The sequence below is a fragment of the Arachis stenosperma genome, chromosome 2 (assembly GCF_014773155.1).
Source record: "Arachis stenosperma cultivar V10309 chromosome 2, arast.V10309.gnm1.PFL2, whole genome shotgun sequence".
NCBI lineage: Eukaryota > Viridiplantae > Streptophyta > Magnoliopsida > Fabales > Fabaceae > Arachis > Arachis stenosperma.
In genome coordinates this window covers 16,813,980-16,886,068 of record NC_080378.1, presented here as the reverse complement: position 1 = coordinate 16,886,068, position 72,089 = coordinate 16,813,980, and the positions used below count along the sequence as shown (strand labels likewise).

At 34.8% G+C, this 72,089-nt stretch overlaps 3 protein-coding genes across 4 annotated transcripts in view; 1 reads left to right on the top strand and 2 right to left on the bottom strand.

Moving 5' to 3' along the window:
• The window catches only part of LOC130962349 (protein root UVB sensitive 2, chloroplastic), a 6,074-nt gene extending 1,440 nt beyond the window's left edge, over positions 1-4,634 (bottom strand). The window contains exons 1-10 of the mRNA XM_057888571.1: positions 4,472-4,634; positions 4,264-4,386; positions 2,917-3,005; positions 2,713-2,797; positions 2,385-2,444; positions 2,191-2,284; positions 1,992-2,089; positions 1,646-1,825; positions 1,072-1,194; positions 1-573 (exon numbers count right to left, since the gene is read on the bottom strand). The exon at positions 1-573 is cut by the window's left edge and continues 1,440 nt beyond it. Coding sequence (XP_057744554.1) covers positions 148-573; positions 1,072-1,194; positions 1,646-1,825; positions 1,992-2,089; positions 2,191-2,284; positions 2,385-2,444; positions 2,713-2,797; positions 2,917-3,005; positions 4,264-4,386; positions 4,472-4,483 — 1,290 coding nt within the window. The 5' untranslated portion in view covers positions 4,484-4,634 and the 3' untranslated portion in view covers positions 1-147. The remainder of the gene's footprint in view (positions 574-1,071; positions 1,195-1,645; positions 1,826-1,991; positions 2,090-2,190; positions 2,285-2,384; positions 2,445-2,712; positions 2,798-2,916; positions 3,006-4,263; positions 4,387-4,471) is intronic.
• Positions 4,635-31,262: 26,628 nt separating this feature from the next.
• LOC130962648 (putative F-box protein At1g67623) lies at positions 31,263-31,985 on the top strand. The gene has a single exon (XM_057888836.1). The coding sequence runs from the start codon at positions 31,263-31,265 to the stop codon at positions 31,983-31,985; it is 723 nt and encodes a 240-aa protein (XP_057744819.1).
• A 30,026-nt stretch (positions 31,986-62,011) lies between these two features.
• Positions 62,012-65,524, bottom strand: LOC130961598 (uncharacterized). Of its 2 annotated transcripts, none has more exons than XM_057887557.1 (7): positions 65,309-65,524; positions 65,090-65,184; positions 63,922-64,022; positions 63,381-63,450; positions 62,620-62,647; positions 62,473-62,533; positions 62,012-62,298 (listed from the first exon to the last, which is right to left on the bottom strand). In XM_057887557.1, exons 1-7 carry the CDS (start codon positions 65,319-65,321, stop codon positions 62,193-62,195), a joined length of 474 nt encoding a protein of 157 aa, XP_057743540.1. In that variant the 5' UTR covers positions 65,322-65,524; the 3' UTR covers positions 62,012-62,192. The 2 variants fall into 2 exon arrangements, with proteins under 2 accessions (XP_057743540.1, XP_057743541.1); XM_057887558.1 differs by having other exon boundaries at positions 65,090-65,221; positions 65,309-65,445.
• Positions 65,525-72,089: the final 6,565 nt, after the last annotated feature.

Below are 72,089 nucleotides of genomic sequence, written 5' to 3'. Positions count from 1 at the left end.
GATATGTCGCTGCTACAGAATACAATGATGGCTACTTTCAAGTTTCAAATGACCAACATCAAAGAACTAATCAAAACCATTTTTTGTATGCATCTAGTGTCACAGAATAGATGAAAATACCTACGTAGTCCCGGATTTATAGGAACGCTAAAATGCGAAGCGGCTCCCGTTTCCATCCAGAAAACGATCCGTGTGCCACCCTTTGTTCTGCAGTTCTTGTAAGAACACCGGGAACACATCATTCATTTTCTCATAGGCTTCTTGCAGGGTACCGACACGAAGCTCACCAGAGGCATTCATGTTTTCCGCCGCATAGGCAGCGACTAGCCAACCTCTCAATGCATCTTCACCACTTGCATCTTGTTCCAGTACCATGTCGGTGCATTTGTCTCCGTGATTTAACAGAAACTTCTCCCCAGGGAATAGTTGCCTTAACTCAAGAAGTCTTGAAGGCTTAATCACCTTTTGCAAAGCCCTACCAACTCTTACATTTCCGGCATCTTCAATAAGTCGCCCAGGAAGGAGCAAGTCTTCTCGATATCTTAGATCAGCAGGGCTCGACACATTTCTTGTCTGGCTTGGAATTCATTTAACAGTTAAATGACAATGCAATTATTCATATAAGGTTGAATTATTCTGAAGTTCCTATAATTTCACTTAATTTTCTATTATTGTATTTCAATTAAGTTCTTATAGTTTAAACATTTTTAATCAAGTCTCTATATGTACATACGTATTTCAAGCAAGCCCATCTAGTTTTGCAATTTTTTTATCAAACTTCCTATATTGTACAAAATATTTCTAGAACAAAGTGGTTCATCATCCAATATAAGGTTTTTTATTCCAAAACTTTTAAACTATAAGGTCTAGTTGAAAAGAATTTTTAAATTATAAATCCTGATTGAATATTTTTGTATGATGTAAAGACTTAACTACAAATGTTTAAACTACAAAGACCTGATTGAAAATTGAGTTAAATTATAGAATCCTCTAGAGTAATCAAACGTTCAAATAAAGAAAGGAAACAGAGAAAGAAATAGAACTCATTTAAAATAACAGTTCAAACCATACCTTGACAAAATCAGCTACAATCATAGCCGTTCTTTGTGGATTCAATGTATTGACAGGAGTGGCCCTCATTTCTTCAGCAACGCTGTATATATGTATAATTGATAGTAGAGGGTATGCAACCAACTGTTGACAAGTGTTAAACAATCAAGCAGTTTGGAATAATTAAAAATGCATAATCATCATTGAGATATTTAGCATGGTTAGTTATATCTCTCTAGAAGCTAAACTAATAAAAATTGCTTCTGTTTTGTTGATTATTGATTCTAATACAAATAAAGAAATATATATGAAGTATGAACTATGCCATTGGTCATAAGTGCATAGTAAGCAACATTAGGTCATTATCTTGAAACCACAGCATTCAACAGAAGTTAAATTTCAAGAGTATACACTGCACCAGTGACTAGTTATATTGGTGCGGCGCTGCCTCAGCTTGTTATCCTATAAATGCAAATTCTTTCACGCTTCATACATTCCAGTAATAACTAATATTTTATTCATCGATTGTTAGCATAAAGAATAGAATACTAAATGTTTGAAAAAATTTAAACAAGATCATAATCTCTATCTATACCTTGCCCTGCATGGATGCACAAACAGTAGATGCTAATTGAATTCCAACTCCAATTCCAAAAACGTTAAAGAGAGTTGAAATAGCCTCCCCTTTAGCAAAGAGGTCACTGAGATTTCCTTCTTTAGCAAATGCTGAATATATAGGTAATCTAGTAGCTCTTGCAGCAACAATTGCCATACCCTATCAAATCCAAAATAACATTAAGTTATACTGAAATATAAGATTAGCAGGACGATGACCAGTTAGTTTCACTAGCACAATACAGAAAAGTTATCTTTCATGACAGACTGACTTAGTTACATCACAACAATTAATAACACATAAATGCTAGTTTAAAAGATTATACCTTGGCAAAATTTCCTAGTCCTGCCATCTCAAGAAAAAGATGTGGGCATAACGGGGAAAGCACTTCCAAGCCAGTGCCGAAATCATACATGGCATCAGCTAGTAGAAGAAAGTCTTATCATAGTTAGACACCTTGAGAATGACAAATAAGAACCAAATAAACATGGAGGCAGAAAAAAAGCTTTGGAAGAAATGTAAACCTAAAATTCTCCAAGTTTTAGGCTCGGAATCCATTCTTGAACCCAAATTGCTACATATTATCGTCCCTAAATGTTGCATACCATCCTTTAGAATCTAGAAGCCAGAAAGAGAAACAAAATAATATATCAAACGGATGCTATAACAACTAGTCTGAGAAACCGTCAGGCATTAATAGCAGAGTAACGCCAATTACCCAACTAACAGCAGTTGCTTGAGCAGGTGTGGGCCGCAAGCCTGCAGCAAACAGCAGTGACTGCAATAGGATAAGCAAAAGAAACCTAGTACACCTCTTCATAATCAAGTGTTTTATGAAGATCCATTTGTTAAAAACTAAATTCAATAAATAAAAATTATCATGTCAGCATAGCTCCATTCTATAATATGAATAAATAATATATGAACTAAAACTAATGCCATATTTTCAGTCATTTGGCAAGCAGGTTTTAAATTCCGAATTCAATGATATAAACTTATTCCCGATTACATGCTTTGTTAAGAATTTTAAGTTATCAGAAGAAGACCTGAGTTGATAGCACAGATAGTGCTGCACTGGTGAGATGTTGCAGTGCTCGAAACTGTGTGTATCTAAGGTAGCCTTCGTTCACACTGAAAAAAAAAAAAAAAAAAAAAAAAAAAAAAAAAAAAAAAAAAAAAAAAAAAAAAAAAAAACTGAAAATCTGAACTAGTGTGCCCATGATATTAATATCAGGAAGAAATCAAATGACCTGTAAGGATATCCTGAGGGGAAAAATTTATTCAGGAAAGACTCAACTACCCTGCGATATAATGGTCTGGAATCATCAACGAGCTTTACCTACAGAGCCACAAATTGATACATGTTATGGTGCAAAAAGTGAAGGATTAGCCAAACAAACTCTTAAAGAAACTCACAAAGCAAACACAGTACATAATTTCACTTTCATGTCCAGCACAATACATCACAACTTCATGTCACAAGCTAAGATGATAACATTCTTTTAGTTCCTTGATTAAAATAACAAATCAAAGCTATGGCATTAGCCATGATATCAGCAAAAACTCACCAGCTAGAAAATATTGTATAACTAGAATTAAGAGACAAACACAAAAAGCAGCATAGCAGAAAAGCAATTTATGTGTTATGAAGGCAAATGAACTGCTTTGATCATATCTCCAACATTATTAATGCAACGATTCATGAATTTTAGAAAAGGATACAACTTTTAATCGGGATTCTACAATATTTCCAAATAATGGAATGTTTAAGAGAGAGGGGGGGGGGGGGAGGACAGGGAAAACAAGTTTTTCAAGTTAAGAATATATATCATGGAACATTTCCTTTATCATATTTAGTTTAATAAAAATAACATGCCATCCCTAAACTGCTAATCATTTTCAATTTGGATATCTTTTTTGCTTACTATTTTTCTAAAGTAATCTTATCAATGGTGAAATGTAAATAATCACAAGACCATGTTTATTTTTAATATTGAAGGATCCGAAATTCCGAATCTTATTTGAAATGAATCAGACTTCAGACTTCAACTAGCCCAACTATAGCAAATCGGCTCAGCACGAATCAAACTCGCAAGCTTAACAAGTTATTATTTTTAACTAACATATTATTGCCATGAGTTTACTTTTGATACATTATTGAACAAGCTTTTAACAGGTTTTTAACTAACATATACAATTCAAGCACCAAGCATGAAAATTGATTGGTTTTATTGATGCGACAACACATAATTTGATGTATATAATTAAATTCTATTACCATTACCGGCATTTGTGAACATAATTCCCTACTAAAAAAAAATCAGTAATTCAAAATTGCCTATAGTTAACTTTTAGTTCCACGGAATCCCCAAACCCGACGGACCAAGACTAATCCGCCGGGAGCTCTATTTAAGGTCTACCACCGTTGCTGCAAGTAAAAGTCGAGATTCGAATCCCAATACTTTGCTTAAGCGAGTGAGCTTAACACTCAACGAACTCAATTGGTCAAATGCTTGTAGTTAATAAACATTGCCAAATTCCGAAGCCAAAATTCAAACATGTACACATCAATACAAACACGAGAGAGAGAGTCGTACGGAAAGTTGACCAGTGGGTTCAAATTGGAAACGATGAGAAAGAGAGGCAGTGGTCTCAAACCAGAACACAGGACCTTCATCTTCTTTCTCTGCTGAACTCCTCTTCTGCAGTTTCAGCTTCTCCTACAATTTTCGAGAAGAAACAGAATCAGAGCAAATGAGAAAAAGAAAAGGAAAAAATTTATTAGAAAAAGGAAAGAATAGGTACCAGTAAATTCATGGTGTAAAAGAGAATTGGAATTCAGAGGGGGAAAGAAAGAGATAGGAAGTGGGTAATGCCGCAATGGAATAGAGTATAGACTTTGCAACACCGCAGTCCGCACCGCAGTGGACAATATCCGGCTATCTATCTTTACCCATTTTTACTTTTTGGAAAAGATAGGTTTTGAAAAGAACAAAATTTACCCATCCTCTTTTTTAATAGTAAATATATTTTTTTTATCTCTGTTAAAAATTTTTAAAATATTTTTAGTATTTAATTTATTTTAATTTTATTCTAATTTTTTTTGTTTATTCTAAATCTACTTCTAACCATTAACACTTTCTACATCAATGACGGATGTTAGTGATGTAGTAAGAAGACAAAAAGTACATTCATGTAAACTTAAAGAACTTGAAAATTTTCATGAGGATATATCAAAATAGAAAATATATTTAAATTTACATTAAAGGATATACAACCCCAAAATTTTTGCACAGGAGTTCTCCATAGTTATGTAAGTCATGCTTGTTGTTTATTGTTTCTTTGTTATGATATTAAACGTGAGTTTAATTTTAATATAATGATAATATAAAATATTTTATATAATTATTTAATTATATTTATTATTTTAAATAATTATTTTTATTAATATAATAATATATAATTAAATATATATATAAAATATATAAAGTTATTCATCTAAAATTATTGTTAGAAACAAGAGACGAAATTGGAGAAAGGATTTGTGTATTATTGAGTATATTCAAGTTGTCTGGAATGATACAATATAAAGGGTATTTATAGGTACTAAGAGAATCGTAATAATAAGGACGTAATCTCCTATAATAAATATTCAGATATACTAAATATTATATTCTAATATCCCCCTCTGAGTTTGAAACTTATTTAAAACAACGAAATAAAAAAAACTGCATAAACTGATAAAACGGGTGCAAACGGAACTGCCGGAAGGAAGCGCAGACGGAACTGCCGTTTGTTTGAAGGAAGCGCAGACGGAACTGCCACGAGTCTGAAGGAAGCGCAAATGGAACTGCCACTTGTCTGAAGGAAGCGTAGATGGAAGTGCCGCTTGTCTGAAGGAAGCGCAGATGGAACTGCCGCAATCAAAAGAAACGGAACTGCCAGAAAGAAACGCAGACAGAACTGACGCAAACGAAACTGCCACGAGAAAACGCAGACGGAACTGCCACGAGAGAACACAAACGAAACTGCTGCGAGTGAACGCACACAAAACTGCTGCGAGAGAACGCACACGAAACTGCCACGAGAGAACGCAAACGGAGCTGTCACGAGAGAACGCAGATGGAACTGCCGAGAGAGAGCGAAAACTATATGATTTCTTCTTGAGAATAGGTAAGCAGCGGATGACGATGGTGTTTGATCATTCGACTCGAAAAAATACAAGACAGAAAAAATAGGCTAGTCGGTGAGGTGAAAAAGTATCAAATTAGTGACAAAAGAGAAAGAAGAATGGCATCGAAAAAAATGCAAAAACTATGGCAATTTCATCACAAGAAAAACAACCTATCCTCTTCAAGGAGGATACCATGGCTCTGATACCATGTTAGAAACAAGAGACTAAACTAGAGAAAGGATTTGTGTATTATCGAGTGTATTCAAGTTGTCTATTCAAGTTGTCTGGAATGATACAATATAAAGGGTATTTATAGGTACTAAGAGAATCGTAATAATAAGGACGTAATCTCCTATAATAAATATTCAGATATACTAAATAATACTAATTGATCCTAATTGATCTATAATTATATTCTAATAATTATTTTACATTAATAATGCATTGAAATTCATTTAACTTTGAGAAGCCATACTTTAGGATATTTTGTTTTCTGAGAGTGAGTGGAAGAAGAAAAAAAAGAGTTAATAGTTAAAATCGTTTTAAAAAGATTATTCGATCTCCATTTCGATCCCTGAAAAATAAAATTAATCAAAATATTCTTCGAAAGATAACCGTGTTAGTGGAGTTCGTCTTTTCGTCATCGTAGTTGATGACGTAGCTAACGGTAGATGAAGTGGAACATCAACTGATAATAGGGCACACCCAAAACGACGTAGTTTTATTTTTTTCCCTTCAAGTGCTGAAACGACGTCGATTGATGTTCAGAATAGACATCCAAATCTTCCTCTCCATCACCACCTCTCATAACAGTCACCTCTCTGTTTCGCTCCAAAACCTTTTTTTTCTGGTGTGAAATGCTTGTGTCCGAGGTGGTACATCAGCGGTGGCGCTGCGAGATCTTGTGGCATTCAAAATCCCTGATTTAGAGCGTTTCTGGCAACCCTTTTGCAAGATGGGTACGTGTCAGTGAACGGAGGCGGAGGCAATGGCGATGGTGGCGGCGTAGGTTCTAATAATGGTAGCGGTGGTGGTTACTGTGACATGAGCTACTATTCTTCGGGTTTTATTTTCTTTGTGGTGATTATGTCAAAAGTTTTATTCTTTCCTTTGTTCTGTATTTATTGTTCCTTCTAGAATTTTTCTATGCAATTTTTACCTGCAAAGATTCTACCCATTTTTCAAGTACTAGTATTTTGTTAGTGAAGTCAACCTTTGCATTCATGTTGTTATTGTTACTCCTTAATTCTCTCGATGTTAGAACCAATGAACCCTAATCCCAATCTCAAACATAAATACCTCTTCTCTTCCATGTTGATGGCGGTGGCGGCTGTGGGGAAGTACTATTATGTGGTGGACTGAGCCTCCCAGAGTTATTTTCATGCCTGTGTAATCAAATCTCTGGATTTTAGAGATGGATTTATTAGTGATCAACTGGTATATCAAGTTACCTTAATATGAGTTTTATCCATGATGCAGAGAAGTTGGTCGGTGAAATACTCAACAAGGATTTTGTGTCATGGAACTCCTTGATTTCTAGGTTTTCGAAAATGGATCACCTTGATAGGTGTATCAGTTTGTTTTCTATGATGAAATCTAAGTTTGCATTGGAATTGAATGAGCTTATATTACTATTTGTTATCTCAGTTTGTGCTTCTACTAAGACTAAGAATAAAAGGTCAGTATCTTCATTGTTGTACATTGAAGTTGGATATGCTAGCCGAGGAATGTATAAAGTCATTCAACTGGAGAAGAAGACTTATTTATGATTGAAATTGGGATTAGGGTTTTAGGATTGATTTGACTTAATTTAACAAACTTATTTTGTCATTGTAACGTTTGAGGTGTGCCACGCTGTCAGTTAACGTTCCATATCAGTGAATGTTAGCCAGCTCATCAACTAAGATGACGGAAGGAAGAACTCCACCAACACAGTTATCTTTTAGGGATCAAATTGGAGATCGAGTGATCTTTCAAGAACGATTTTGACTATTAACTCAAAAAAAATGACACCAAATGAGATTTTAAATTCTATTATCAAAAATTAATTAAAAAGAACTTTCTTAGCTGAGTCGGACAATGTCTTATCACATCACATACTCTGCTTGCTATTTTACTAGCGTTCATAACTTATTTGGACGGTATTAGTTGTTGGGGATATATTTGGAATAAAAAAAGTATTTTAAAATAAAATTAAAAAAATTAAATATTAAAAATATTTTTAAAATTTTTAACAAATTTTAAAAATAAAAAATATATATTACTCTTTTTTTAATTAATATCTCTCGATGGATTTTGTGTTAATTTTTCCAAAAAAAAATTACTCCATAACTAACCCCTAGAAAATTTTATTACTTGACTTATCGACTAAATAGCTCAACATACGACCAGCTTAGAAAAAATTAGAAGGTTGGGAAACTAGATTTTTTTTTCCAGTTGAAAACAAGTTTTTAAAGAAGTTAATAAGAGTCTATTTATCATATAAATGATAGGAAAGTTTTCAAATGGTCCAGGCATCTTTATTGGAACTCTGAAGATCCATGTACGGTCAGGTTAAAGGTTAACATTTTGTCTTGTAGCATCTCATGGAATATCCATTATATCCCTACAATAAATTTAAAAGTCACCATAGGGGTAGGTAGGTGGCATCAGCTGAAAGAAAAAATGAAGCCAATTTATAGCTGAGCCAGCTGATGTACAATGTTGGTGGGCTAGAGTTTTTTGGTTGACGTTTTTGGCGGGGCAGTAGTGGGCCTAAGAAGAGCAAATATTAGAGGAAATAGTGTCGGCATCCTCGGATTGGTTAGGTCTTACCTGGGGACAAAGTTATTTGGAGTGGAGGTCGTTCGTCACCGGTGGTGGGTGGAGCTCGTCGCGGTAGGGCGTGAGGCTCTGAAGGTCAGTCGCTGCCTGCCTGCTGTTGCTTTCCCGGAAGGTCCAGCAGACAAAACCAGCAACCGGTCCGTTGGGTGGTGGTCGTTGTTGTCACTTTGTTTATCCCATCAGTTTAGTTTCTCATCTACCATCGCCGTCGTTAGTCATCCGAGCAAGTAAGCGTCCCTTAGCCATGTTAATTTATTTTCAATTAATTTTCGATTTCATTAACCTATATTGAATCTGTAGCCGAATGTTTTTATTGTTGTTGAAGTAATGTTATGTGTTAGCTGAAAGGGATGCTGTTTTTGTGGTTGAAAGTTATTAGAATTAAATGTGTTGGCCAAAATGATAGTGGCCTTAATTTGTTGGTTTGAGTTGAAGTTCTAGGGTTTAGGGTGTGAGTAGACGTGGTGTTCCCATCGCCCTGTGTAAGTCCGTCCACCTTTGAGACTCATTCTGGCAATTTTCATTTTGTTTTCAATTTAATTTCTCCATCGTGACTTTGTTTTTGAAAGTTTAACCTGTCACTGAAATAATGGAATTTTTACTACTGAAATCTGGTGGTGTTGTTCTTGAAAATTCTGATAAATATTTTATGATATTGTTGAAAATTTCTGCGATGTGTTAATGCTGGTTTAACCGCATTGTCGACCTCATTAGGTGTATGAGCATAAATTGTATTGTGAAAAAAGAAGAATCTACCGAGTTTGTTGCTTAATCCCGTGACAAATCCCTGAATTTGCTGCTTCAAAGAATGCTTTATACAATTCGTTTTTTTTTTGTGTAAAATCCTTCGGTATTTATTTTGTGACAACTTGGTTTGTAGCTGTATTGGTAGCAATGTTAGGAGGTAGCGGTGAATGTGTTTGGTTCTCTGTGACGTAGTTGTAATGCATGTGGTGTTTTTGCAAGTCTGTGTTTGTAGTTGGCAAGTGGAGGCTGTGAGGATGTTGGAATCATGTTGGATAGTAGATGAGTCGGTAAAGTAAGGGCTTTTTATCTACGTAAGTGCCAAAGAAGTTTGTGTAATCCCTAGTTTATTGTTTGTTACAGTTTGACATGTTTGTCTTTTAGGTAATAATGGCATCAAGTAGCAAGTTTTGGAAGGATGCGTGTATGTGGAATGAGCCTCTTGCGGATTACTGGATGGAGGGCAACGGTGGTGGGTCGAATCCACAGGTACGATGGGTATACGTGCCATTCTGTTTTTATAGTCTGTAGTATTTGTTAAGTTTGCAAAATCGAACTTTCACATTTTAAAGAAAAATGCACTACTTCCATCTCTGACAATGAACGTTGACAAGCAAATCCTTTATTAAATAGATTGGCATGAAGATCTTGTTGTGGCCAACCATTATGATGGTTGGGTAAACTGTATGTTAAATTATAACATGACAATGTTATAATTATATTGATTTTATAATCCTGAAAAGAGTTTTTCAGGTCAAGTTTTCAGGGTTGAATTAATAACCATGTCAGTGCCTATGAACATTGCATTTGCAAAATTTACTTTGAAACTAATTTAAAATGAAAGGCTTTGATGGGCAAGAGCGTTAATATGCATGGATATGCAATATTTAAACAGAATTCATTCCACCTAATGTAGTTGGTAGCGAAATATTTGTCTTAATTTTTTAGGACACAATGTTTGATACGAGAGTGGAGGAAGATGCTGAGTTATCCGATTGGGAAGGAAGGGTGGCTTCAATGTTGCCCGGATTTTTGGGTTTGGATGTGTTGCGAGCAGAAGATGTTCTTGAAATGGAGTTCTCTTCACCTCAGGAGGCAGGCGGCTTCTATAACAATTACAGCCGACTAAAGGGCTTTGCATCACGGCGAGGCAAGACTGTTAGAAACACTGCCGGAGAGATCGTGCGGTACACTTTTGTTTGTAATAGGCAAGGATTTCGAGAGAAGAAATGGTTGGAAAAGGTTGATCGCAAAAGGGAGCATAAGGTAGTAACCCGATGCGGATGCATGGCGGAGATGAGGATAAAGAGGAAAGACGGTAGTGGGAGGTGGTATGTCTCGCGTTTTGTCGAGGAGCATAACCACGAACTTGCGTATGGGAAGCTTGTTGATTATCTGCGGTCACACAGGAAGATATCTGAGGTAGAAGTTGCTCAACTAACAAGCATGAGGGAGATTGGGATTAGCATACCTAAGATTTATGAGTCTTTCGCAGCACAACTAGGGGGTTTTAATCTGGTAACATTCACAAAACAAGATATATATAATGAGATACGGAAACAGAGAGGTCTGCAAGGCGAAGATATAAGTGCGGCTATTACGTACTTGGAAGGTCTGGCAGGCATGGATGGGAAAATGTTTTGGCGTTACAAGTTGGGGGCAGGGCAACACCTATGCAACTTATTTTGGAGCGACGGTCGTTGCCAGGAAGATTATGGGATTTTCGGCGATGTGCTAGCATTCGACGCTACGTATGGCCGCAACAAGTACAACCTACCCGTTGTAGTCTTTTCCGGAGTAAACCACCACAACCAGACATGCGTATTTGGAACAGCAATGGTCTCATGCGAATCGCAGGAGTCATATATTTGGGTTCTTCGCCAGTTTATGAAATGCATGCAAGGTAAGGCACCGCAATCGGTCATCACGGATGGCGACCCGGCCATGCGGATAGCAATCCAGTCTGTATTTCCCGATGCACATCATCGGTTGTGTGCCTGGCATCTGCTGAGGAATGCGACTGCTAACATAAGCGACCCGAGATTCACACAAATGTTTAGACACTGCATGTTGGCAGATATGGAAATCGATGAGTTCGAAGCGCATTGGGAGGCAATGGTCAACGAGTGCGGTGTTAGGGAGGTTGAGTGGGTTAAGGACTTGTACACCAAAAAGCACGCTTGGGCCACCGAATACATCCGCGGTAGATTTTTTGCTGGAGTACGGACGACCTCTAGGTGCGAGTCACTACATGCCAAACTAGGGAGGTTTGTCGAGAGCAGGTACGGGGTGTTAGAATTTGTCAGAAATTTTCAAAGGTGTGTGGATTTTCTGCGTGACACCGAGGACGAGCTAGAATTTTGTTCATGGTACGGAACACCTGTGCTACAAACAGAGTTTGTTGAGCTGGAAAAGTCCGGGTGGACGATGTTCACCCGCGAAATGTTTCTCAGATTCTGGGATAGCCTGAAACGGTGTGTTTGCGTTAGAATATGTGAAATTAATGACACTGAGAACCCTCATGCATACACTCTCCAGAAGTATCGAAGGCCTGAGATGAATTGGAAGGTTTATAGGGACCCTGTCGCGAACAGATTTACTTGCACCTGCATGCGTATGGAGTCGTTTGGTCTTCCTTGTGTGCATATCCTTTCCGTGTGTGTTAGGCTTGACTTAGTGGAAATCCCTAAAAGCCTAGTGCTGCGCAGGTGGTCTAAGGCAGCCAAAATGGAGGTCCATAACCAATGTGTTGAGCAACACACTGCTGACCGAAGTGTGACCTATAGGACACGATTGGGTGCTTTCTCCCAGCTATGTAAGCGTTTAGGGCGCGTTGCTTGCATGAGTGATGAAGACTTCAAGCTTTACTCAAATAAGCTTCTGAGTGATGCTCTCTTCCTTGAAATAAAGAACGGCCTCAGACCATCAACGGATGATATCACAGCAGCACAAGATTGCGGGGTGAAGGACCCGATTCGTGTTAGAACAAAAGGCACGGGTCGGATGAGTCAAGGATGTGGGTCTGCCCCGAAAACCAAAAGAAAGTGCAGCACATGCGGGAAGCTAGAGCACCGGAGGACTAGATGCCCCAACGGAGGCGCACAACCTTCATCAAGGAATGATAAATCACCTGCTGGGATAAATAAACGCAAGCGATCAAAGGTTACCACGTTACTTATTCCTGCATGGACTTTTTACTATGATACGTTACCAATAAAACTAACTCTATAAATAGGTTCAATACTGATGCAATTTAATTCTTTTAACTAAATTAATACTGTTCTGGAGCAGCAGTAGTTATTTCATTATTATGTGTCTCAATGTTTTTTATCTCCAATATTCAGAAAATAAGTCTGTGGGTATAGAAAATCAACATAGTAATTAATGCACGTAGGGGATTCTTGATGTGTTATTTTTTTGTTTACCATTGAGCTGTATGTTAACAAGTAATTAGTTTTGCAGGCATATGATATGGTAACGACGATGGGGAAGAAGCAGTCCTCATCGTAATAAAATTAGAGTCAAAACTACCTTTCTGGGCTTTTCTTAAAGCAGAATGTTACCAAATTGTTATTGCTAATTACCGAGTGCATACTCATTACTAAGCCACTGCATTGTTCATGCCTCAATACCATCCGTTATCATTTCATTATGCTGGTGTTTACAGTTCTGTGGTTTGACGTTCTTGTTAATGCAACAGGCACCCGTCGTTGTCGCAGATAAAACGCAGCCTGAAAATCCATGTCAACCCGTAGGCTACATTTGGGACCATTTTTCGAATGGAGAAGTCTGACGACGGTCGACTGATATGTGAGCTGTTATTCCAACTATGCTGTAACGAAGAACATGTTATGCTGAAATTGCATTTTATTCTGAGAACTTATGTATGCATATGGGGATATTGTTAATCATAAACTGCTAACTCTAGTTTATATGTTATTTAACGGCCAGAATGTTTGGCTCTGGCCTTACTCCCTTTTATTGGTAATAACCAATGCTGCCTTGTCGATTCGAATTATAAATTCCATTATCCACGGGATTATGCTGCTAAATTGGATTTTCCCTGTAATTACCCAATGATTTTGACCTTCTGCGGTCAGAATCGATGCATGAAGCTACTGATATTGCTAAGGTAAACCGTGAGTGTTTATTATACATGTGTAGTATAACAATTCATTTAAATGTAAGTTTTCCTATATTAAAATATTTTTCTTTCCGTAAATCATAAATAATCCTAAGCTTTAGTTTGATTGCCTTGCAAAATTGATAAATGTAATATTCAGAAATAATCAAGCCCCTTCAAACATATTTATAAAAAAATTTAAAAATATTTTTCTCTTCATACTGACAAAAAAATCCTTTATCTTAGAGATCTTGAAGTTAAAGAATATTTTCATTACGCATACGTATAAAAATATTCGTTATATTTATTTTATATTATTAATTAAGTAATAAACAATTAATTTGCGACAAAATATCTAGATTATATTGTTAGTTTCGTAATAAATAATTAATACTAAACAAAATTAGATAGCGTTATTAAGAAGTAAACTAATCTTGCTTGTTTTCTAAATTTTGTTGATATAATTAAGATTGCTAATTATTCTGTGTTCTAAAAACGAACGCTTAAAAATTTTATAAATTTTTTGCAAACAGGTTTTAGGTCCTATTACATTAAACAAATCCTCATTGGTGTCAACCAAGTTCTTTAAAAGTTATAACTACAACTAAATTGTATGCCCAGACTCTTTTTGTGATTTTCACTTCATACCATGGTAATGCTGCACAGGTTCCTTACCAACAATTGGATATCAGTCTTATAGCATTTCCTAACTAACATGGCCAAGGTCAGCTGAAAGCTTTTATCCATTTTCTTGTTCAATCAGCAGGTATCATATGGAGAGTGGGTGCAGGTATTGCTATTAATTTTAAACTAGCAATAACTTCATTACTAAATATAATTAGTTATCGTTAACATAGTTCTGAAGCAAAAGAAGCCAAACATATATGCCATGAAGGCAAAGCAAAATGTCACAACCTGGGTACAAAGTCGTTTTGGCCATATACCCCCTTTCAATGACAGTTGTCGTAACTTGGGGGTGTGGATATTGTGCTCTAGCCTGTCGACAGGACCACTAGCATCCACACACAAAAGTGGCCATCATACACATACAGAAGCAGACATAGATATACTACACTAAATAATTAATAACATAACGACACCACTCAAAAGATTACTACTGGGAAAAACAGTTTCCAGGATTAAAATCATAGGGTTATCTTTAACAAAATGCTCCAGAGTTGCATCGTTTGGCCACATGTGGAAAGTGTTTCACTCCTTAAAGCGAATAAGCTTCTTCCACGCTGCGTCTGCCTTCGAGACCACTGTTGCCCTGATCTCGTTACAATCCAAAAGCACAATCTTCCTTGTTGTTTTCATCCTTAATTTGAGCCGGTCCATCTGCTTGTAACAAAGGGAGAAGGTAAAAATTCATCTACTCCTTAATAGAGACACATGTTAACATAAGGCGTCACATACCTGCCAAGGAAGGTTGGAAACTTTGAATTTTTCCTCTGTTTGAATCCAGTTCAAAATCCACAAACATGAATCGTTGCTGCAAAATCGGACAATTACAATTCGATCACATTTGCTTTCGGGTTTGTGAGGTGACACGTTAAGAAACAAAATTATTACCATTCAGTGTAACTTGGCACTCCATCGGGATACTTAATTGGTCCCCAAGTGGTTGGATCAGAACTAACATGGGAAAAGCTCAGCATGTTACATTCCAGTTTGAAAAACTGGCTAAGCACTAGTAGCTGCATCCAAGAAAAGCAGAATGGTCACAAGTAACGTGTGATAGTCGCATTCAGAACTGTAAAACTTGTGGCATATTGCATGGACGTAAAATGTTGGGCAAATTCGATTACACTCACAATGGTTCGCATTTTGCGTTCCCTCCGCTCCGTGTGCTCCGGACCTCTCGTCACATCTAGAGAGTACATCCTTCCATGCTTAACGTCCACGACCATCAGATACCATGTGTATGTTGGCTCGCACACCGGGACCAAAACCTGTCAATAAAGAAAGATCAATCATAGGTTATAAATTGAGTGAAAAACGTTAAAATGTGGAGTGTATGATCACGTTAACAACATGTTCTAGACGACTAGTCGCCGGCATCCATCTGTTCATGTATTTTCTTCTAATGACATCGAATGGCGTCATAGCAAGGACGTCGTCGGCAAACACGGAAGGTGTGTACCAAACTCGAGGAGGCAGATACTGGCAGGCTCTCATGGACGCGCTCATAAGGATTATGTTCATAATCTGTTCAGGAAGGCAAAACAAATGTGTTAGCATTCCGATCTATTTTATTTTTCTTATATGGGAGGCACGGTTAGATGCAACTCACGTCAACATTGGGCATATAAACCGGCGATAATGAGTGGAATCCTGCTCTTGGGACTTCCAATGTTGAGAACTTGAACAGAATTTCCCTGGTATGTATGAAACAATAATCACAAACATTACCGGGAATTTCTTCGAATAAATATACTACACATTCTAAATTTATGAATAACCAGAGTTTCTGCCTACAAATATTGATCATTTTCCCCATAAATGTAAGCGGCCATCTTGCATTCTTCAACTGTGAGGTCCATGTGAACGGTTGGCCTGAAAACCATTTGGAATCCCTGAGCCAAAACCAATTCAATGTTAGCTCTTCACTTGAAATATGGTACTAAGAAATTAAATGCGTGATGATTTATATACCAAGCATTTAGTGGTTCCAATCCTTACCAGAGGAATTAATAGCACGGGAGACTGCATTACATTCACCATTCCATAAGGTTTGAATGCACTCCCATCCCCTAAAGACGAACCATTAACATTCGCCTCGCAATTCTGCGCAGGGGTTACCATCTTCCTACTGTCCAGCTGTTCTTCCCCGGTCAAATGGTTAGAGTCAATTTTTTCCAATTTCGGAATTTTCAGTGGAATGCGGCATGTTTCCTGCACCGAGAACATCTCACACACTTTTGTTGTGCAATCAAGCGTAGACATGCTGGGTAGGTCCCTGAAAATCTGAACAGGCACACGTTTTATGCATTAGCAATTTATTTAAAATATTAACGACGGCTGATAGTGGAGCTATGAAGGCTGTTACTTACTTTTTCACAAACACCGTCAACTGAGTCATGTGTCGTGGTCCCAGAGGTGGTACTCCTCTTAGCCACACCAGAGCACCAGTACTGCGCAAGGGTTCGCTTAGGCACGCCTGAACTGTTCGTGCCCTTAGTAGGCCGAGGAGTTGACAGTGACTCGTCTATGATGATGTCGTCGTCGAATCCGGGAGAGTTTGGGATGATTATATCTAGCGACGACATCACATTCGACGGGGCCAAACCCTTTCCTTTTTCCAAGCCTTTCTTTGTTTCTGCTAGGGATCCAACGTTGTTACTAACTGCTGCTCTATTTTGCCTTTGAGGTGGTATGTTGGTTTCAGCCTGGAGGTTACCAACAGAAGCCATTATCACGGCAGGTGCGGATGAAATAGTGGCTGCTGCAGTTGGACTCCCCCCTTGGTTGGCCAGTGTTGACTGGATCTCAGTTACGGACTTACCCGTTTGGTACATGGGTCGCTCCAGTGCCGACATGCGCTCCTCCAAAGCCACTGTCCGAGCATCGATCTTCTGTGGACTCAGTCAACAAACCACAAAACACAAAAAAGTTTGAATATGACATTTCAATCTTAGTTATGAAGCTAACCGTCATGCTATGATGGGTCAAACTTAGGTTTGATAAGACAAGTTGACGTGGCTAAACATTGTCCATTGGGTCAAACACTTGAAACAAAATTTTGTGCACGAAAACGGGATCACCGCATGTTCACCAACACAGGGCATGCCCTATAGTTATTGAGAAAGGTTCTCCCTTTGTTCCAAACCCAGGCACATTTCATGAGTATCTCTTCGTTGATAGTGTGAATAAAGCTTTTTTGAAATTTTATTCTACATACGTACCTCGAGCAGTTTCACTGCGAGGAGAAGTAGTCCATCTTGTTGGGGCTTCGGCTCTTCCGTTAGGTTTTCCCCCTGACCAGCATTAGCGCTCTGTGCCCAAAATCGATATAACCAAAACATAATTAACCACCTAGCGTTTCTAAACAACATTTAAGGGGAGGCATCACTCGAGGAAAGCGTCATTCCTACCACGTTCATCGTCAACTCTAGATTAAGCGTCGAGGTTCCATCTGCGGCTGAGACGCTTTGGACCGTTGCCATATCTATCACGGGTACAACACTGGAAGAGAAGCTGTAGATTGTTAGTAAATGCCACAGACCGGTTAATAATGAATAAAGATGATATTTTTACATCCCGATTCGGGCGAAGAACATGGTTGCTTCTGAATACCAACATCGGAGAAGCAATTTACAGTAAAGAAAATGCTACTTACGCATCATTGTGGTCAGGATCGTTGGAGTCTTCTAGCTGATTCCCATAGTCGTCCATGCCAGCCATTTGCTGTTTGAGACTAACGTATGTCTTTCCTAATTGGTAGCTGTACCGGGGTTAGGCGTCTTTTAGCTTGTGTGTTTCCAACTTGGCTCAGCAAAGATTAGATTTTATAGAGATCCCTGGGGTTAAGCGTGGGAACGGAAAAATGATTGATGTGACCCTTTCAGGTAGACCCACCTAGTTCCGTGCTACCAACCCCAATGCTATTGTGGAAATACTCCTTATTGTTTGTTCACGCTATACTCCTTGTATCCCTCTATGTTGTTAAGAAAACGAAAAGTCATTCCTTTCATAGGTTGGGATTTTCCACGTGTAGTTGACACACATATAAACCCTTCTTAGGGCCATGGCTGCACCAAAGAGATTCCCTTGATGTTCGATACATTTAATAAGGAATGGAACTGAAACTAAAGCGCGATTTGATCTACATAAACCTTTATAACATGGAATAATATTCATGTAATTCCTCTTAGAAGGGTTCACTATATCTATGAATAAACTTTTAACAGAATAATGAAATCGTTTTTCATCAATTATTATATGAGATCATACTATTTGTAATTTAATTTTGTTTCTCTTGTATATATATAGGACGAACTTATTTATCCATTTTTTCAACTATATTAGAAACATATTATTTTATTAAATGCATATTATTTTTTAAAATTTTAAATATTAATTATTTTAAATATTAAATCTAGTTTTATTTAAATTATTTAAAAAGATATAAATTTAAAAAAGAATGAAAAAAAAGATTAAAAAAATAATTGTCATTCATAAAAGATTTATTTCACACTCATGACCATTTTCTTTCTTTTATTTCTGTTTGCTTTTTCATATTTAAAATAATTTCGAGAGAGAAAAATTTTAATAATAGATCATAAAAATATTTTAAATGTGATACATTATGCTATATTTAAGTGCTATAATATAAGAAAGAAATTAAATCACATCACATATAGTGTAATTATGATTTCTTTTAGTTTATTTATAATTATTAAAGAGAAATAACATTAACATTAAAGATTAATAAGCTAAAAAAAGAAAATTAATAACAAAATTTTAAAGTCTAATAATTCTTGAATAAAGATAGTGAAATTAAAAATTATATAATTAACGGTGATTTTTTTTTTACTATTATTACTTTACAATTCTCTTCATTTTAAAACATATTTTTCTAGCAATTAATATATTGAATAACATAAAAGAATAAGTGTTTGGTAAGATTAACTTTTAAAAAATTTTTTTTTTGAATTATAAAATACTTTTATTAAATTTTAAACATATTTAAATACATCTTTTAAAAAACTATTTTTATTAAAAAATAATTATATTTTTTAACAAACCAATATTACTTTACATTTGAAATCATTAGAAGCAAAAACAAGGAATTTTTAAATTTTTTACCAAAATAATAAAAATTAGAATAATTTAAATTAAATAATTTTATTTGAACAGTAGGATAGTGAATTGTCAGGTTTTCAATATTAGCTTTTAAGTCTTTATAAATTTAAGAGTAAGTGAATGTTTGTGCGCCATTATTTTATTTAAAAAAGATCCTTTTTTAATGAAAAAGATCTTTTTAATTTTCAAACGTGTTTGGCAAATTTCTAGTAGTAAAAGTAAAAGCAGTAGTAAAATCAAAAAAGATCTTTTTTGAGAAGCTGTAATTTACATCTTTTTTAAAAAGATCTTTTTTCCTTAAAAAAAAGATGTTTTTCATGTAATAAATAAACAAAAAAGTACTTTTGTATTGTTATACCCAAACATCATTGATAAATAAAAGGACCTTTTTACATGAGATATCCAAACATAAAATAACTTTTACTTCTCTATAAAATCTTTTAAAAAAAATAACTCGAAAAAAAGATCTTTTTTTAAAAACTCACCCAAACAGGCCTTAAATCGTTTATTTAAAATGAATATCATTTAAAATTATCTGTTTGTTCTTAATTGATTTTTGTTACTAATATGTCTTATACAAATCGTTTTGAATTAGAACGATTTAGTAGTAATTATTACTAAATTGTCTTAGACCATAATAAAAGACAGAAGTGTAGATAAATCATTTTAACTAAGTACGATTTAATAGATAATGCAATTGTATATAATTCAGTTGAAATCGATTTATTAGGAGAGAAAAATTTATATAAATGGATTTTAGCCACTCCAATTTGTTAAGAGAGAAAAATATATGGACATTAATAATAATAAATAGTTCAAAATTTTAAGAATTAACTAAAATCAAAGCTACTCATGCATTATCTCTTTATTCTTTCTCTAAAATGTTATAAAAATTAGGAAGTTAAATAAATTTATATTAATATTTTTAAATTATAAACAATTAGGATTAAAAGTTTTTTCAATAATTATTGAAATAACATATATATATATATATATATATATATATATATATATATATATATATATACTACTGCTGTTTCTTATATTTGTATATTTATTTTTTCTCCTTAAAAAATAAAACATGTAGGTATTCTTTTGTTTTATTTATATCGTACTTACTATGTTTTATTGGTAGTCAAATATATAAGTTTTCAATAAAATAACTTTAGTAAGTATTTTTTCTGAACAATAATATTTACTTATTAATAAAATTAAATGATATGATTGTATTAAAATTAATAGTTCATAATTTATAAAACTAATCTCGATAAAATATATTTAAATAAAAGGCTTAATTATATTTTTTATAAGTATAGTTCTTTTTTCATGTTTCTATAACTGTAATTTTTATTTGACTATTTATCTATTATTATATAGAAAAATAGACTACTATTACACCTCAATTAACTCAAATTTTACTTAATCATCTTAAATGATATTCTTTTCAATTTTATAGCTAAATTAATAATTTAATAAGTAAAAATTTAATATTACCCTAACACTATAAAATTAAATTAATGTTATTTTTTAATAATGTAACAATAGTCATGTGCATCTATATATGACATGGCATTATTACATGATAATAAAATACAATCCGTGGCTACTTTGTACTAATTTTTTATAATAAAATAATTCTATTAAATCGAAATTATATTTGTAGCTATAAAACCAAAAACAAAAAATAGATTTTTTAAATCTTCTTCATCATTTTACAAATGTCAAACTTAAATTGTCGTCCTTTTACCCGTTCTGATCTCTCCGTAGAAGTCTTCCCAACTGAATACAAAATTGGATAAAATAAATACATTATATATTATAACTAACAAATTCACGCGGTAAAAATTGAAACTTCATATACCTGGGACATTCACAACTGTTGGGTCGTTGTTGTCTTCTATGATAGGTACGGTTGATTTCGAACCATCTCGTCTATACATTCTGCAAATTCTTCATTGTTGTTGATATTATGTGGTTACCATAGTTCTGCTCAAAGGGCTTCTGTTGAAGATAAATCGGCTCAAAAAACCAAAATCGCAACAATTAAAAAAGAAAAAAAATCAGTATTTTGAGTTTGGAGGATGCCCCATTACATAATAGAGTTCATATAGTGTGGTTAAAGAAGGCGCTTTCAAGTGCTGCAATAAAGTAGGTTTTAAAGAACCGACTAAATGATGGGAAGTTATATTGTCTGTGATTACTTTAACTTTCCGCCAAAAGCTACCTCATGCATTTAAGCGCACAGTCAAATTTTTAATATAAAAAATATCCTTTTGGTCGTTGTTGTTAAGATCGTATCTTAAGTTTCTTTAATCTAAATTTTTTTTCCATAGCACTTTTATTATCTATTAAATTTACTCTGAATGACTTTATCTTTGACACAAAATAATTAATTACTATTTCATGTTCAAATATGATTAAAAATTTACATTTAAATTTTAAATTTTGAGTCTGTAATATTTTAACTATAAATTTAATTATAATAACAATAAATAACCAAAAAAAACTAATCAAATAAATATATAACATTCACAATATCTGATTTCATGCGGTTGATAGTTGATGCGTTATTGAAATTTTTAATAAAAACTGAAAAATAATATTATTCTTAAAAAGTGGAAAAAATAAATTTTTTTTCCATAAAAAGGGGATAGAATTTTATACTTAAAAAACACTGAAATTTTTCTGATCTATTTAAATTATATTATTTTAGCTAAATTAATTCAAATATTAGAATATTAGATTTATTTTTATAATTTTGTATGTTATCTAAATTTATTTTTTAGATTTTTAGAGTTTATTTTATGAAAACGTTCTAATGTCAGACTATTTAAAAAAAATACTAGACATCGATAAATTAATTTAGAAGAAATTAATTTAATCAAGATAGAATAGGTATTATTGACACGTTAACGTAAGTAGGTCTAACAGGTACGAAATATTGTTTGTGGCAAAAGATTAAATTTTAGTGACTGTGACAATGTTCCATAGTAAATAGAAGACACACTTACGTATTTTTATTACGATTTAATACTTGTTGTTAAAAAATGGTGGCTAATCCCCGTTTTCCTGGTAGTGTACGTGCTCAAGTGGTAACACTTTAAAGTTGCTTACATTATAAAAATGAAGATAAATTCTGATTCAATTAAAATTACACTAAACCCTCCTAATAGTGTAACTAAAAATAAATTTAATTCGGCAATGTCTTAAGAGTAAAGGCTATAAAAATTTCTATAACATACAACTCATACAACAAAATTCGCTTGACACCAACATGCTTTCACCCAGGATTTCATTATGTAATTGGAAAATCGTTGGTCAAATATTTTACTGTAGACGTGTTCCAGTGGATACACGAGTATGATCTCCGCATGTCACATCCTTATATTACCAATGACGAAGTGGTTCCTGACGTCTTTCCATTAACGGGACTTGAACCCAAATCCCTTCCCCCCATAGCTGGAGTTCGTGGGCCACCTATGCTCATGGCTTTACAAGCAAACTGCGTGGGTACACACGTATATCCTTGCGTAATCTTTGATGATCCGGAAAGGGCAAGTTTGTCGAATAACAGCAGACCTATAATTCAACCACAAAAATTTTGACGTGACGTGCTTGAAGAGACATTACGCTGGCTTCATGCTTTTTTGGGTGTTGTTATCGAAGATATAATTTTCAAAGCTTCCCCAGGAAGTCTCGTTAACCATACAAATAAATTATTTGCGCTGCGTGGGACGGTAGCAAAACCGCTCAAAATATCATTCCCCACATCATCCTACCCACAATACTCCAGAAAGACTAACTGATCTACGCTTGTCGGGCCCCAAATGGAGCGGAGCATGCAGCAGTTCAGATTTTTTGTTATAACGAAGGGACACAACACGGGGGTATACGTCTCCTTTGAAGAAGCCAACAGGCAGATCGTCAACTACCCCGCACCGGAGTACACCGGGTTCAATAGTTACGTCCTCGCAATTCACGCCTATGAAGCAAGGATGGAAACGCTGCGGGAGGACAAAGAGGCCACTTTGGAAATTATGGTAGAGACAGGCACAGCGGAATCGCCCCACGGCCACCCCGAAAGCTCCCAACGTCCGACGGACGTGTTGCATCTGTTGTTGGTGGTAAATCTCTGATATACCTTTCCATAAATGTATCCATATTTACCATTTAACAGCTTAGTAACAACGTTTCCATAGATTTATGAGAGACCAAACACTACCTTAGGTTCATTGTGTTTTGTTATCATTCCCAGGAGCACCATTGATTCCAGCAGATGAGTGTGCGTCGCATCACTTCGCCCTTAGCAACAGCATGAAGCTCTGGCTATTGATGTATTGCTACGACGCTAAAATCCCCAGCCCTTGTTTCTTCCGTGAGGAAAAATTCCATCGCCATCTCAGACCCATATATGCATTCAATGTTATAATCCCTGGAAACCCATTCGGACCAGACGTCCGGGCGAAGGGTCGGTACATATTCCTGGAGGATGACGCGCGGGAGGACGCTGCGTTCAGCATGTTGCGGGTCCTTTTGGCAGACACTGAAACTCAGATCAGAGACTTCAACTACCTTCTTGCTAAGTCTTTGCAGAGGGAAAACGCGCATCTTCAGGACGAGATAGCGAGACTGGAGTCTAAGATTCACATGCTGGAATCTATCTGCGACAATAGCCTTGAATGCATCACCCCGTAGACTGAACTTAAAAAAATGCCAACTACCCAGACCTACACGTTTTGTTGTTGCAACTTAGTATGGTTCTCTAGTATTTGTGATTTGCGAGTATCTTTTGACTTGGTCCTAGTAGAGAATATCAATGTTATGTTTGAAGTATTTTGTGTCTCATTATACATCTTAAGTTGTCCTGATGAAATGAGACTCGGAAACAGCTCATGGCGCTAGTTACTTTGAAAATACTTGCGCGAGCTTAAACAATCAAACGATTATGTTGTCAAGCATGATAAAATGGCAACAACCCAGACATAAACGTATATTTCTTGCTTCAAATCACTTGATTTTCTAAAATCTGTAACTTACGTGTCTCTGTGACACCGTTTAGGGAGAGGTGTAAACACTTTTAGAGTGAAATATTTTTGCTTCTCATTACATATCAGCTATGTCCTGATGAAATGAAATCAGAGCATCGATAAACAATAAATATATGAAGAGAAACATGGATTCCAGCCCTCCGAGCCAACCATCTGTGTTCGTTCTAGTAAACAAATCACAATACACATGTTCTATTTTCCAGTGGAAAAATGGTGACAGAATCACAAGTAATAACCGAAGTTGCACCTTCGAGTAATGCAAAAGAACAAGTTCCCACTGATAAGAATGAAAAGATTCCTCTTTTACCTATGTTTCATACTAAAAGTCAAGGACCATGCATGGTGCAGTGTGAGTTGAAAAGGCTAATAACTGTAGAGAGTAACCAGTGGTGCTGTGCGAATTGAAATTGTAAAGTAATCTAAGGAACATAGATTGTGTGAAAACTAATTAGTTAACGGACAGAACATTGGAACATGAACAAAAGAAGTTAAGTGTAGCTGTTGCAACACATCAGCACTCACAACACAGCACATCAAGTTTTTGACAAATCGAAATAGACAATCCAAAATAACATAGTCAGCATGTTATTCAACCCAGTAGGCTTCATTCAAAATCAACAAATTGGACCAACAGCTCCACCTCTGGGTGGGTACTGGGGATCTCAAACACGACAAGCTTGGGCACAGTTACGTTGCACTTGTGCAAGAATTCCGCCCACCCTTGGCTAATGCTGCCACAATTGCGCCTTCTTTGGCCGACGTATCTTCCGTAGACGGCCCGGACGGAGATCTCCCCCGATCTCAGAGTGACCATGACAGCATCGTTGACGTCCTCTCCAAAGTGCGGCACATTTGGCTGGGCAAACAAAAATAGAGAATGATAAGGAGTTAAGGTGATGTGTCACAATTTGTTGCGATGTGCATGAAGTCAAACAGATTGAAACCACTACTACTAAAGAAGACATTATGAACAATGAATATGCATTGCGCTGCCTCTTTCCCTAAACAATGCAATTTAAGGTTTTAACAATAACAGACATTACCAACATATTTCTGTAATGAATTAACAACAAAGACAGAGCAGACGACACAACATATGGCCCACGTAAAATGGCACATTGGCAAACAAAGTAAGAACCAGCGAAAGAAGCACAGTTTATGCGGACCAGGTTGGCCGCCAGATAACGTTCAAGAGAGGGAACAGCGGGGGAACAAAACAGATAATGTGGACCCCAAAGCTCGACAAAGAAACAGGTGTATATATCGTGGAGGGGGAAAGCCATTACCAGGAAGTGGATGCCCAGGAGCCTTTTTGTGATGTGCATGATGAAGAAGGGGTGCTCGGACTTAAATGTCTGCTCCACCTCAGCTGCAGCGGCGCTCCTAGGGACATTGATACACCCCTTTCGACGCCGGGTACCTTCAGTAGCGGGTGTACGTTTCCTTGGCACTTGGGGGGGTGTGACGTCGCCGGAGTCATCACCGGATGTATCATACGTCCTTTCCACACCCGGTGACTGAAATATGCGAACGCTGAAGTCGTCCCTGCCCTTGTGCTTGAACAGAAGAATGTTAGATGGTTGTAGCTTGTATTCATGATAGAACCTTTGCCATCCCCTGCCGAGAGTGATCTCTTTCCACCCCCTGGGGCTGCATGCAATCTTGTAAATACGGTTGGACCCATCGACGACCGTGACGTACAGATGGTTGCTATTTTTGGGGAGGAGCCCATTCGGTACTGGCAAACGCTACAAATAAGGGCACACGAGGGGTCGGCGTAAGAGATAAAACAAATTACGGAGAGTAGATTGACAAATAATCGCAACAAAAGAAGCGGAATCGTTAACCTACCATGGGCCGCGACGGCTCGCCTGCCGCTTTGATAACCCTAAGGGCGTCACCTTTGGCGTAATCTCCGGCCATTTGTTCGTAAGGGAACAAACACAGACGAAAAAAGGGGATTTTCTGAGGTTGAAGAACCCGTATAGAGTGGATAGCGTCTGAATCAAGTGGATATCAACGGTGAGGTAATGTACTTAGAGTTGCACTGCCTAGAAGAATGTGCCTTCAGCCTTGAATGAAGTCTTCTTGTAGAAGCCATTCGGTTTCGTGTGTCATGCGCCACTAAACTTTATTTAGGAGTTGCCACTCCGATTTTTAAAAATGTTATAGATCAAATTGAAATAATTATTGGATGATATGACAAATTTTTTGAATTTTGAAATACGCTTTATTAGCAAAGTAGTGGTTCAAGAGCCACTGCCGTGCGTTTTAATCCGCTTTTCTACTAAATTTAAATAATTTTTATATAATTTTTTTTAAATTATAAATTTAATATTAGTATTTAAGAAGAGATAAAAAAACACAATATTCTAAGTGATTTAATATATGTAAAAAAGTATTAAATAAATAAACTTTCATTAAAAATGAAAAAAAAAATTACGTTGTTATTATGTGTAACAAAAACAGGATAAAGATTTACTAGTATTATTTATAAATTAGTTATTTATATATTAATCTTAGTTATTTTCGAAATCTTTTTTAATTTTGAATAAAGTGATAATTTAATTTCATATTCAAAACACTCAATTAGAAGGCACACAATTCTAATAAATTAAAAATTATTATTTTAATCTTATATTGAAGATCTTTAAGGCTATGTTTGGTTGAAAGGAAAGAAATAGAGAGGAAAGAAATAGAAAAGAAAGAAAGGAAAGGAAAGAAATTGAGTGGATTTTTATTTTCTTTAGATGTGTTTGGTTGGAAGGAAAATAAGAAGGAAAGAAATGTTATAAAAAGACAATTTTACCCCTATATTATAATATATATTGAAAAAAGTAAAGGGGTAGTATTGGAAGTAAAGAAATGTTATTACTAATATTTTTTAATTAAATAAAATTTTTCAAATCCTATAACGTGGAGCTAAAGTAGGAGCTAAAGTACTGTTAGCATACGTCAAAAGTAGGGAAAAAACCAAGAAAGCATCGAAATGACTGAAAATATAGATTAGATTAGTAAACCAAAGAGAAGAAGAGATATAAGTGAATGTTATGCGTAAAAAGTAGTAACTGAAAGAAATTTTCAAATGCAATGGATGAATCCAACGGAAGAGGACGGAGGCGAGTGTGTTGAAGATAGGAGAAGAACAGAACAGCAAGAAAAATACAGTAAAGTCAATTTCAAACTGCAGTGAAACCCCATAATGGAAGATGTGTTATTATAGTTACAGAAGTAAAAAAACTGTTTTGATTTGAGTGGGAAGTTAATAGAAGTGACAAAACTGTTTTCATTTAAGTGGGAAGTTATTAGATTTTTCGAAACAAATTTTATGTCTGTTTTGTCCATATAATTTGCTTTATTAAATGGTTTATTGTAGGGTTAAAATACTTAAAAAATAAGGGGACATCATTGTCATGGTCAACTCTCTGAATTGGCTTTATATTTTGCAATAGATTAGGAATTGAATTTTGTTGTATTATTGAATTAATTAAATAACTCATATATAAATTATTTAATTATGTTGGTAATTTGTAATTTTTTAAATTATAACTACATTTAACTCTTATTATATAATAAATAACCTTTTATTTGAAGAAAAGACAAATAAATCATAATTATCCAAGAAATAAAATTTACGGAATAACAATTATAGATTTAACTCGTCGTACCAATATGCACATATCTTGGGAATCCTTAACTATCCTACAATCAAGATTTAACTTCCTGGGTTTTGACACTCGCAATACTCATCAGTTTGATTACACCTATTTGGTTTCTAGGTTTGTTGTTTTAACTATTTAGAGAAAATAACGTTAGTCATAGATTTTGTTATATCATCAATTTTTTTTTTGGCAAACTTATGGACAACAAAATCTTAAACTTTATTTGCGTTATTTGCGTAGGTTGTAAGTTTTATAAATTTGAGTTATCTGCAGGTTATTCTTTAAAATTATCATCAATTTTTTGCAGCTTGTTATTTTTAAATTTTAAGTTATTTGGTTAAGTTGCTAATTTTCTAAATTTGAAGTAATCTACTCCAGCCATGACTTTTTAAAATTTTAAAGCCACTATCTAACGATGTTCGATATTTAATTTTGAAGGTTGTTTACCTAATTTAAACATTTAAATTTAAATTATTTAGTTCGATTGCTAGTTATTCAAAATTTAAATCATAGTTATATTTTGTTCCTGTTACAATAATATTACTCTTTTATTAATCTTGGAAATTAAATTTATATTTTCGAAAAAACTAGGTTCAACATTAACATACTTTGAATGTACTATTATTATTATGAATATTCCCATTGTTATGATTATCATGATTAATATTATTAATATTATTAATATGATTGTTATTATTATTATTACTATAGCTGCGAAGATTTTATAAAAAAAAAATTCATTCTTTCTTTATTTTTTTTATGGATACGAAATATAAACTATCAATACTATCCATCTTTTTAAAATAATTATAAATCAAATAACAAGAAAGCACACAAACCCAGTCATTCTCATTAGGTTAACACATTCTTCACTATTAAATATCAAACAAGGACATTAGCCGTAGCTTCGATATTTATTTGCAGCAGCCGTGATGCCTAACCAAGGATGTGATAAAATTATGTTCCATAAGAACTCTTTGCAATATTGTCAGGTGGAGTTTTTTTTAAAACCAATTTTCTTGTTATCAGCAAGCCTATTACTAACTTTAGAAAATTACTGATAGAAAAATTATTGTCTTTTGACTACATCAACGCCAAAAACGAAACACCAAATCGCATGAACCATGACCCATGCCTTTAGTCTTCTCCCTCTCCATTCCAATTGGAACTGCCTAATGACAGTAGTTCCCGAGGTACTTAAATAAATTCCATAATCAATACATTAATGTCCATATTTCGGTTGCACAACCTTCCAGCAATCACTTTATACCCTTTCGGCTACCACATTTACGATAGAAACGTGTGTGCTCTTCGCTTACCTCCGTATTAAACGTAACACTTCTATGTCCAAAAAACTTGCAACCACACGTGAAAAGACTTTGAAAGTAACTTCAATTGCATGCAATGCACTCTAATTTAGAACAAAATAACGCCTAGCCTCATGACTATTTATGCAATGAAAATCATATATCATATTCGAAGCTGCGTGTAACGAAATTTTTCAATTTTTTTTTGTGCCAAACCTTGTAAACCACACAAAAAGAAATAGATAGTTAGTATTCCATAAAAACGTAAAAAATAAGATAATCGTTAGAGTAACGAGCCAAAAAGATGCATAATTAACCCTTCACCACAAATCTTCAAAACCGTCAACCATGAACCCTAAACCAACAAACCCCAAACCCCAGAAACACTAAACCGTCAGCCCAAGACCAAAGAATTCCATTATCCACGGCCGTGCAAGGTGTCCCAAGATGCCAGACGACTCCTAAGCCTAGCGTTCTCAGCCTCCAGTTCAGCGACACGGGAGTCGACGGACAGACTAGATATCCGCTCCAACTCAAGAAGTCGTTCCCTGCAACTGTGAGCCACGTAGTAATTGTAGTCGAGGATCTCCTTCCCAGACTCTCCAACAACAGCTTGCAGGGATGATAAAGCGGCCTCTTGCCTGGCCAGGCGTTCGTCGGATGAGAACCTGCCGTAGGCAACAAAGTTTACTCTGTCCCGTGGACCCCCCACACGAACCACAAACCCATAGTAGCGGTGGCCCTGGACGTGTACGCAATCGCGGGGCTCAAACACTGGAGGCTCTGTCTTTATGGTGTCACATGCCCTGCGCAACATCTGCTCAAGGTCCTCCATGATGACAAATTGGTTAGGATTCACGGCGGGGACAACCTCTAGACATTCAAACCCAGAAAAAACAATAAAAAAGAGTGAACGTCAAGGATAACCGGGAAAAAAGATAGTGTGAAACCGCCTACCGTCGTCGCGGAGAGGGGCGCCAGGGCGAGTTCCTCCAGAAGAACAACTTCCATCACCCACGCTGAGGCTCGTCATTCTTCCAACCCAATGAACAGCGATCCAGTCACAAAAGGATGTAACAAACTTCAAATCTTATTAACAAAATCGTCAGCGAAGTAATCTCAAACATGAAACTTATTTATATTTATATATGACATGCCTCATCACATTCTCCAATCCAATTATGTATACACAGTTATCTCACTAGACAGTCACACCGCTTCCCCGGGGCTTTAAATTCGATAATAAATGCATTAACCTCACCTATCCGTTTTTCGCACCCTCCACCATATGTTCAACGCTTTTTCATTTTCACATTAAACGCGTCACATTATCTTCCCTCTGTGTGATACACGAAACAAATTTCAAAAACACAAAATTCACATCCATGGTATTAAACTACCCTAAACTATTCAGATTACATAAAAAATTAACTATTAACTATTCATATATTAAACGGCTAAGTATCTGCCTGAACCTTTAACATTCTGCTGACTGCACGTGGAATAATGTGTACTACTACAGGTCTAGAAAAGTATAGCTTAGTAACAACTTTTGTTTAACAACGTCTGAACAATGTATTATAATAACATTAATAGAGTGAATTTAATTAGGAGAGTGCTAGGGGAACATTCTTGAAAAATCTTCTTGGTCATCTATTCTTTTCCAATAATTAATACCATTCCCCATACAGTTTTCAGTTTTCACCATAATATAATTACGCTTACTTTAACGTTTAATATTACGCATGCATTACTGAGAACGTATCTGCTACACTCAAGTTCAGGTTTCCAATAGGGTCGGTGGACTTATAAATATGGAGGATACACTCCTATGCCACACTCCAAACCCTATACTCTAAACACGTATCCCCATCCCCATCGAAATAGGAACCAACAGGAATAAACTGAAAATGACAATCGACTGTTTCTCAAATATCACTTTCATTCCCAACGACATCTGGATAGCAATTACCATTAAAGTTGCCTCAGACTCCATTCGAGACCTGTGCAGTCTCAGAATGACCTGTAAGGCTGCACGCGATGCGGGAGATTTCGATATTGTTCACCGGAGTGTTTCCATCCCATCACCGCATGCCACACCGTGGTGGTGGTGCCTCAGTCCGGAGGCAAAGAGATTCTTTGATCGATGCATGGTAGCTGGCCATCCAGAGCTTCTGTTTCGGGAGGCACTTCGGGAACTCTTCATCAGACATAACGAAAACGTTGGCCTCCAGATGTTGAATAGTGCAACAAGTACAGGCCATGCAGCAGCCAAATACGCACTGACCATGACATTGTTGCTTCGCACGGACGGCAACGACGAAAAACAAAAAGGGCTGGAACTGTATCGCGAGCTTGATGCGGCTGGTTCACTCGCTGATTGTGAGGCAAGGTGCTTTTCAATTCTGACAATCTCGTGGCCAGGTGAGGTCCAAATGCCCCGTATAGAAGAACAACACACCGTCTGTGTCGCACCTATGTGCTCGACCAGGGGCCATATGCCTCTTCTGTATGACTATCGCAGACGTGCAGCAGAGCGAAACTCCATCCATGCTTTCGGAGGGGCCGCTCATATCCCCTGCATCCAGTGTCGCGCAGACTACGACCTGCAAGCCTTCGTCAACCTCCCATGAGTTAATACAATTTAATTACAACCTGTATATTAAACGTTAATTAAATGAGTCGATACAATTTAATTACATACTTGTTTTATCTTTCATTTGTTATAATTAAGTATTGAAATTTATATGTTATTTAATAATATTTTATTTCAACCGGAACCCTGTCCTTCATCAAACCAAAAGTTAGGCTAGTTTATGCTCCTTGCAAAACGACACATGTCAGCCCCACAGTCGATAAATTTCCAACCGTTGGAAATATTACAGTTGCACAATTTCAATTTCCTGCTCAAATCACAGGAGCCATCGTCGTTGCCTTTAAAAACCACCGAAACCAACATCCCATCTTAAACATACTCAACACAACTCTCCCTTGGAATCTCAACATGGTCCGTGCCAAGAAGAAATACTATGTTGTTTTCATAGGGAGGGTCCCTGGTATCTATAGTTCCTGGCCGGCCTGTCATAGCCAAGTTAACGAATTTAGCGGCAACCTCCATAAGTCTTATGAAACCATCGATGAAGCTCGTATGGCGTTCGAACAATTCCTATCTGGCAGACGATCACAGACTCAGCTCACCAACAATAGTCCTCTACTGCATCAAATTCATGCAACATCCATTCGGCACCACCCATCACCGATTCCTGACCAACTACTCCCTTTCGACGAAGGCATACAGGAGCAACGTCAAATTGAAGGAGGGGACAACCACTCAACTGTTCGTCAAACCAACCGATCCAACCAGAGGCGCTGGCAACAAAATCCCTACCCGTGTATCCTATTTATAATCGTTACCATCTTCGTCCTATACTTAACTCTGGTTAGGAAGTAGGCTCGTCTTAACCTTAGTTATAACAGCACCTACCACCATGTCTTACCTGCTTTGTAGCAGTCTAACATTTCACTGTCTTCCGTGGTTTACTTTTTAACGTATATTCTATCGTATTAATTAGTCTAATGTTCACTTCACGCATAACATCAGCTTATTATTCCAGCATAACTGTTATTAACTCAGCGAAGTATAATTATTCATACGTGATTTTAGCACTTTAATCCGTTAATCCATTTACCCTCCTCCTCTGTTTACGTCATCTGAACACATACGGTACATACAGCCTAAGATTTTTAGATATAGACAATTTTAATGTGAAATGCGATAATTTTTGTTCATTTTGATATTTGACATTCCTGTTATGATAGTACATAACGTTACTGCGGTTTTGTAAAACAAATATATTTTTAAAATATAAAAAGAGAAAACGTCGTTTTTGAATAATATATTTTTTTTATTATACAGAGACAAAATGTCATACACGTTTAGTAAAAAAAACATTTGTTTTTACCCTAAACAAAATAACGACCCCAATATAAGTCACAAGAAAAAACGACAAGGATCTTGAGATCTGCTTCCTTTGGGGATTGAGAATGACACACATTTAATTAATGATAATAATTTGACGAAACACATACAGCTACAAAATTTCATTATAAACTGAAAACTGATAGAGGAAATGCAAAATGCATAAAAAATAATTTCATTGTACAATGCAACGGTGCAAGTCTGGCGAATTTATCCCTACTAAATTCTATACCGACTCTCTGACACCTACAACTAATAAGCAGAGATTATTATCTGCATAATAAAATGAACACAGCAAAACGATAAACAACTTCCGTGACAAACATAATTGCTTCACTTGCTAAAAGATACATGAAAATGTATAGCACAAAGTACATTAAGAAGTTTAATTCATCTCTCAGCCCTGCTAGGAAGTAGAAAACGAGACTTGATGAAATGGACATGAGGAAAAGGAATGGCATGACAAGAATTGTCCAAGTTAAAATACTAGTGCACTTCAATGATGGTTAGATTATTGACATTCATGCATCCAATTGAGACTGTATTTCTTCCTTGAAGCGAATTCTAAATACATATAAACTTCTGTACAACCCGGTTGTTACATTTATAGGAAACAAACATTTCTTTTATAGATTCAATATTCTGTGATGAATTGAAGAACTTCTTTCAGCAACCACCTGTCATGCAAGTGACACAATTGAGTTGAAAGTGTTAAAATTTAAGTCAACTTTGGAAATCTAAAAAAATATCAACCCAAAAGAACAATACAGAACATAAAGTTGGCAAAAACAAAGTACAAAACAGCTAAAGTGGTTCATCGTGTTTTCTATTTTCTTCATCAAATGAGAACAAAAGTATTTAAAGGGACAATAGAAAGTAAAGCGAGCCTCTTTAAAAGATTCAAAAAAATATTTAAAATTTCAATACAAGGGAAGAAGAAATAGTGTCAGAACAATGGGAAAAACAACAAACAAAAACAAGAACAAAACAGAAGCATACCTGAACCGGATAAGCTTAGAAGACAAACATGGGTTCCAGCCAAGAGAGCAAAGCGTCTCTTTTCCATCCACTAAACAAAACACAAAACCCATGTTTTGTTTTCCATAGCAAAACGGAGAGAACCGAACTTGCACCTTCCAACAATGTAAATGAATAGAAACCACCGAACATATGTTACATACTAAAACTGAAGAACCAAGACAAAACAATGGAGAAAGATGCAACATTACTCTTATGCTAATAAAGCTTTCAGTGCAAATAACACGGAAGAACAGAACAAAAAATCGCGCCAAAACAAGATACACAATCTAAAGAAATGTAGAGTAACGTTAAATTCAATAAGTTTCTTTCCAACAAGGCAAAAATGCTGAATATATGCAGCCTCATGTGGCCAGCGAAGTCAAAAAACACAATCACGTGTACGCCATGTCATGCTTTGAAATTTATAAGGTAGCAAAACTGAAACAAGCTGTCAACAACATATATGTACCTCTCCAACAAAAGCCACTTTTCATGTTGCGCAAAATGTGTCTCCCGTTTGTGAGATTTGGTCACTTTAAATTGCTTCACGTGCCCCTCCCTCCTGACGAAAACATGATTTCTAGCCAAGGACCAAGGTACATGTCGGCATAACCTTTGTATTCTTCCACGTCTCTTCCAATGTGCGCACGCAGCCTTTTCGTATCCCCCCTTCTGGGCCTCGACCTCAGGAAGTCAGCAACAAAGACGTACACATTAAAAAAAAGTTACTGCATTTTTTTTTCTATTGCGTAATAATTCGACGGCAAAAGAGATCATAAACCATATCAGTTTCAATTTCCTGCATTCCTATTGGATATCGTGCTAACAACAATCATTATAGACCGTGTTGCCACCATCACGAGGTAGCATCGAATTTCTTAAAACAGAAATTTTCGAATAGCCTGCGGAAACAAATATTGTTAGAGCTACCAACCGGGATGAAATAGAAGTAAAATGGAGCAAGAAAAAAAATGATAGTGTTTGAATGAAGGAAGGCTGAGACAGAGTTGTAGAGTTATCGGAACTAAAGCAAGAGTTTCTCGTGGCATTTAAGTACAAAGCAGAATCTAAATTTAAATCCGCGGCGAGTCGTTTGACTGCTTCCGAAATTGATTACTCAAGTTTCAGAGGTTTCCATATTGATCACCATCATATGAATAGGAAAATTGTTTCCCATACGGCGGTCATCTTCATGGAAACTTATCAAACTTGAATAATCAATATCGGAGTCACTCAAATGAATCACCGGGAATTTAAATTTAAATTCCCCGTTATACTCAAAAACAACGAAATAATCTTGCTTTAACGCCGATAAGTATACAACTCCGTAACAACCTTCATTCAAACAAACGCTAAAATCTTCTCTCTACCTCCATTTTACTTCTATTCCATCCCCAGCTGGTAGGTCCAACAATATTCAAGTTTTCAAATTACATTACAATAATTCTTTGATCTCTAACTGGCAGAATAAACCATAACCAAAAAGCCAGCAACATCTGATGCAACATAAAACAAACCGAATCATCAACTTATTCACCATTTTCGGGCACCAAACAACTATTTGTGAATTTATTTACCAGCACTAATCCCCTTCTTAATTAATTATTTAATAATTCTAAGGCAATCATCAACTGATTAAAAAATATAAATGACACAAGGACAAACTTCAACGTCACTCACCTCGCCAATTGATACACACTAACTGAATGGCCTATGGCAGAACAATATTAGTTTTGCATCCAGATCTCTCATCGCATACATTCCGGCAGTATTCTATAACCAAAAATTTACATAAAATAGATTCAACGAACGAATAACCTCTTTCATAACCAAAATTAGAACATCAGGATCTCCGAATACAGGTGGTTATACTTACAGTTTTTCCAAGGTCTGGGTGTGCTTCCCACACTTGTCCCACCACACTGCACACTCGATCGGTAATCGCTGACATAAACACTCAAGATTTCATCCACCTAATACAACCGACTTTCAGATCCGTCGGAAGGCATCTCTCTCAGCCTCTATCAAACAGATTTCAGATTAACCAAATTTAAACAAAGTTTGACATCAACAAAGAAAAATATCACACACCTGAATGGGAGAAGATGGGCCCCACCACTTAGGTATCAAACAACAAGGGCAACCCATTTCTATCCCTATGATGCATGCAGCTGGAACTACTGGATCTGCCAGGTATTAAGTTTCAATTACAAACACTGTTAATGACAATCAATCGGCTATTTGAAACAAAATAAAATGACAAATTCAAAGAAATGCAAAAATTCAAATACAATGATATCAATAACAATTACCGGGAAATTCAAAGAAAACTACACTGCATTACACAGCAAAGAAAAGAAATCGTTCAAATTAATACCTAAGTTGGAGCCTCCATATCTGGAGTCGAAGGGGTAAGGTTCGCCGGTATGCCACTGTTGGGAGGGGATGGTCCACGCTGCTTCTTGGCTCTCCGGAGCTGCTTAGAGGCGGTTCTTCAACGGAACTCGCATGGGGTTAGGGGGCGTTGGTTCCTGGGACTGGGAGTGGCTGTGAGGTGCTGCTTCCGCGCGACTTCGACGGTTTGCGAGGTCTTGGGAGGACTGCGTGGGGTTGGGTATCGCGTTTAGAGAGCTGGGTTTCTAATTTCTTCTACGATGGCTGCGCTAGGTTACGAGTAATGATATTCAGGTAATCAAATGGGGGTGGGACATGGTTTTTAAAACTTACCCGATCCAACATAAACAACCAGGCCCATGTTAGTCCACAAAAAAACCAACTCCATGCTACCACTCCACTACCGCGCTGGCTTAATAGCTGCGGCTCAATAATTTAACAACACACCACAGCTGTCCCCAATCTCAATAAACTCCTGTAGGTTTTGCTTGTCACCTTTTCAATAGGTTTTGGGAACACCTTGCACCCTTTTTCTATGATTCTACACCATAATAATCCTAATAAATCTGCACCCTCAACATTTTTAATAATATATCTCAAAGGTACTACACCCTGGATTACCAAAGATCCAAAAAAATTGACTGGAGCATTGGAAAACCTTCCTAAATGATATGATATACTGATATTACAATTTGTGAATTTGACATAACCTATAGACATTGCCGGCAACGAAATCAGCCTTGAGTTATGATCGAATCATTTTATTATTTTTAATGATTACTAGCTAATTTTATTATTTTTAACAAAAATTTTTGTTACCCCCCCCCCCTTTCTCTTAAGTACCGTTATTAATTTACTGCAGTTAAGCTCATGATCTAACAATTATTTGTTTTATTTGAGTTTAGAATATTGTGTTCAATATACAATTCCCATACATTTTCCTTAATTTTACACTTTACTAAGTTGGAAAAATTTTTCCCCTTGGTTGTTCTGGCTTTCGCATGCATTTAAAACATTAACTTTACTACTATCAAAAACACAGATACTTTGCTAAATTATTATGGAAAATGCTATTTGTATAATAAAATTCAGCTTTTAATTAGCCTTTAATATTATTTAATTATCTTTTAATTAAAACATATTCTTATTTTGTAGAATATACATTTATAGTTAAAATTAATTTAAATTTAAAAATTAAAATTTCTTTTACTTCCTATCCACTTCATAATTAGTTATTATTTTTTTCTTTTACGTTTCTTCTATCTGTAACGCGGTTTTCTTCTTTCTTCTATTCTGCTATAATATTCCAATTTATATCTGCAGAAAAAAATCCAAAGTCAATGCATTTAGAAAAAAATTAATCCCTTACTTATTGTACCTTTGATAAAATGCAGGATCTGTTTTACGACTTTCTAGTGATGAATGGTCGAATATAATTATACACACAAACTAAAATATTTTCAATTGTAGTTTTTTTTTTAATTGTAACACATCTAAAATTTTAAGTTATACAAAAAATATTTTTAAAACACATCCAAAATCATAAATCTAAAATTTAAATTTAAACATTAAAAAATAATTGTAACACATCTAAAATTATGAAGTTATATAGAAAATATTTTTGAAACACATCCAAAATCATAAATTTAAAATTTAAATTTAAACATTAAAAAATAATTGTAACACATCTAAAATTATGAAGTTATACAGAAAATATTTTTTAAACACTTCCAAAATATAGAAATTGCACATGCAAAAATAATTTAACATTGCAATATATATGAAAATCTCTTCAGGCCATCTTATTCAATTTTTTATTTCAAAAAAAATAAAAAACTTATAAAGAATAATAAAAAAAGTAATGGTGTCAGAGACCAATCCAAATCTTAGGTAAGTTTTCGGCGTGGCGACGTTGATGTGGACGAACGGCGACGAAGATGAGTGCTAACGTAGGGGAATGTGGTGTTGTGAATGAGCACCGAGAAGGAGGAAAGCAGCGTCGAGGATGAGCGCAGAAGAGGAAGGTGGCGCGAATGAACGATGGCGGAGGATGACTTCTCAATGTGCGCCTCTGAGGTTTTCCATGTGCGATGTGGGACAAACGTGACTTCTTTGCTTTGAGTGTTTTGTACGGGTTTAGTTAATAATTAGATGGTTTAAGGTTTATTTTATAATTTTAAAATCAAAATTTTGAATTTTAAATAATTTTATTTTTAGATATGTATTTAAATTATAAATATATTAAATCTGAAATAGAGATTTAAATTTTAAATTTTAAATTTAAATTTTATTTAATTTGTATTTTGAATGTATATTTAATTTTAAAATGACAGTAAATCTATTTATAATTTTTAGATGTGTTTATTTTGATTTTTTTTAAATTATTGTAATAAAAGGCTGAATATTGTACTATTTTTAAAGAATACCTAGTTGAATTGAATTATTATATCTATATATTAGACATATTTTAGATATAAAATTCATCGACATTCATCTGACACGCATATTTGTTAATTGGTTGACTGTTGTATTCAATTGTATCTTAATAAAAAATAAAAAAAATTTTCTAACACGTTTAGACACACTTTAATATCATTACATATCCACGTATCCAATCTTATTGTTAATATGTATTATTAAAATTAATTTAAAAATAATATATATTATTATTTATTAAATAAAAAAATATTTTAAATATTTTATATAATTAAAAAAATTAAAAATAATTAGAAAATTACTTTTATTTTAATATTAATATAATATTAAATATTATTATAATTTATCTAAAAAATATTTTATATTTTATATATAAATATATATCGCGGCCCTTTATCTTATAGTGCTACTATCTGTGTTAAACGTGCGAGGCTTGCAAGACAAATTAATTTGACCAGGTTAGTTTATTACCAGGGTCCCACAATTGTCATAAAATTAGGCTCATATATAAAGATATAGCATAAATAATTGTCAAATATCTTGACCAAAAAAAACAAAACAAATATTTTTTATATACAAGTAATTTGTCCATATAAATCTCATACAAATTATTTTAACCTAATTTAGTTCAGAGGTCTTTTAGTATTTGTTTGGGCACCGTTGAGTTGATAAAAAAAATATCTTCTTTTTATAATTTTTTTTATTTTTTAGTGTATTTGGTAAATTTTTAATAGTAAAAATAAAAGTATTAAAAAATTAAAAAATATTTTTTTGAGAAGTTACAATTTACATCTTTTTTAAAAGATCTTTTTTCTTAAAAAAAGATATTTTCACGTAATAAATAAACAAAAAAGTACTTTTATATAGTTATACCCAAATATAATTGATGAATAAAAAGATCTTTTTGTATGAGTTATCTAAACATAAAATTACTTTTAATTTTCTATAAGATCTTTTAAAAAAAGATAACTTAAAAAAAATATTTTCTTAAAAACTCACCCAAACAAGCCCTTAATATAAATAATTTTTCAATTTACACGCGAATATATTACTTTCTTTTTTGAAAAGATCTTGTTTCATTTTTCAAACTTCGTCAGCGTTTTATGCGTTCTCTACGTTTTTCTTTCTTCGTTTTCGTGTGTTTTCTTTCTTTGTGTTTCTCGATTTTCTTTGTTCTCTGCCTTCGTTTTTAAAATCAAGTTCTAAAATCGTTTTGAAGATAATGAATGATTCAAGTTCAGATTGTCAACTGAACCAGAGCGAAGTGAATTATTGTTTTGAATCCAATGAAGTGCTGAGATTTGGTTCAATTTCAGTTAATGCTTTCGTTAGTAGTTTATTATTATGTAGGTTAATAATGATATGAACCTTGCTTGTGAAAATTGATGTTCATTGTTGATTGTTTGAATTGAATGTAATATAGTAGTTCTGATGAATTTGTTGCATTTTATATCATACTTTTTGGTGTAAATCAAAAATATTTGGGTGTATTGGAAGATTTTTTCGGTGTATATACAGGTTCTGACTTTTTCAATTGAATGAGGGTGAATTGTATTATTGTTTTGAATTAAATCAAGTAGTGAGGTTTGGTTTGAATATAGACAATGTAGTTTGTTTATAGTTTATGATTCTATAGTTGAATTATTTTAGTTTCTGTTTGATGATGAGTTCTGAATCTGATTTTTGTTATTTTTGATGATGATTCTATAGTTATAGTTGCATTCTATAGTTTATCCTAGCTTTAATATAGTGTATTGTGGACTATTTTGGGTGTATTTTGCAGTTTCTGTGCGATATTGATAAGTAGTTTGTTCCAAAGGTTGGGATGACTTTTAACACAGTTGAAGATGCTGCGAAATCCTACAAAGATTATTCGAAAGTTTCAGGTTTTTCTACAAGAGTTCGGAACATAAATAAGAAGGAAAATAAAATTAAGAACCAATTGATTACATGTAGTAGAGAGGGAAATGGAAATCCAAAATATCTTTGACCGAGAAGACAAACCCCTTAGCTGGTTTAAATTGTCCTGCAAGAATTTATATACACATATTGAAAGACATTGGTGTTTGGATCATTTCGAAGGTCGTGTTGCATCATTCACATCCCTAATGTCCAAATCAAGCAGAGATGCTTAAACAGCACAGGGAACTAAGCATGTCCGTACGACGTACAATAGAGAATAACGAGGAAGCCGGAATCAGACCAAGCAAAACATACCAATCATTGTCGCAGCAGCGGGGGGTCACCGTGAGTTAAACTTTATCGAAAAAGACGTGAGAAATTACATCACGAGAGAAGTGCGGAATGTTTTGTAACTATAGGATGCAAAATAATTTAGGAAATACTTATTAAGAATGAAAGAGAAGAATCAGAATTTCTTTTTCGAGCTCGAACTCGAGGTTGATCAGTTGATTAAGATTGCCTTTTGGGCGGACGCAAGGAGCAGGGCTGCTTGTGAGTATTTTGAAGATGTTATTTCATTCGATACCACCTACAATACAAACAAGTAATATGCTGTTCTGGTTTATGCGTATTTGGTCTGATTTTTGGTGTACAGAGATATTATTGGGTTTAACGATTTTGTTTCTGTTTCGTTGTATTCAGGTATAATATGGTTTTTTGTTCTTTTGTTGGGGTGAATCACCACGGTCACTCAACACTTCTGGGATGCGCTTTAATGAAAAACGAGGATACTCAATCATTCAAATAATTATTTGATTATTGGCTTTGTTGAATGGGAGAAAATACTCTGAAAGACATTCTCACCAATCAATGCACATTGATGCAAAGGGCCATCGAGGCTTCTATGCTCACAACGATTCATCGGTAGTGTATTTGGCACATCATGAAGAAGATTCTAGCAAATTAAATGGCTACAAGCAACACAAAAAAATCAAACACGAGATGAGTCATGTTGTTTGGAACTCCCCTACAAAAAAATCATTTAATAGGAATTAGAATGATTTTCTGATAAAGTACGGTCTTGGAGACAACAAGTGGCTTTCAAATAATGTTGTCTTTTAAATCTGCAGCAGAGGTGTACATTGCATGTTTTTGGTGTATCTTAGTTTTAATTTGGGTGTTTTTTGCAGAACTTTTTGAAGATCATCATTTATGGATTCTAGTTTATCTCAATCAACACTTCTGGGCTAGGATGAGAAGCACACAAAGGAGCGAGAGCATGCATGCTTTTTTTAACAAGTTCATTACGCGGAACAGCTCACTTATCCAATTCGTCAAACAGTACGATAATTGCCTAGGAAGTAGGGAGCAGAGATAGAGAGAATCAAATGCTGCAGATTTTCATACTGTGTGCAGCAAAATCCCCAATAGAAGCTCAATTTCAATAGGTGTATACTCATGATAAGTTCAGAAAAGTCCAAGCACAATTCAAAGGGAAGGTGAATTGTATAACAAGATCAACACACTCCACTCTAAGTTATACGGTATACGAAGTTGTGGAACAAAATTCTAACTCAACATTCAATAAGTTTGCAGTTACATACGATAGTGTAGCAGCCGAAGGAAATGCTAGTGCTTATTATTCAAGTCAAGAGGGATATTGTGTCGTCACTCTCTGAGTGCACTAAGTTTTGAGCGAGTAAACAAAGTGTCATTGATAAACCGCTATTTTACGATTTATCTTGTGCTCAATTGAGTGGATTTTATCAATCTTTCATATACTTGTTCATACAAAATGCATGGCTTTACATTCTCCTTCCTGATTTTGTGCTATGATTGAAAATATGCTTCTTTGGCCTTATATTTGCTATGTTTAATCCTCTCTTATTACCATTCGATGCCTTGATATGTGTGTTAAGTGATTTCAGGGATTACAGGGCAGGAATGGCTCAGAGGATGGAAAGGAAGCATGCAAAAGTGGAAGGAATACAAGAACTTGAAGAAATTGCTAAGCTGTCTAGCCTGACTTCTTCGCATTCAAACGGTCATAACTTGAGCTACAGAGGTCCAAATGATGGGGTTCCAGTTGTTTTGAAAAGCTAATGTTTGGGGCTTCGCAAAGATATATAATTTGCCATAGCTGCCTCGAAGCCAAGCGATGCGAACGTGTAGATCACGCGGACGTGTGACCTGGCAAAAACCAAATCCACGCTAACGCATGGACGACGCTTCCGCGTGACTCTGCAGCGACGGGCAATTTCTGGGCTGTTTTTGACCCAGTTTTCGGCCCAAAAAAAAACAGATTAGAGGCTACAGAGTGGGAAAATGCATTCAACAATTCACACAACATTCATTATTCACAATTTTAGGATTAGATGTAGTTTCTAGAGAGAGAGAGGCTCTCTCCTCTCTCTTAGGTTTTAGGATTTTAGGATTAGCTTTTCTTATTTAGTTTTCTCTTCTACTTTTAATTCTTCTAGTACTTTAGTTTATTTACTTTCCCTTGTTGATTACTTTATGTTGCTATTTGGTTTATGAATTCTCATATTTAATTTGATTTTCTATTTATTGCAATTTGAGGTATTTCATATTTATGATTTTAATTTAGCTTTTTACACTCTTAGCTTTGGTTGAGTAATTGGTGATACTTGAGTTATCAAACTCAGCTGATGATTGAAAATTGGAATTCTTTGCTGATTGATTTGAATTTCCCTAACTCTTGTCTTTTCTTAGGAATTGACTAGGACTTGAGGAATCAAATTGATTTATCCACTTAACATACATTCATAGTTAGAGGTTGACCAAGTGGGAGCAAAAGCCAATTCTCATCACAATTGATAAGGATAACTAGGATAGGACTTCCAGTTCTCATACCTTACCAAGAGCTTTATTGGTTATTAATTTAATTTCTTGTAATTTACTTTTCTTGTTCAATCTATTTAAAAACCACAAAAAAGATACTTTTTCCATAACCAATAATAAGAACACCTCCCTGCAATTCCTTGAGAAGACGACCCGAGGTTTGAATACTTCGGTTATCAATTTTATTATGGGTTTGTTACTTGTGACAACCAAAACTTTTGCACGAAAGGATTCTCTGTTGGTTTAGAAACTATACCTACAACGCGAACTTATTTGTGAATTCTTTACCGACAGAAATCCGATCGCCAGTCATCGAGATATATATTGGAACGATAGAGAAAGAACGTAAAGAGGAGGCACACACACATCAAGAGCAGCCACGACGAGCCTCTTTTGGATCCAAGAAGTAAGAGATTTGACAATTTGGTATTCTAGTCAGAAAATATTGTGAATTTGCATCAGAATCTGAGGGGCTAGCTGCCATTTTGCACTGCTGGTGCACGAAATTGGAAATCACAATTCTTGTCACAACTTCGCACAACTAACCAGCAAGTGCACTGGGTCGTCCAAGTAATACCTTACGTGAGTAAGGGTCGATCCCACGGAGATTATTGGTTTGAAGCAAGCTATGTTTATTTTATTATTCTTAGTTAGGATATCAATAAAAATTATCAGTTGGAATTATTAGAAAAATAAAAGAGTGTGAAATAATTACTTGTTGTGCAGTAATGGAGAATATGTTGGAGTCTTGGAGATGCTTTGTCTGATTTATTCCTGTAATGTAATATTCCATCCATGGAAAAGTGCAAAGTTCCCTCCATGGCAAGCTGTATGTAGGGTGTCACCGTTGTCGATGGCTACTTCCCATCCTCTCAATGAAAATGGTCCAAATGCTCTGTCACAGCACGGCTAATCATCTGTCGGTCCTCAATCAGGTTGGAATAGAATCCAATGATTCTTTTGCGTCTGTCACTAACGCCCAGCCTTCAGGAGTTTGAAGCTCGTCACAGTCATTCAATCCCGGAATCCTACTCGGAATACCACGGACAAGGTTTAGACTTTCCGGATTCTCATGAATACCGCCATCAATCTAGCTTATACCACGAAGATTTTGATTAAAGAATCTAAGAGAAGCTCATTCAATCTGATATAGAACGGAAGTGGTTGTCAGACACACGTTCATGGATTGAGGAAGGTGATGAGTGTCATGGATCATCACCTTCTTCATAATTAAGCGCGAATGAACATCTTAGATAGGAACACACACATTTGAATGGAGAAATAGAAACAATTGCATTAATTCATCGAGACGCTGCAGAGCTCCTCACCCCCAACAATGGAGTTTAGAGACTCATGCTGCCAAAAGGTACAAATTTCAGATCTAAAATGTCATGAGATGCAAAATAAGTCTCTAAAAGTTGTTTAAATAGTAAACTAGTAACCTAGGTTTACAGAATATGAGTAAACTAAGATAATTGGTGCAGAAATCCACTTCTGGGGCCCACTTGGTGTGTGTTGGGGCTGAGACTTAAGCCTCTCACGTGCTTGGGCTGTTTCTGGAGTTGAACGTTAGGTTGTAACGTGTTTTGGGCGTTGAACTCCAACTTGTAACTTGTTTCTGGCGCTGGACGCCAGACTGCAGCATGGAACTGGCGTTGAACGCCAGTTTACGTCATCTATATTTGCGCAAAGTATGGACTATTATATATTGCTAGAAAGCCCTGGATGTCTACTTTCTAACCCAATTGAGAGCGTGTCAATTGGACTCCTGTAGCTCCAAAAAATCCATTCCGAGTGCAGGGAGGTCAGGATCCAACAGCATCAGCAGTCCTTTTTAAGCCTAACTCAGATTTTTGCTCAGCTCCCTCAATTTCAGTCAGAAAATACCTGAAATCACAGAAAAATATACAAACTCATAGTAAAGTCTAGAAATATGATTTTTGCCTAAAAACTAATAAAATTATATTAAAAACTAATTAAAACATGCTAAAATCTACATGAAAATACCCCCAAAAAGCGTATAAAATATCCGCTCATCACAACACCAAACTTAAACTGTTGCTTGTCCCCAAGCAACTAGATGAATAAAAGAGGATAAAAAGAAATCAAGAAGCAATAATATCTCAGAGTTTTAAGTGAAGCTCAGATTCTAATTTAGATGAGCGGGGCTAGTAGCTTTTTGCTTCCAAACAGTTTTGGCATCTCACTTTATCCTTTGAAATTCAGAATGATTGGCATCCATAGAAACTCAGAATTCAGATAGTATTATTGATTTTCCTAGTTAAGTATGTTGATTCTTGAACACAGCTACTTTTATGAGTCTTGGCCGTGGCCCTAAGCACTTTGTTTTCCAGTATTACCACCGGATACACAAATGCCACAGACACATGACTGGGTGAACCCTTTTCAGATTGTGACTCAGCTTTGCTAGAGTCCCCAGTTAGAGGTGTCCAGAGCTCTTAAGCACACTCTTTTTGCTTTGGATCACAACTTTAACCACTCAGTCTCAAGCTTTTCACTTGGGCCTTCATGACACAAGCACATGGTTAGGGACAGCTTGATTTAGCCGCTTAGGCCTGGATTTTATTTCCTTGGGCCCTCCTATCCATTGATGCTCAAAGCCTTGGATCCTTTTTACCCTTGCCTTTTGGTTTTAAGGGCTATTGGCTTTTTCTACTTGCTTTTTCTTTTTCTTTCTTTTTTATTTTTTTATTTTTTTTTGCCACTTTTTTTTTTCGCAAGCTTGTTTTTCACTGCTTTTTCTTGCTTCAAGAATCAATTTCATGATTTTTCAGATCATCAATAACATTTCTCTTGTTCATCATTCTTTCAGGAGCCAACAATTTTAACATTCATAAAATTCAATATAAAAAATATGCACTGTTCAGGCATTCATTCAGAAGACAAAAAGTATTGCCACCACATATAAATAATTAGAATTTTCCTTATTAAGAACTCGAAAAAATATTGCCTCTTTATTCTAAAAATCTACTACTTTATTCATGTTTGATGATGATGAGAAAAATAAATTATAGCTTAATTGGAGATAAAATCAAAATAGAGATACTAATTACTACTACTCCAATATAACTTCTAAGGTAAATTTCTATAAAAATACTATCACAGAGTTAAAGCTTAAAATTAGAACTTAACAACCTGTATTTTGGGAAGTGGATGTTCCTCTAGTCTGTGGGGTGCTTGGTCCTTCAAGGAATAGCTTCTGACGCTTAAGTTCCTTCAGTTCACATCCTTGCTCTTCCTGTTCCCTTAGGTGCCATGATCTTGATGAGTTTTAGCTCAGTGATCATGGCAAATCACACCAAACTTAGAGGTTTGCTTGTCCTCAAGCAAAAGAAAAGAAAGGAGAGGAATAGAGGGAGAGGCAATTTCGAAATCCGAAAGATATGATGAGTTGAAAAAGATTTGAAAAAGATTTGGATTGGAAAAAGATTTGTGTTTATGAATTAAGATACATTTGACATTTTTGAAAAAGGGATTTTAGAAATTAGTATTTTTAGAAATTAGGATTAAAATTTTTGGAATTGAAGAATGATATTTTAAAACATGTTTATGCAAGAAATTATGAATTGAAACATAAAAATTAGAAAATTTGTGAAGAAAAATGAATTTTATCTCCTCCCCACCATTCTGGCGTTAAACGCCCAAATGCTGCTTGTTTTGGGCGTTTAACGCCTAATTGCTGCTTCTCCTGGGCGTTCAACGCCCAGCTGTTGCTTCTTTCTGGCGTTGAACGCCAGGAAGTCCTTTGTCACTGGGCGTTTTTCTGAACGCCCAGGACGCTGTCAATCTGGCGTTAAACGCCCAGAAGGTGCTTCTTTCTGGCGTTCAACGCCCAGAAGATGCTCCTTTCTGGCGTTTAACGCCCAGATGGCTACCCTTACTGGCGTTGAACGCCCAGTGGGTGCTTCTTTTGGGCGTTCAACGCCCAAAATATTTCTTACTGGTTTTTTCACGCCAGTGAGCTTCCAAATTCCCTTGTAACTCTGTGAATCCAATCAATTGCTATTTTACCTTTTGAAGATACTTTGACATATACCTGTAAAAATTAATTAGCAAAAACAAATAAAATTAAATTTTGTGAATGGCTGGGTTGCCTCCCAGCAAGCGCTTCTTTATTGTCCTTAGCTGGACAGTGAGCTCTCATGGAGTCTCACAGATAATCAGAGCAAGGTTGGGACCTCCCAACATCAAACTTAGAGTTTGAATGTGGGGGTTCAACACCAAACTTAGAGTTTTGTTGTGGCCTCCCAACACCAAACTTAGAGTTGGACTGTGGGGGCTTTGGTTGACTCTGCAGTGAGAGAAGCTTTTCATGCTTCTTCTCCATGGTTACAAAAGGAGAACCTTGTGTCTTATAGTTTGCAATGTCTGCAAACCACAGAGCTTCCCGAACAGCAAACAATTGCTCATCTGGAAAGGTTTCAGAGATCTCAGTAGGAGGGAAGGATGCTCCTGCTACTGGTTCTATCCGGGACAGGTGATCAGCTACTTGATTCTCTGTTCCTTTTCTGTTTCTTATTTCTATATCAAACTCTTGCAGAAGCAACACCCATCTTATGAGCCTGGGCTTTGAATCCTGCTTTGTGAGTAGATATTTAAGAGCAGCATGGTCAGTGTACACAATCACTTTTGATCCTACTAAGTAGGATCTAAACTTGTCAATGGCATAAACCACTGCAAGTAATTTTTTTTCTGTGGTTGTGTAATTTTTCTGGGCATCATTTAAAACAATGCTAGCATAATAAATGACATGCAGAAGCTTGTTATGCCTCTGTCCCAATACTGCACCAATGGTATGGTCACTGGCATCACACATTAGTTCAAAGGGTAATGTCCAGTCTGGTGCAGAAATAACTGGTGCTGTGACCAGCTTAGCTTTCAGGATCTCAAACGCCTGCAGACACTTTGTGTCAAACACAAATGGCGTGTCAGCAGCTAGCAGATTGCTCAGAGGTTTTGCAATTTTCGAAAAATCCTTTATAAACCTCCTATAGAATCCTGCATGCCCCAGAAAGCTTCTGATTGCCTTAACATTGGCAGGTGGTGGTAATTTTTCAATTACTTCAACTTTAGCTTGATCCATCTCTATTCCCTTGTTTGAAATTTTATGCCCAAGGACAATCCCTTCAGTCACCATAAAGTGACATTTTTCCCAGTTTAAAACTAGGTTGGTCTCTTGGCATCTTTTCAGAACAAGTGCTAAATGGTTAAGGCAGGAGCTGAATGAGTCTTCAAATACTGAAAAGTCATCCATGAAGACTTCCAGAAACTTCTCTACCATATCAGAGAAGATAGAGAGCATGCATCTTTGAAAGGTTGCAGGTGCATTGCACAAGCCAAATGGCATCCTTCTGTATGCAAATACTCCAGATGGGCATGTAAATGTCGTTTTCTCTTGATCCTGGGGATCTACTGCAATTTGATTATAACCTGAATATCCATCCAGGAAGCAGTAGTATTCATGACCTGCTAGTCTTTCTAGCATCTGGTCTATGAATGGTAAAGGAAAATGATCCTTTCTGGTGGCTGTATTGAGCCTTCTATAATCAATACACATACGCCACCCTGTAACTGTTCTTGTAGGAACCAGTTCATTTTTTTCATTATGAACCACTGTCATGCCTCCCTTCTTAGGGACGACTTAGACAGGGCTTACCCAGGGGCTGTCAGAAATAGGATAAATAATCCCAGCCTCTAGTAATTTAGTGACCTCCTTCTGCACAACTTCCTTCATGGCTGGATTCAGCCGCCTTTGTGGTTGGACCACTGGCTTGGCGTCACCCTCCAATAGGATCTTGTGCATGTATCTGGCTGGGCTAATGCCCTTAAGATCACTGATGGACCACCCAAGAGCTGTCTTGTGTGTCCTTAGCACTTGAATTAATGCTTCCTCTTCCTGTGGCTCTAAGGTAGAGCTTATTATTACAGGAAAGGTATCACCTTCTCCCAAAAATGCATATTTCAGGGATGGTGGTAATGGTTTGAGCTCGGGTTTGGGAGGTTTCTCCTCTTCCTGAGGGATTTTCAGAGGTTCTATTATTCTCTCTGATTCCTCCAAATCAGGCTGAACATCTTTAAAGATGTCCTATAGCTCTGATTCGAGACTCTCAGCCATATTGACCTCTCTTACCAGAGAGTCAATGATATCAACACTCATGCAGTCATCTGGGGTGTCTGGATGTTGCATGGCTTTGGCAACATTCAACTTGAACTCCTCCTCATTGACTCTCAGGGTTACTTCCCCTTTTTGGACGTCAATGAGGGTTCGGCCAGTTGCTAGGAAAGGTCTTCCTAGAATGAGAGTTGCACTCTTGTGCTCCTCCATTTCCAGCACCACAAAGTCAGTAGGAAAGGCAAATGGCCCAACCTTGACAATCATGTCTTCAATCACGCCTGATGGGTATTTAATGGAGCCATCAGCAAGTTGAAGACATATCCGGGTTGGTTTGACTTCTTCAGTCAAACCAAGCTTTGTGATAATAGATGCAGGTATTAAGTTGATACTTGCCCCAAGATCACATAGAGCCTGCTTGGTACAATTACCCTCAAATGTGCATGGTATCATAAAGCTCCCGGGATCTTTAAGCTTCTCAGGTAAGCTTTTCAGAATGACTGCACTGCATTCTTCAGTGAGGTAAACTTTTTCAGTTTCCCTCCAATCCTTCTTATGACTAAACTTTTTCAGTTTCCCTCCAATCCTTCTTATGACTTAAGATCTCTTTCATGAACTTAGCATAAGAGGGTATTTGCTCAAGTGCTTCTGCAAACGAAATCTTTATTTCAAGAGTCCTGAGATAGTCTGCAAAGCGGGCAAATTGCTTATCCTGTTCTGCTTGGCGGAGTTTTTGAGGATAAGGAATTTTGGCTTTGTATTCCTCAACCTTAGTTGCTGCAGGTTTATTGCCTACAGATGTGGATTGAGAAGCCTTTTTAGAAGGGTTGTTATCAGCACTTGTATGTGACTGATCCCCCACAGGCGTTTGAATGCCAGGGGTGGAAGCTGGAGTTGCGTTAGACGCCAACTCCTTATCTGTTGCTGGCGTCTGAACGCCAGAACTGTGCTCCCTTTGGGCGTTCAACGCCGGATTCATGCTTGTTTCTGGCGTTGAACGCCAGGAATGAGCATGGTCTGGGCGTTCAGCGCCAGCATTATTCCTCTCTGGGCTCTGATTGTCCTCAGAGGGATTTTGAGTAGCCATTTGTTCATTTCTTGGCTTCCTGCTGCTTTGAAGTGAGGTATTTAATGTTTTCCCACTTCTTAATTGAACTGCTTGGCATTCTTCTGTTATTTGTTTTGACAGTTGCTTTTCTGTTTGCTTTAACTGTACTTCTATATTCCTGTTAGCCATTCTTGTTTCCTGTAGTATTTCCTTGAATTCGGCTAGCTGCTGAGTTAGAAAGTCTAATTGCTGATTGAATTCATTAGCCTGATCTACAGGATTGAGTTCAACAGTTACTGTTTTAGCTTCTTCTTTCATGGAAGATTCACTGCTTAGGTACAGATGCTGATTTCTGGCAACTATATCAATGAGTTCTTGGGCTTCTTCAATTGTTTTTCTCATATGTATAGATCCACCAGCTGAGTGATCTAGAGAAATCTGAGCTTTTTCTGTAAGCCCATAGTAGAAGATGTCTAATTGCACCCACTCTGAAAACATCTCAGAGGGGCATTTTCTTAGCATCTCTCTGTATCTCTCCCAGGCATCATAAAGGGATTCATTATCTCCTTGTTTGAAGCCTTGGATGCTTAGCCTTAGCCGTGTCATCCGTTTTGGAGGAAAATAGTGATTCAGGAATTTTTTTGACAGCTGTTTCCATGTCTTTATGCTGTTCTTAGGTTGGTTATTTAACCACCTCTTAGCTTGATCTTTTACAGCAAATGGAAACAGTAATAATCTGTAGACATCCTGATCTACTTCCTTATCATGTACTGTGTCAGCAATTTGTAAAAATTGTGCCAGAAACTCTGTAGGTTCTTCATGTGGAAGACCGGAATACTAGCAGCTTTGCTGCACCATGATAATGAGCTGAGGATTCAACTCAAAGCTACTAACTCCAATGGAGGGTATACAGATACTACTCCCATATAAAGTAGTAGTGGGATTAGCATATGACCCCAGAGTCCTCCTGGACTGTTCATTTCCACTTAGTTCCATGATGGAGCAAGGGAGATGGTATAGATGTTGATATTATCTATTTTATTATAAGAATAATTTTCGAAATAATAAAATAAAACAAAAACCGAAATAAAAATAAAATCAATAAAGAAAGAAAATTAAAAATTAAAATTTATAAAAATTTGAAAAAGCTTATGAAGATTTTCGAAAAATTTGATGAAAAAGAGAAAGTGGTTAGGATATTTTTGAAAAAGGTAATAAAATATATATTAAAAATATCTTTTTTTTAAAAAAAACTTAAAAAGATAAGAATTGAAAAATTTTGAAATTGAAATCTGAATTTTTATATAAAAATCTCGAAAATATAGTTTAAAATTAGTTAGAAAAGATATTTTTTTTTTGAATTTTGAATTTTATGATGAAAGAGAAAAACACATAAAAGACACAAGACTTAAAATTTTTAGATCTAATGCTCCTTATTTTCGAAAATTTTGGAGGGAAAACACCAAGGAACACCAAACTTAAAAATTTTAAGATCAAAACACAAGAAAGACTCAAGAACACCTTGAAGATTCACAAGAACACCAAGAACAAAAGAAAGAACACCAAACTTAAAATTTTTAGAAGACTTTAATAAAATTTTCGAAAATTATGAAAAGATTAACAAGAAAACACCAAACTTAAAGTTTGGCACAAGATTAAATCAAGAAAAATTATTTTTGAAAAAAGATTTTAAAAAGAAGATGCCCAATTGCCAAGAACATAGACCAACGCTCTAGCCAATTGAGAGTAAATGTAACACTTGTTCTAAATAGGTGTATTCCTTTTTGAAGATTAATGCTTTAAAAAGAACACAAGTGAAACAAGAAAAGACACAGAACAAGAAAAATTAAAGATCAAACAAGAAAAATAAACAAGAACAACTTGAAGATCAAGGGAGAACAAGGAACACTAATACGAAAATTTCAAAGAAAAATATAAAATATGCAATTGACACCAAACTTATAACAAGACACTAGACTCGAAGAAAAATAAAAAAATTAATAAAGAAAAATAATATTCTTGAAAAGAAAATAAAAGACTCTGACCCAATTGCCAAAATCTTCCTAATCAAAGAAATAAAATAAACCTTTAGTTGTTCAAACTCGAACAATCCCCGGCAACGGCGCCAAAAATTTGGTGCACGAAATTGGAAATCACAATTCTTGTCACAACTTCGCACAACTAACCAACAAGTGCACTGGGTCATCCAAGTAATACCTTACGTGAGTAAGGGTCGATCCCACGGAGATTATTGGTTTGAAGCAAGCTATGTTTATTTTATTATTCTTAGTTAGGATATCAATAAAAATTATCAGTTGGAATTATTAGAAAAATAAAAGAGTGTGAAATAATTACTTGTTATGCAGTAATGGAGAATATGTTGGAATCTTGGAGATGCTTTGTCTGATTTATTCCTGTAATGTAATATTCCATCCATGGAAAAGTGCAAAGTTCCCTCCATGGCAAGCTGTATGTAGGGTGTCACCGTTGTCGATGGCTACTTCCCATCCTCTCAGTGAAAATGATCCAAATGCTCTGTCACAGCACGGCTAATCATCTGTCGGTCTTCAATCAGGTTGGAATAGAATCCAATGATTCTTTTGCGTCTGTCACTAACGCCCAGCCTTCAGGAGTTTGAAGCTCGTCACAGTCATTCAATCCCGGAATCCTACTTGGAATACCACGGACAAGGTTTAGACTTTCCGGATTCTCATGAATACCGCCATCAATCTAGCTTATACCACGAAGATTCTGATTAAAGAATCTAAGAGAAGCTAATTCAATCTGATGTAGAACGGAGGTGGTTGTCAGACACACGTTTATGGATTGAGGAAGGTGATGAGTGTCACGGATCATCACCTTCTTCATAATTAAGCGCGAATGAACATCTTAGATAGGAACACACACGTTTGAATGGAGAAATAGAAACAATTGCATTAATTCATCGAGACGCTGCAGAGCTCCTCACTCCCAACAATGGAGTTTAGAGACTCATGCTGCCAAAAGGTACAAATTTCAGATCTAAAATGTCATGAGATGCAAAATAAGTCTCTAAAAGTTGTTTAAATAGTAAACTAGTAACCTAGGTTTACAGAATATGAGTAAACTAAGATAATTGGTGCAAAAATCCATTTCTGGGGCCCACTTGGTGTGTGCTGGGGCTGAGACTTAAGCCTCTCACGTGCTTGGGCTGTTTCTGGAGTTGAACGCCAGGTTGTAACGTGTTTTGGGCGTTGAACTCCAACTTGTAACCTGTTTCTGGCGCTGGACGCCAGACTGCAGCATGGAATTGGCGTTGAACGCCAGTTTACGTCGTCTATATTTGCGCAAAGTATGAACTATTATATATTGCTGGAAAGCCCTGAATGTCTACTTTCTAACCCAATTGAGAGCGCGTCAATTGGACTCCTGTAGCTCCAAAAAATCCATTCCGAGTGCAGGGAGGTCAGGATCCAACAGCATCAGCAGTCCTTTTTCAGCCCAACTCAGATTTTTGCTCAACTCCCTCAATTTCAGTCAGAAAATACCTGAAATCACAGAAAAATACACAAACTCATAGTAAAGTCCAGAAATATAATTTTTGCCTAAAAACTAATAAAATTATATTAAAAACTAATTAAAACATGCTAAAATCTACATGAAAATACCCCCCAAAAAGCGTATAAAATATCCGCTCATCAACTGCACTTACGATGATGCCATGGTTGAGATTCAAGAACACAAAGCAAAAAGCAATGGAAAATATTCGTTATCTCACGAAGATGCTAACTTGGAAGCTATTAATAACGAGCTTCAAAGTCCTCTACGAGTGAGAACAAGAGGACGTTCCAAAAATAGACTAGGTTCAAAGACAGAAAAATAGATTGCAAATGCTTCAAAAAAAAAAAAAGAAAACAAAAGCTCTAACCGAGGTAAAAATGATGCTCTTTAAATAAAGGGGTAATTGAGTTTATTTTTGTTAATAGTTTTGCTAACATGTGAGTTTATTTTTTACAGTTGAACTTTTTTTATGGTGGATCAGTGGTGCAATCAAATTCGAGACAATATCATGCACATGTTATGAATTACCAGTTCAGATATTCAGTAGCATAGGATAGGTTTTAGGGTGTAGAGTGGCCCTTTTTCGGGATAGCAGTGAACATTTTTTGGGTGTATTCTGCATCCTCCTATTTTTGATATTTTCTTTGTTCTTTTATATTTTGAGATGTTGCTGTTTGTGTTGGAAATTAGTGTGTTGAACTATCTAAAGGGATTTGTTTGTTTTAAATTTACAATACATATACAATTCAATACTTAAGGAGGGTAACAATTCAAATTTTTGAATTCCCATAATTCCTGGTTAGATTTTCCAGGGAAATATGTACGCATGTAATTCTGGTGTATTCTGGTTATTTTTCGGTGTATTATAAAAGAAATTCGGCGTATTAGTATATTTGATCTTGTTCCCCTTTATTTTTTTGAACCTGTAATTAAGAGGTTTTGAATACAGCACAGACATCTTCATAAAAGTTTATTTATGCAAACAAAATTTATAATAAGATTGGATTAAATATTCACAAACTATACAAAAAGAATATATTCAAACTATTCAAAAAGTACACAAGATTCAAACTATTCACTGTCAATATCTTCTAAATTTAATATTTGCAGATGGTTTGGACAATCTGATTGCTTCACTTTCCTTAATGACTCTATCTCTTAGTTGATCCATCTCATCAAATAGAATTAGTGAATCGTATTCAACTCTGAAATGGTCCACCTCCGCCTACAGTTTAAAGAAACTTCTTTTACTAAACTCCGTTAATTTAGTAAAGTAATATAGAGTTGTCTATTTTTAGACATAGTTACCTACGTCCAATTCTCCCAGTCATATTTGCCCTTTTTAATGTTTGTCGGTTCGATTATCCCGAGCCATTTCATTATATAAACCGCACAGTCGTAGCTAAAACAAAAATAAATTAGCAAAATAAAATAGGACAGTAAGAAAAAACACAAAATTTATCATAGAGAAAGATTTATATCTCATTTTTTGGCCCGTAATTTTGACGTATGATGGTTCAATTTGATCATCCCTTTTAGTAAGAGGTTGCCCTCCGGCAAATACCCTCATTCTAGAGATCACGTGTCCCTAAAAACCAAAAAATGTAAAATATAAGAAAGACTACATTTTTAAAATTCATTACACCCAAATGATCCAATAATACACCTTATGTTAAATAGCACTACACCTAATTCTTATATTGCTAACAACAGACAGAAACCAAGAAATTTATATAAAAAGCAGAATCAATTTACAACAAATCTATTAAGTTTCATTCTTGATTCTGAGGGACACTTCTTGGGAAACGGGTCAAGGACGCAAATTTTTTTGTTTTTAGTATCCACCATCCATATCCACCAATATTTTCCGTAGCAAATCGGGGCAAATATCTGAAGTTTGGTCAGATAGAACAATGTTTTAGTTTAATTGGCACCTAAAGAAAGAATTGTGATAAGAAGTTTTAGAAACGAAAACTTATATATGGATGGGATGACAACTTTTTCATGTCCAAATAAGGGATGAACATTTTGTAGTCTTGAATGTCGAAGGGCTTTTTTGTTTTTTTATGTAAGAACTCCTCCTCATGATTCTCCAAAGCCATATTCTACAGAATTTGTATAACACCGAAAGAAATAGTTATTACACATAATACATTACATAAATACGCCAAAATTTGAGCTTAATACACCTTAACACAATATTAGAGGGGAAACAGTAAACTTGTTCTTCAAATCTTTTAATTCTTATTTTTTGTTGAGAATTAGTCACATTGTAGTCACAATCTAGTAAAACAGAACACTCAAAGTAACTACACACACATGGTAGTCACAAGTCATAATAAAATCATTAATGTTATTCTAAGATTACCTTAGTTTCAATATGTACTGGCTTTTAAAGACACAAAGTGGCCTTTTGTTATCTCCATCGATTGTTGAGCTTTCAGGATGCACATTGTGTCTGACTCATTAGTGCTTCTATTGTCATTGGTCTTCAAATTTGTGGCACAGAGGAAGCACTTTTCTTTGAGTTCACCTGACACTTCGCTCTACCTTGCAGGAGTTTCGAACTTTTCAACAAAGCGCCCCGCGGGCTGTACCTTTTGGAGCGTGGGACTTCTATCCTCAGCAAAATTTAAGGCCGCCGCAACCCTAGTGTTTGTAACTTGCTCCACCAGCTCCTCTAAATCTTCAACCAATATCGAACTTTCTTGACTTTTTCCCTTCTCAGACGCCGGCCGCCCCTCCGGAGTCAGTGTCTTTTCCTGACTCGAATCAGTAAAGTCAAGGCTGAATGATGGCATAAGGAATTCATGCTTTACAAACGATGCTATCCTGTAAATCATCATCAATGCAGCAGTGGCTTGAGGGGGTGGTTGACTGCATAGTGATATATAATATACTATAAGAATAAGAATAGACGAAAAATATCGAAAGAGAGTTATATTGTGTAGAACTTACATTTTAGAAGGAGCTACTGGCTCTGTGGGTGTGCTTTCAGCATGTTGATGGGGTTGTGGAGTGCTGTAGGGTTAAAAAAAGGTTTTAAATTAGAAAAAAACCAATTCCACCTCAATTCACAAGAGATACACCGAAATAAGAACCAGATACACCTCTATATAAAATACATGTAACCAAATATTATTCCTTACCCCTTAACTGTTTCTTCTCTAATTTTCTCGCTCGGAGACTTTGGAAGGGTTGGTTCACTTTGCAGAGGGTTTGATGCTCTCATCTCTGACGGAAGTACACATATTTGAAGCAGAACTCTAACCAAAACAAAAATAAAAAGTTAATAAACTCTCTTAAAATAGAAGATTAGAAGGTTGAAAGTAAGTTAGAAAACTCACATCTCGAGTGGTTCAGATTGCAAATGTGTCTCTTTTCGATCAACGGTCATTTTTTGTTGAGCCGGGCCATTGAATGATTCTTCTTCTCCATCCAACCTAAAATCTACCAAAATCTTGTCAGAATACACCTCAAGCATTAAATAGAAACACAGCCTCTGTGTTATGAGAACTTACATAGTTGCAGTTTTTTTTTCTTTTTTTTTTTTGCTGTCTTTTTTTTTCTTGAATAAATCATTAAAGGACTTTTTAAATATATATATATATATATATCAGAAGCAGAAGATGCTAATAGAAGAATTAAGGAAATTCCAATAGAAATAGAAATTACATGTTATCACATAGTTTGTTTACACTGTTTTGATCTGTTTGTGTTTGGAAGACTTGATCATTTTCACTTCCCAAGTTCACCTCCGACATTTTAAGAATAAAATAAACATCATTCAGTAAAACTAGACTATTTAATTACATTAGGATCTACGAAATTTTATCAAATAAAGGATCTTACGTTTGGGATAAATCACAGTGAGCTTCCGTTGAGGGGAGCCCAGCTTCTGGTATGTCTGCCCTTTTTTTCTGTATCCTGGAAAAGCAAAAACAATCATCAGTAACAAAAACACCTTAAAATCAGCAATATATATATACACCGAAAAATAACATACCCTTGTGCATCCTTTTTATTTGTTTTTTTCTTTTTTGTTTCTCTAAAAATTTTTTGTATTTGTTCAGTTTTAACAGCAGATTGCAAAAGAATAAATTAACAAATAAAATTTTGATAAAAAATAGTAAGATAGCTTTATAATGTATCTTACACATCATCAGATTCCGTTTCTTTTTCAGTAGATGAATCCTCAATAATGTGCTTTCTTCTTCTGGATTGCATCCTGAAAATCAAAGAAGTATCAATCACACAAACACGATAAAATTGACGATAAAATACTCCCGAAAGCAATGCATACTTTTTTGGTGGACTCTGAACTTTTTTCTTTTATTATTGGCTCTGATTCTTCACTTCTGACAATAAATGAGAAACACTCTGTTAATACATAAAATTTTGATATAAACAGAAAATATAGCAATGCATTGACAATTTTAGAATCTTACTCATCATCAGATCCACTTTCGCTTTCCGAAGACGAATCCTCTACAATCTGCTTCCTCTTTTTGGATACCATTTTGAACAACAGCAAATAATCATTAGCAAAAAACACAGTAAAAATGACAAAATACACCGAAAATATTACTTACTTTTTTGCTGTTCTGGTTGGTTATTTTCTTGTTTTTGTTGGTTTCTTTGAGTCGTGTTCAGACTCAAACTCAGAGAAAAAAGCAATATCACTCTCCGATGAAATGTCCTCCTTTTTTTTGTCTTTTTTCTTTTTTTTTTCCTTCTTTTCTTCCTTTTTCATTGTCTTCAATTTCTTTTTTAGTTTTGCCCTCTTGACGATGTCCTAAAATAGTTAAAACATTAGTTTATATCATGTACATAAAACAAATACACCCAAATTAGAAAAAGTATTCTGTTCAATTACCATATGATCGTGAGTTTTAGCTTCAATCCTCTGAAGCAGTAACTCCCTAGTCCAATGCCTTACCCAGGGCGGTCCAGGGATTGCATCTGCATTCTTGTTTTTGTGTTTTAATTCATGAAAGTATACAATCATCAAGGCATATAGGCAACCATCAATGGATTTTTTCTTTTTCAAGTGGTGCTCGCGTATGCCCTTGATGATGAATTCGAGGACATGGCCACCCCAGTTCCACTCTCTTATGTTGTCCACGCGAAAAATTGGCGGCATGTGGACCGGAGAAAATTTGTTTATCGTTGTCGGCAATAAGAACGCCATTTGAATATATAGGATGAAAACCCTCTTGAACAAAAGCCGATCTTCATCAGTGTCAACACCAATATCCATCATCTCATCCGTCAGATTCTTCAATATTTTTCCCTGGAACCTTATGTAAAATTAACTTTTTTCTGGAAATAGGTCCCCTACAAAAGCAACAAAACAAGATCACTAATTACACTCCAATTCACTTAAAATACACCAAAATATCAGTCATATACACCTAAATTTATTTTTTGATTACATGAGATAATATGAATTCAAAAGAATGGATTAAAAAGAATAGATTACAAAGAATGCAAGTTACCAGATGCATTCAAGCCAAGGGAAACTCTTATATTTTCTGGGTTGATGGTCAATACACCGTACCGGGTGTCCAAACTGTTTCTTACCAAATTAGAGGATATGTCAACTCCTTCAAGAATTTATGTGGCAGATTCATCGGTGGGATGTGCATCATACCATCAAATCCAATTCCCGAACGATGACCTTCTTTCCTTCACTCATGTTTTGGAACTTTTCATTCAATAGTCTTGTTGAGCATCTCAAATCTTTGGTTTTCTGTAAAGAAACGAAACGAGAATCATTTAAATAAGTTATATTTATACAAAGAAAAACTGAGTTAACCTAAAATATATGTGCTTACGTTGTATTTTTTTGGAGTAGGGTTCTTGCTTGCTATTTTTACTGCAAGAAATAAAAATATTGTTAATAGATAAAAACATACAGAACCAATTACACCTGAATTTCCATGATAAATACCCAAATACTAGCCATATACACCTCTACTATTTTTTTAGTTTACATGACATAATATGAGTTCAAAATTATGTTCAAGTCAACCAAAGATGCATAAAATGACACCAGATGCACAAGGACAATATTCAAGAACAACAGCGCCAGTTACAGTCAAATTTACTTGAAATACGGCGAAAATTTCTATTTATACAAACTCAGTTTCAAACATGCAAACATTCACAAAAACACATGAAAATATACACTAAACTATTCGCGAAACAGTACGTAAAACAATTATCATCGATTTAACAGTTTGACCAGAACAATAATATCTATTTTAAACCAAGAACACATAATGAATCTACTTAATAAATAGAAATACGATTATATAATGTTTCACATTCGAAATGAGAAAGAGAAAAGTGAAAAATCTCGAAGATTAGTGAAACAGTACCTTGAATAATCTTTCTTCTTTTGTTTCGGTGTTTTTTGATAGAGATTTTGAAGTTTTCTTGTTGATTTCATCGAGTGTTGGCGACGATTTTGACAGTTTCTTCAGAGATTTCGAACGTCGTTTGAATTTTCACGGTTGTGGTTTTAATCGAGGAAGAAGAAGAACCGTTTTTCATAATGGTAACTTCGTAAGTGAGCGCGCTATTGAAACGGTTGAATGGAGCGCGTGTGTACACACTCGTATACGTGAAAGTGGTTGTTGGGCTTGGCCAACTTGTATAACTTGTAAACCAAAAAAGCTTATATGTATAATAGACCTAAAAAAAATTGCCAAACAACAGAATTGAGTTGAAGTTAAAGACCTGTCCAAAAGAAGAAAAAAAAAAACACCGAAGTAAGCAAGCATATGGAAAACCAAATTTATCAATAAATTTTTTAATATCGAAAGTTTAACTGAAATTCAAGAAATTGAATTGAATATAATAAATAATATATTTATGTATCATATATATATTCTATAAAAATAATTTTTATTTTTATTATTTTAAATTAATTAATCACTAAAAAAAACAAAACGAACCGATTGGTTTAATGAGTTTAGATTTTTAACAATTTTATCGATTTTTAGTCGAATTGCTCACAACTAATTTTGTCTCAACCAGACCGGTCTAATGGCTGATTCCCTTCCTGTTCTCAAACCATGGAAGGAAGTTAGCTTCATTTAAGAGCTGTCAATCAATCAATAAAAATAAATAAATAAATAAAACAAAACGATACCTTCACATATAATTAATTACATGGAAAAGCACATTAACCCATTCAACTATTCTTGAAACATTAAGCTCTTGTGCTAATTTTGCCTGTGTACCAAATATTTGCCTTAACAAAAAAAAAATTGCCAAAAGAAAAAAAAAAAGAAGAAAACTAACATGTGCACAGAGACATTCACTTGAACCAGATACGTGGTAACAATACATGTACAACATGAGTACAAGGGCTTTATTATAATAAATTCCATAACTTTGGGGTAGCTAAACATGTACAACAAGAGTACAATATGTACACAAAATGTAATGAGACATTAGGATCAAAACAAGATTGCTCCAAGGATCTTGTGAACAGAAACTAGCACCAACATTTTCAATCATAATGTCAAATCAGGATCATCTTCATAATCAAAATCTTGTTCAGTTGAAGGCCTTAATCTCTTTGCGTCCCTTGGACCACCTCTTCCCTTCTTTGGTTTACCCCTAAGGGTGCACACATGCAGATATCTTAGCTCATAATCCAGCAAGGTTTTGACTTTTTGTACATATTTTCCAAGATATAAGATATTTCTATACACTTATTTATTTATTTTTAATTTAGAAAATAAATTCAACAAGATCAAATCAAATCAAAACACGCATTAGTTCAGTACTTACTGGCCATTTGCATAAATTCCACCACCTTTTGAACGACCAGGACCGAAATCCGGTCTCCCATCTGATATAAGTGGAAATACAATGAATCAGCAGACAATAAAATTGATGGCAGTAATGTTAACGAAATGCTTGGTTATATGAACTCACCATCTCGTCCAGTTGCTAGATCTTCAGCCTATAGTAAATCAGATGAAATTAAATGCATGTTACATGTTAGAAATGACCAACTTGCAAAACGATATGGACACTTAAAAACCGTCACTGAGAAAAACAGGGTTGTACTAACCAAAGATGGGTCATGACGACGGTGAAGTACTAACCTATATAACTCCAACAACTAAAGCTGGGCACAATTGACCAAAAACCATACATTTGAACATGGGTAAAGTATGTTTTTTTTATACCCAACATTTGTGAAATTCTTCACAAGTATCCCTAATGTTTAATTTGATTCAATTTTGTCCCTAATGTTAGAAATAAGTTTCAATTGAATCAAATTAAATATTAGGGGTCATTTTGAAAAATTTTGCAAACATTAGGGACAAAAAGTATGCTTTATGCTTTGAACATTCAAATAAGGGTCAAGGAAAAAATTCTAAGCATCAATGATGTTTAAGTTTAACATTAACATAAAATTTGCCATTAAAAATATTCTGTTTCAAGTTGATTGAAATGATTAATAATAACATCAGATCAGACATTCTTTGGTTAAATTGTCAAAAAATATATAATAACATTATAAGGATGTAGACGCTGAAAAAAAAAAACAATTTAGTGCATAGGTTTATCTTCATTTCTTCCTATCTCAGTCTTATGACATAGTTCTCACAAGTGGGCAGCCTTTCTTTTTCTTTTTTTTTTTTTTTAAGTTCCTGGATTGAAGATTATCCCAGAATATCAGAAATTACCGCAGGCGAGGTCACTGAAGATAATGAAAAGAGTCTATCTTCAGGCTGAAACTTTCTTGACCGCTTCAAGCTGCCATGAAGAAATTATATTCACCAATGTCATATAAAGATTGAAACATTAGTCAAGCTATCTTTAGCTTTATATTCCACCTAGAACATGCAAACACATGTGAGTTTCTATATATATATATATATATATAATGATCGCTATCAATGCAAGTCCATTGTGTGGCATGTTTGCAGTGAATGCAAGTTACAAATTCCACACAATAGCCTTTCCCAAGAATCAAAATCACTGAATATTTTAATATATGCCTACAAAATACAGCTTTCAAATATGTACAGCAGATCATTAGCATGCTATCATCTATCATATTCTCCTGAAGATTACCAAAATCACAAAATAAACTTCTAAAACTAAGAGAATCAAGGAAGAGGTCCCTTGGTCAACAAGTCAAGAGAGAGTACAACAAGAGTCAGGATTATTTCAAAAGTCCAAATCATAAAAGGAAAGGAGAGCCAGAGATAAGAAGCTCCATACAGTGCAGTGTTCTTTGACGAAGATAGGAACCCTTCAAATCCTTTTAGTACATTGCCACATTGCCCAGGATCCTGTAAATAACTTGTCTCCATGTCATAAACCTGTGTTGAGAGAAAAACGTTATACCCTATTACCCTTCTTGTCTTGTAAGAGTATAACATAATGAAAGATATTGCACCCAAAGTACACCATTGAATACCCAACCCCAACTCAACATGAAACATACAACTGAATCCTATTGCATTAAATTAACATTAACTTGAACATGAAATTGTTTTTCAAGTCAAACGATTAATTTTTTTTATAACAAAAGGAAAATTTTATTAAGATAAGAAGAGTAAATATAAAGAAGTGGAGGAAAAGAGATCCTCATAACTTAAACAATACAAAGAAAACTATAAAATCAGTGGATTGTAGATTTCCAATTTCTTAAGATATCTGGGGAGGGAAAGTCCTCTGAAGAGTCCATATGCTTTACACCAAATACATGATAGACACTTAATTCTATCCCAAACAACAACTTTTCCTAAGAAGCTATCAATAGAGGTGCACATATTGTGTTCTAATCAAATACTCCATAAATATGGCATATAGTGCACATTGCCACAAAGACTTTGCCCCTTTCTCCCAAAATCTGCAAATTTAGTCAAGATGTATGCAAGTGAAGTGCCCAATTTAGGTTTAAAACCTAAATTCAGTCTCTTAAGTCTTACCAAAAACACAGGGGAAAAAGTAGTCAATTAAGATCGAAAGAGACGAATTTGTCCTTCACCACAAACATTGGTCTTTCACTCTCTCACTGTATCCTTATTGGACAAGTTAGTTTTTTCATCACTAAATGGAACAAACATATTATTCCTCTTGTGCAATTAAGAATTTTGTCCAAAAGAATTGATATGTCACCTTTTTTCAAATTGTGAGACAAATTTATCAAATTTGAATCACAAAGAATAACTCTGTAATCTATGTTTCTTGTCAGGGTGAGAGTTGAGACTAGGGTTTACTTAGGTTATAGTACATTTTACCCATTTTGCAATCCTATCTCAAAAATTAGCATAAAATGAAGACTCTATAAAAGAACACTGTGAAAGTGAATAGAGACAGAATAATATCCACCAATTACTAAGCAAAGCAAAGCAACGAACAGACAACAAGTTGGAAAATTTACCTGCTTTTCAATGCTGCGCAAATCTTCGTGAAGCTTGGCTCTCCTACTAAGCAAGGAAGCTAGCATTGCTGAAGGGTTTACGGTACCCTTTTGCCCTAAAACGTGATGAAGGGTACAGAATCACATACAACACTGTCAACACAGTGTTGAATTATTGATTTAAAAACAAAAACATCAATTCAATTCAATTGAAGGGTGAAAGGAAGAAGAAAAGCTTACCTTCCGGTTCCATTTTGGCGCGAACTTAAATTATTGCAAGCTTGGTTGGAAAAAACGATGAAGATAGGGAAAAAAAAAAAAAAAAACCCTAAATCCCCAAATTTAGCATTTTTTGGTTGCTATGTGCGGGATTTTCAATAGGTTTTGATTTGAATTCTAGTTTAGTCAACAACTAAAGGAAGAATCAATCATGCCGTGCCAACTGCCAAGTCATAGATGAATTTTTAGGGAATTTTTTTTAATAGAATTAAGGTTTTTTTTTGTGTCTATAGAATTAAGTTTAATTATTTTGTTGTCCTTATAATTTTATCAAATTTTTAATTAGATTTTTATAATTTATTTTAATTAAATTTTTATAATATTTTTAATTTTGTAATTAAATTATTTTTATGTAAAAAATATTAAAACTAATAGAATATTTTTTTCAAAATACATACAAATCAAAGATTTAACTAGATTTTTAATTATGAATACTTTCAATTTACAAAAAATTATTCTGTTAATTTTAATATTTTTTATACTAAAAATGGCCTAATTATAAAATTAAAAACAGCGTAAGAACTCAATTGAAAGAAAAAAATATAAAAATCTAATTAAAAATTTAATGGACTAACAAAATAATTAAATCTAAAATTAAATTAAAAAATAAAAATTATCACTTAAATTTATAAAAATATGTATATTGTATATGTTTTTTTATTTTTTTTTCTTATAAAAAGAACATTCTTCACTCTAGCACTATCTGAATTTTTACATTATGAAAGAATGACACTTATATACATAACAGAATAGTTAAATAGTTTAATTTTAATATATTAATAGTGTAAAATATTTTATACAGTATGTAAAATTAAATTTATAATTAAAAATATAAAATATATATAATAAAATAAATAAATAATTATCAAACAAAAAATATTTTATTTTATTAAAAGTAAAAAATATTTCTTTTTTTTATCCTAAAACTAGTTTAATTTTAGTTTCAATAAACTAGAATAGTACGAGTCAAAAATAAAAAATTAAAGAAAAGTAATAAATCTATAATATAGAAATTCTTTTTATGGATAATAATTGTATGTTGTACAATTATATTCTATCATGGTAGATTTTGTCACAATGTGAAGCTGCAACATTTTTTGTATCAACATGCAGGTAACGTATTCCTGTAACTCAAACTAGACTTTGCAGAGAAGAAGAATACTTGACAAGTCCCTGTCAACATGCAAATAGCGTGATGTATGCAGTGGAAGTAGCTTTTCCAACACAAATGCGGCGTGCTGCACTAGTTTTATCAAAAATTCTTTTGGTTTTTTTTAAGAAATCTGTATCCTTTTAGAGATTCTATTGCTTTGTGATCAATACATTATTTGGGTGTTTCTATATTTGCATACAGGGAGCAGAGTTGCTCTGAAAACACGCGAGGACGAATAGGTTGGCTTTAACACTTTGTTTGGATGAAAGATGGAAAATAAAAAGAAAGAAAATGGGAGAAAAGAAAATGAGAGAAAAGAAAATGAAAGGAAAATTTGATTATTTTTTTTTTGTATTGTTTGGATGAAGAGAAAATGAATAGAAAGAAAGTTAGAGAATTTTTTTTTGTTTGGATGGAAAAAAAAATAAGAAGAGAAAAAATCATAACCAAGTGAAATTATATTAATACCCTTACCTATTTTATATATAAATTATAATATACTAATGTATTTAAATTATTTTTCTAACGAAAAAAAGTGATCCCAATTGTATTTTAGAATTTTAATGTATTATCTTTGTTAACAATAAAGATTTTTTTTTAAATTTATCCTTTTTTGTTGTTTTAAAGGGAAAATTTTTTTAATGTATTTTTAATTGTATTGTGTAAACTCCAATAAATTAGTAAATAATTAGCCAATAAATTAATTCCTAATTAAGAATTTCAGAAATGTGAATATTATGTTAAATTAGGATAGAGCTCGTCAAAACGAAAATTTTGACACTAATTTCAAAGAATTCGGTCCAAAATTAAACCGAAAAGGCCGAACCGATTGAACCAGACCCAATCGGCCCAGCACTTAAGTGAACTCCAGGCCTCTTCCCTTCTTCATTTCAGCTGAAGCAGTGCTGAAAACTACAGGGGAAAGGAGAAACGAAAACTTCCCCCAACCCTTACGGTAAAATTCAAATCACCGTAACTCCTCCGTCCGAGCTACGATCGTCGCACCGTTTGCGGCTACACGACCACCGCGTCGAGCTCTACGATTCTACCAGAACAATTTCATAAGTAACCCGCTTATTCACTCTCAGCATCTTTTTCTCCAATTTTCATTAAATTAAGTGGAGGTATTAAATTTCTTTGCTCTTTGATGTTTTAGGATCCAATTAGCTCAAGAAAAATATTCACTCTTGCTTATATGAAGCTTGGGTAAGGTGAGGATATTATAATTCTATCTAAATATTCTGAAATTGTGCTTTGGGTATTAAATTGGGTATATATATGTTATGAATGTGTATTAGGTTGTGAATAAATAATTGGAGTTTGAAATTGTGGACGTTAGAATTTGGTGGAGGCTAGGCATTAGTATTTTATTAAGCTTTTGGGGCTGTGTTTGTTTTGGGTGAATTGCTTTTATCGCTACGTGGGAACCGACCAAGGTATGGTTTAGGCTTTTTGCATTTAATATATAATATTCTGTGAAAACTTAGGCAATATGATTATAAGATAGGTTGAAATGTATGTGTATATAATTATTGCTTAGTATCTTGTTAACTAGTTGGTTTTGGTTTGGTGTTTGTTAACTAATTGGTGAATTGATAAGTTTGTTGATTAAAGATTTGAGGATGTAAATTTATGGTTGATGATGCTTGATGGTTAGTGGTGATTTGATGAGTTTGTTGATAATTTAAAGTATGATTATTGTGGTGATTGTTATGGTGATGAGGAAGGGTATGTTGTGTTGAATTGGCAGGTTTAGTAGTGAATAGAATGGAATTTTTGAATGAAAATGAGGTTTGGGGAGTTTTGCAAAACTTGGCTTTGGGCTGAACTTCGATGAGCCATAACTTGGCTTCCAGACCCTCAATTTGCTTTTAATTTGTTTTAAAATGAAAATTGGGTTCATGAAGTTTATGCCATTCGAAGAACGGGTGAAAAATATTTTAAATTGAAGAAGTTATGGGTGTTGGAAGATTTGAACCAAAAACTGTTTTCTTTCTTTCAATTTTGCAGCTTGTTAATGAATCAATTTTTTTTGAAAAACGTACGTCCATGCGTTCGCGTGGCAAGAAATTTTTGACAATGCGTATGCGATTGGTCCTATGTATATGCGTAATGAGTCAGCAAGCATGTCCACGCGTACGCATGGCCCACGCGTACGCGTGACATGAAATATTTACCTACGCGTACGCATGACAAGGGGACGCGCGCGTGAGCTGCATTTTTATACTTCCACTCTTACGCGTATGCCACGCGTACGCGTGGCCCCTTTTTCAGCAAACATGATTTTTCTGAGTTTTAAACTCTATTTCAAACTTCTAAACCTCTATTTTCATTCCTTTAGTCATAAATAATAGTATTAAACCTGATAATCAGATGAAGTTAGGAAATGGGGATAACTTGGAGGTGAAGTAAAGCTAAAAAGTGATGAATTGATTATGAAATGTTATGGATGATCATCTATAATACTTGACTTGATAATCAAATGAATGATCATGTATGATACTTGGCTTGAATAATTAAATGATCTGAGATACGAGATTTCCTGGATAAAGTACCGTGTCTTGCCACCACGTGTACCAGGTCAAAAACTCGATACTCTGTTGATCATGCGACGTAAGGGTGACCGAACACTTATAAATTCTCGGGAATGATACCCCCATTGAGCGATTTGATATATATATGAGAAAAAGCTATGCGTAGACTCATGGGGATGCACGTCGGGGGACAGTCCAAAGGTTTAGCAAACCGGACTTGTCGGGTTAGCTTGATAACCGACAGATGAGACTCATCAGTCATAGGACAGGCATGCATCATGTGCATATTACTTGAATTACTTGTTTGTGCATTAACTAGGTGTTCCTAAGTGTACTTGCTATGTTAAATGTATAATTGTTACCTGCAGTACTTGTAACATTCTTGTGTTTGCTATTATCTACTTATTTGTTTGTTGTGATTTGTCGAAGGAGATGGAGGTATGGAGGAAAGGCAGTGGGACTTAAGTTTAATATTAAGTTAAGTTAGGCTTAAATACTCTTAGAAAACCATCTTTTATGGCTTCTGTTTAATACTTTAAGCTTTATAATCTGAGTGTCGATGTTCTAGGATTGCCTCTGGCGTTTCCAGGACCTTATATCTTATATGTGTGGCACCTTTACCATACTGAAAACCTCTGGTTCTCACCCCATACTATGTTGTTATTTTTCAGATGTAGGTCGAGAGGCACCTCCTTAGACATCTGAGCTTTTAAAGCGAAGTGGTTATCGGGTTGCTTTTTGGATTGTATAGTTATGTATATATATGTACTTAGTTTTCTCTCCGTATGACTTGTTCCTTTTGATCCTCTTAGAGGTTTATGAAGAGACAGGATTTTGTTTATGTAAATTTGGGTTTTGGTTATGTATATATATTTTGGCTAGTCTTGACTTCGCGCGTTCCCAGGACCTTATATCTTATATGTGTGGCACCTTTACCATACTAAAAACCTCTGGTTCTCACCCCATATTATGTTGTTGTTTTTCAGATGTAGATCGAGAGGCACCTCCTTAGGCATCTGAGCTTTTGAAGCGAAGTGGTTATCGGGTTACTTTTTGGATTGTATAGTTATGTATATATATGTACTTAGTTTTCTCTCCGTATGACTTGTTCCTTTTGATCCTCTTAGAGGTTTATGAAGAGACAGAATTTTGTTTATGTAAATTTGGGTTTTGGTTATGTATATATATTTTGGCTAGTCTTGACTTCGCGGACTAAGTTAGGAGCTTGTTATTTTGTATCGTTGGCCCTCTATTCCTACTTTTATTATCTTATGCTTGATAGTTATAGTTTTTTTAGCACCCAAGTTAACTCGTTTCTTGAGCGTTGTGTTTTTATTTCGTGATTTTTGTTTTACCTGTTCTTCAAGACTCCTAATTTATTATATTCTTCTGCCATTATATATGCACTTTCTATTTTAGAGGTCGTAATACCACATCACCTCTGTTTTATGACTTAAGCGTAAAGCTGAGTATGGTAGGGTGTTATATATTGAAAGGACAAATTTGTATTTTTACCTATGCTACCATTCTAATATCAGTTTTCTTAGCTACTTTGAGGAGAAAACTTTAACCCGGACCCCACATGCACTTTTGCATCTTCCATCCAATTTCACTGTCGATCCCATCGAAGGAAAATCACTTTTTCCATCCATTTTCTCCTCCTCCATTTTCTTTCTCTCTAAATTCATCTACTCATCCAAACAAAGTGTAAAAGCCTCCCACCTGGCTCTCCTCCTCACTCGTTCAACACATTGTGAAGAGAGTTGAGAGAGTGTTTTAGTTTACTGAGTTTTAGAGAGTATTTTAGTGTATTAGATGTGAAATTTATATATAAAAAATTTTAAACAGATATTTAATAAAAATGATACGTAATTATACGTCGATGGCAGAAAATATTATCAACTATTTGGATAACATAATTATGTAAATTTTTATTATTTTTGCTAATTTAGAACTTATTATTTGGTTAATATGTTAAATATAACTATTTTAGTTAATATTATTATTAGCAATATTAGTATAGTTAATCATTTGATTTATTTTTTACTGTAGATTTTCTATAATGATAATATTATTTTTTCAATTTTTTGTTATTAATTTTTTATTTTTTGTTATTATTTAATTAATTATTAATAAATATATTTATCGGATATGTTGTAATTTTTTTTATTTTCTGCTGTAATATAATATTTTATATTTCTTTTAAATATTAAAATTAATAAATAATATACATACAAAAAAATTTGAAATTCTGTGTAGTAATTTTTTTTATTTTCTGTTATAGTATTATTATGTTATTTTAATTTTTAATTATTAAAATTAATAAATAATATAAATATATAAAAAATTTCAAATTTTATGTAATTATTTTTATTTTATTATGTGTTACAATATTATTATTTTTTTCTAATTTGCTAAAAGTAATAAATAATATAAATATAAAACATGTTTTTTTAATTTATTATAATTATATTTTATTTTCTGTTTTAATATTTATTTTATTTTATTTTATTTTGAAATTATTAAAACTAACTAATATTTTTATAAATATTAATAAAAATTTTGAATTTTTCGTAGTTATATTTTATTTGATATTCTCTTACAATATTATTATTTTGTTGTAATTAGTGTTTTTTTAAATTAATAAATGATATAAATATAAAAAATTAAATTTTAGGGCAAGTTACTTGAATAAAATAAAGGAGAGAAACCTTTACTGAATTGCAACAATTGCAATTTCCTTACGTGCATGTCCTGTTTCATTATTATATAAATCGTGGTAGGTAACCACTGTTTACAATTTACACATAAACCGTTGTAGACTGACACGATTTAGGAGTGAATAAGAATGACCATAAACCGTGGTAGGTAACCATAGGTTACGAAGGCCGAAATATAACCATAAAACCCTCTAACCTGCCACGGTTAATGAAGGATTTTGTAAACGCATAAACCCTTGTTGGCTGCCACAGTTTATGAGGAGAAGAATTCTATATATATATGAGTGAGATTCAAGCTGGTGAGGAGATCATTATCACAATGGCAAGCGAGGAAG

What these genes read in the sequence shown, in the direction of transcription:
- LOC130961598 (XM_057887557.1), bottom strand. An exon ending in TCTAGCAACTGGACGAGATG is followed by an intron (nt 62,534 to 62,619) that starts GTGAGTTCATAT and finishes CACTTATATCAG; the next exon opens with ATGGGAGACCGGATTTCGGT. An exon ending in GGAATTTATGCAAATGGCCA is followed by an intron (nt 62,299 to 62,472) that starts GTAAGTACTGAA and finishes GTGCACCCTTAG; the next exon opens with GGGTAAACCAAAGAAGGGAA.
- LOC130962648 (XM_057888836.1), top strand. Translation starts at nt 31,263, where the DNA reads ATGACAATCGACTGTTTCTCAAATATCACTTTCATTCCCAACGACATC.